Source organism: Coffea arabica, chromosome 10c, assembly GCF_036785885.1.
Source record: "Coffea arabica cultivar ET-39 chromosome 10c, Coffea Arabica ET-39 HiFi, whole genome shotgun sequence".
Classification (NCBI taxonomy): Eukaryota; Viridiplantae; Streptophyta; class Magnoliopsida; order Gentianales; family Rubiaceae; genus Coffea; species Coffea arabica.
Window position 1 is genome coordinate 11,840,818 of NC_092329.1, and position 60,975 is coordinate 11,901,792.

At 37.1% G+C, this 60,975-nt stretch overlaps 4 protein-coding genes and 2 long non-coding RNA genes across 6 annotated transcripts; 5 read left to right on the plus strand and 1 right to left on the minus strand.

Moving 5' to 3' along the window:
• The first annotated feature begins 1,702 nt into the window (after positions 1 to 1,702).
• LOC140015780 (uncharacterized) lies at positions 1,703 to 3,493 on the plus strand. Its single transcript, XM_072068595.1, has 3 exons — positions 1,703 to 2,488; positions 2,746 to 2,891; positions 3,160 to 3,493. Exons 1-3 carry the CDS (start codon positions 1,703 to 1,705, stop codon positions 3,491 to 3,493), a joined length of 1,266 nt encoding a protein of 421 aa, XP_071924696.1.
• Positions 3,494 to 14,906: 11,413 nt separating this feature from the next.
• Positions 14,907 to 16,515, plus strand: LOC140016147 (uncharacterized). Its single transcript, XR_011822502.1, has 2 exons — positions 14,907 to 14,980; positions 16,181 to 16,515. It is a non-coding gene; the product is annotated as an uncharacterized lncRNA (long non-coding RNA).
• A 4,318-nt stretch (positions 16,516 to 20,833) lies between these two features.
• On the plus strand, positions 20,834 to 21,877 carry LOC140015630 (uncharacterized). The gene is made up of 3 exons (XR_011822268.1): positions 20,834 to 21,042; positions 21,441 to 21,545; positions 21,690 to 21,877. It is a non-coding gene; the product is annotated as an uncharacterized lncRNA (long non-coding RNA).
• Positions 21,878 to 27,901: 6,024 nt separating this feature from the next.
• LOC113713904 (uncharacterized) lies at positions 27,902 to 29,736 on the plus strand. The gene is made up of 3 exons (XM_072068596.1): positions 27,902 to 27,980; positions 28,269 to 29,552; positions 29,678 to 29,736. Exons 1-3 carry the CDS (start codon positions 27,902 to 27,904, stop codon positions 29,734 to 29,736), a joined length of 1,422 nt encoding a protein of 473 aa, XP_071924697.1.
• A 13,739-nt stretch (positions 29,737 to 43,475) lies between these two features.
• Positions 43,476 to 47,845, plus strand: LOC140015781 (uncharacterized). The gene is made up of 2 exons (XM_072068597.1): positions 43,476 to 44,091; positions 44,289 to 47,845. The coding sequence occupies exons 1-2, from the start codon at positions 43,476 to 43,478 to the stop codon at positions 47,843 to 47,845; spliced, it is 4,173 nt and encodes a 1,390-aa protein (XP_071924698.1).
• A 698-nt stretch (positions 47,846 to 48,543) lies between these two features.
• Positions 48,544 to 49,650, minus strand: LOC113714853 (germin-like protein subfamily 1 member 14). The gene is made up of 2 exons (XM_027238972.2): positions 49,487 to 49,650; positions 48,544 to 49,266 (listed from the first exon to the last, which is right to left on the minus strand). Exons 1-2 carry the CDS (start codon positions 49,605 to 49,607, stop codon positions 48,716 to 48,718), a joined length of 672 nt encoding a protein of 223 aa, XP_027094773.1. The 5' UTR covers positions 49,608 to 49,650; the 3' UTR covers positions 48,544 to 48,715.
• Between the last annotated feature and the right edge of the window lie 11,325 nt (positions 49,651 to 60,975).

The window sequence follows — 60,975 nt, forward strand, 5'->3', positions numbered from 1 at the left end:
GAACTCTAAAGTCGTACCTAAGGTTATTTCTGAATTAGGACAATGATTAATGATTATACCTTGATTACCAATATAGTAAGGAAAAGTTGATTGTTATCGCTTGTTTGGCGGTTATAACTTGTTTATCAGTTAATAAATGAAATTATCTTTGCATCGATGATCAATTAAGTAACTATTTTTGAAATTATTTCTTGATTAGAGTTATTTATTATTGATTCCATTTTAATAAATTGTCATTTAGTTTTTATTTGCTTATTTTATTTTATTTGATAGTTTAATTATTTTCATTTTTATAAAAATTTCCCAAATTCTCTAAACTTTCGAAGAGTTGAATTTTCTCCAGTCCTTGAGGATTCGACCCTACTCACCCTATATAAAAAAAATTATATTTTTTAATTAGATATTTATTATTGTACAGACTCGACGCCTGTCAATTTTTGACGCTGTTGCCGGAGATTAGCATTAGTTAATTTGTCTTTTTTAGTTCATTTTATTCTTGATTTTTTGGTACTTTTCTAGTTTATGTTTCGTTCTTCTCGTATAGACGAATTAATTTTCGATCATGAAATAGAGAACACCGCGTGTAGAGTAAGGAAAGAGACCAGACAATACAAAGCGAAACAATTAATTGCACATCTCAGAGGCTTCACTCAGAAGTCGAATCGACAAATTCTTTTAGTGCGGTCTTGAGTGATTTTGAAAAAGAAGTAGTCATGGCTAATACTCGGACCCTAAGGGAGTTGGCTGCTCTTGACTTAAATCAGCAGCCATTATGCATTACCTTTACAAATTTAGATGATAATACCTCTTTTGAATTAAAATCTGGTCTAATTCACATTTTACCTTCTTTTCATGGTCTTCTAGGTGAGGAACCCCACAAGTACTTGCAGAAATTTGATGTAGTATGTCCAAATATAAAGCCTCCTGGGATTACTGAAAAACAGATAAAAATGAGAGTATTTCCTTTTTTTCGTCAAGGATTCAGTAGAAAATTGGTTGTACTATCTACCAGCAAATAGTATCACAATGTGGGCATAGTTAAAGAAGAAATTTTTGAAAAAATATTTTCCTGCATTCAGAGCTACCAGTCTGAGGAAGGAAATATGTGGCATTAAACAACATCCTAGGGAATCTCTCTATGATTACTAGGAGAGATTCAAGAAACTATGTACTACATGCCCTCAACACCAGATAAATAAACAATTGCTGATTCAATATTTCTACGAGGGCTTACTCTTTAGAGATAGGAGCATTATTGATGCTGCAAGTGGGGGAGCATTAGTAAACAAAACTTTGAGAGAGGCATGGGAATTGATTGAGGGGATGACCAAGAACTCAACAATTTGGTACACGAGAAGATGTTCCAACATGTAGAGTGAATGAGATAAAAACTTCATCTATTCAACGGCAATTGTCTGAACAAACCTCTTTTGTTAGGCAATTGGTTGAAGGAAACTCACCAGAAGCCAAGGCGTATGGGATTTGTACCAGTGTAAGACACTCCACAGATATGTGCATAATGTTTCAAGAGGAGAATGCCTAATAGGTAAATATGCTTGGTCTTACGCTCGCGCCAAGAAAGCAGTATGATCCATACTCCAACACCTATATCCCAGATTAGAGGGATCATGCCGAATACCAGCAGTAATACAAACCCTAACCACAACCCTCATCTTCCAATTTGGGTCTGTTCTTAGAAGACATGATGAAAACACTAATTGATAACACTTTACAGTATCAGCAAAAAACGGACTCTGACATGCAGGATATACGAAATCAAATTAGTCAGATGGCAATATCAATCAACCATCTGGAATCTCAAATTCAAGAAAAATTACCGTCTCAACCCAAAATGAACTCGAAGAATGTAAGTGCTATGACTTTAAGAAGCGGGAAGGATGTTGAGGAACTCGAGCTCGTGACTCCAAAAAATAAGAATGTGGAGCGAATCAAAAAAGAACTTGAGGAGAAAGGCATAGGGAGTGCGAACCCTGAGGTAATTCCTGATTCTACAATTAAAGTTAGATCTAATTCACCGCCTTTTCCTAATAGGGTAGAGAAACTAAAGAAGCAAGATAAAGAGAAGGAGATTCTAGAGATATTTCGTAAGGTGAAGACCAACATTTCCTTATTGGACGCAATCAAACAAGTACCGAAGTATGCAAGATTCTTAAAGGATTTGTGCATCAACAGAAAGAGATTGAAGGGAGATGAGAGAATTATTATGGGGAAGAATGTGTTGGCAATTCTACAAAGAAAGTTCCTACCCAAATGCATGAATCCAGATATGTTTACTATTCCCTGCAAAATAGGAAGTGCCCTGATTAGAAATGTCATGCTAGATTTGGGAGTATCGATTAATGTAATGCCAAAGTCCATTTATACTTCTTTGAATCTAGGATCATTAAAAGAAATTGAAACTATAATTCAATTAGCTGATAGAACTAATGTATATCCTAATGGGCTAATTGAAGATGTTTTAGTCAAGGTTAATAAATTAATATTTTTAGCTAATTTTTATGTCCTTGATATGGACGATGACCACTCCCCAGATCTATCCCCTCTACTATGAGGTAGACCTTTTTGAGTATGGTTCGGACAAAAATTGATGTCAATAAGGAAACTTTATCCATGAAATTTGATGGAGAAATTATTCGCTTTAATATATTTGAGGCCATGAAGTATTCTTGTCTTTCTAGTTCTAACTCTATTTTTGTTGTGAGTATTATTCATACTGTTATATAGGAAGTTTTTAAAATTGATGGCAGGAATGAGTTAGAAGTTATTTTAACCAAACACTTTGAGTTGGACACAACTCATGATATGAAGTTAAGTGATGACCTCAACCACATGGTTGGAGCACTACAATCTTTAGCAACCACGACAACAAGGTATGAGTTTGCACCCATTTTTATACCAGAATTTTACCAAAAGCTCCCCAGACCCATTCCCTCTATTATGAGATAGACCCTTTCTGAGTATGGTTCAGACAAAATTTGATGTCAATAAGGAAACTTTATCCATGAAATTTAACAGAGAAATTATTCTCTTTAATATATTTGAGGCCATGAAGTATCCTTCTCCTTCTAGTTCTAACTCTATTTTTGTTGTGTGTATCATTAATACTGTTATATAGGAAGTTTTTAAAATTGATGGCAGGAATGAGTTAGAGGTTGTTTTAACCAAACACTTTGAGTTGGATACAACTCATGATATGAAGTTAAGTGATGACCTGAACCACGTGGTTGGAGCACTACAATCTTTAGCAACCACGATAACAAAGTATGAGTTTGCACCCATTTTTATACCAGAATCTTATCAAAAGTTGTTACCTTATGTTGTGCAAGCATCTATTATAGAGTTGAATCCCCTACCAAATCACTTGATGTATGCGCATCTAGGTGATGAGGAGACTCTTCCTGTGATCATCTCTGCAAAATTATCACCAACTCAAGAAGATAAGTTGATTCGGCTTCTTAGAGAGTATAAATAGGCAATAGATTGGATTATAGTTAATATCAAAGGGATCAACCCTTCTATATGTATGCACAAAATTAGACTCGAAAAAGGTGTCAAACCTGTGAAACAAGTTAAAAAAAAGTTGAATCCCTTGATGATGGAGGTGATCAAGAAGGAGATATTAAAGTTGCTAGACGTGGGGATTATTTATGTTATATCAGATAGCCCGTGGGTGAGTCTAATACATGTGGTTCTAAAGAAAGCGAAAGTGACAGTAGGAGGGTGAGTTAGTTCCAGTCCCAAAATCCACTGGATGGCGCCAATGCATCGACTATCGGAAACTAAATGCTGTAATGAAAAAGGATCACCTCCCTCTCTCTTTTATTGATCAAATGATTGAAAGGTTAGCATGTCGAGTTTATTATTATTTTTTGGATGATTTTTAAGGTTACTTTTAGATCACAATCGCATTGGAGGATTAAAAGAAGACCATTTTCACATGCTCATTTGGGACTTTTGCATATAGATGAATGCCCTTCGGATTATGTAATGCCTCTATCACTTTTTAGAGGTGTATGGTAAATATCTTTTCGAAATATGTAGAAAAAATTATAAAAGTATTTATAGATAACTTCAGTGTGTATAGTGATAGTTTTGATAACTATCTTGACAATTTAAAATTAATTTTGACACGATGTATAAAAACTAATATAGTGCTCAATTGAAAAAAATGTCATTTTATAGTTGAACACGGAATAGTTTTAGATCATGTAGTGTCATCCAAAGGTATCGAAATTGATAAGGCCAAGATAGATATTGTGTCTACCTTACCTTACCCCACAAGCATGCGAAAAGTACGATCTTTTCTTAGACATGCAGGTTTTTATTGCAGGTTTATCAAAGACTTATTGAAAATTAGAGCACCTCTATTTAAGTTTTTGCAAAAAGATGTGGCCTTTGAATTCAACAACGAGTGTAAAATGGCATTTAACAAGTTGAAGCAACTCCTAAGTTCACCACCGATCATCCAACCCCCTGATTGGAGTCTCCCATTCAAGATCATGCGTGACGCTAGTGACTATGTAGTGGAAACAGTGCTAGGTTAGAGAGTGAGAAAAATTGCCCACGCCATTTACTACGTATCGAGGGACTTGAATGGATCTCAACTTAACTACTCTACCACCGAAAGGAGTTCCTAATTTTATTTTTGCTTCAGAAAAATCTAAGTCATATTTATTAGGTGCCAAAGTTATCGTATATTTTGATCATGTAGTTTTGCAGTACTTGCTGACAAAGAAAGATGCGAAACTAAGATTGATTAAGTGGATATTATTTCTATAAGAGTTTGACCTGGAGATCAGAGATAAAAGAGAAGCAGAAAATTTAGTAGCTGATCATTTGAGTTGCATACCCGTTGTCGAAGAGGAATTTCCATTAAGAGAAACTTTTTCTGATGAGCAATTATTTTTCATTAATTCTTCTTTGCCTTGGTACGCTGATATTGTTAATTATTTAGTGACTGAGAAATTACTTGCAAGATGGCCTAAGGTAAACAAGAACAAGTTGGAAAGTGACGCTAAGTATTTTATATGGGATGACCTTTACCTGTGGAAGCGGTGTGCGAATCAAGTTATAAGAAGATGTATAAGTGAAAATGAATTCCAATCCATACGAAATTTTTGTCACACTTTTGTATGTGGAAATCATTTTAGACAGAAAAAAATAGCTCACAAGGTAATAGAAAGCGGGTTTTACTAGCCTTTCCTGTTCAAATATGCATATTTATTTTGTAAATCTTGTGATAGATGTTAGAGAGTAGGTAATATTTTCCGTGGGGATCGAATACTGCAAATTCCCATAATTTTTTTAAAATTTTTTATGTTTGGGATATCGATTTTATAGGTCCTTTCCTACGTCAATTGATTTTCTCTTATATTATATTGACAGTTGACTATGTTTCCAAATAGGTGGAAGATAAAGTCACCTAAACTAACAATTCGAAAGTGGTTTCAGATTTTGTTAACTCTAACATTTTTGTATGTTTTAGAATGCCAAGGGCCATTGTCAGTGACAGGGGGACACATTTCCGTAATAAGATGATAGCTACACATTTTAGGAAGTACGATGTCTTTCCTAAGGTCTCAACATCTTATCATCCTCAAACAAATGATTAGGCTGAAATCTCGAACAAGAAAATCAAATTTATTTTGGAGAAGATGGTACGTTCTAATAAGAAGGATTGGAACCAAAGATTAAAATATGCACTCTGGGTATGACAAGTTCTTTTCTATCAGTCGAGACTTAAATTATTTTCAAATAAATTACGTTCTCGTTGTATTGGTCCTTTTGTAGTTACTCATGTTTTCTATTATGGTGAAATGGGAATCCAAAATTGGAAAATGGATAAGAGGTTTGTGGTGAATGTGCATCGTCTCAAACTTTATTACGAAGGTTTTCCAATTGAAGAAGTGGAGATATTTCAACTTGAAATCCAACTTATACAAACTAAAGGCATTTAGCCATGTCTAACAAAAAATGTTAAATAAAGGCACTTGTTAGAAGACAACCTGTTGATGTTATTTCAATTGTGTTTATCTCATTTTTATATTTATGTTTCATTTTACTCATTTAATATTTGTGTTTTGTAGTTGAACGAAGGCACGTCCGCACTTGACTTGCGAGTCCATCATTTTGGTCACGTGCTAGGAAGAAATCTCCTGAAATCATGATCAGAAGACTCTTCTACTTTATGACTTGCCTACGCCTTGTTCTAGTGAGATGATTAAAAAATTTTAACTTTTTTAAAAAAATTTTGAAAATTCAGAAACAAAAAAATCGAAACAAAAAAAAAAAATAAATCATATATTCCCTCTGTCCCGATCAATTTGTTGTGCTTTGGGAATCCCACATTTTTTCAACAGTGCTCAGATTTCAAAAGGTAATGGGTTATGTTCCAAGAATGCCCTGGTTGAATTAGCTATGTAGCTTGACGTGTTGCTCCATTGATGGTAGGATAGAGTGGTGATAAGATTGTGGGACCCATACACCTGATATATTTTCAAGCTCTTTTGGAGAAAGTGCAATGCACGAATCCTGCTGGTTTTAACGTGACACTCACACATCATCACATGAAAATTCTCTATTTCATAGGTGAACTTTGGGGCCCACTAAAATATAAGAATCTTGTTGTAAGATTTAAGGGTATCTGTGGAAATTGGTGAAAGATTTTATTGCCATTATTGGTAAGTAACACAAATTTTGGGATGGACCAAAAAGGAAAGTATGACACTTCTAATGGGACGGAGGGAGTAATTTTTTTTCCTTTTTCCCTTTCTTTTTCTTTCTTCTTTCTTCCCCTTTCTTTCTCCCTTTCTTTTTTTGTTTCTTTCTTCCCTCTCCCTTTCCCAATCGCACAACCAAACCTTAGAGCTTCAGAGCTGCCGCTGCTATCGTTTGATTGTTGACTGTTGCCACACCCTTGCTTGTCCGTTGATCACTGCCGTCACCATCATCTTCGACTGATCATCACCGTCGCTCCTTTCTGTCCGATCACCGCGACTAGCCACTCAACAATCGTAGTCACCATTTTTCGCCGATCGTCATTGACATCCTCTACATGATCCAAGATCAATGTCAGTCATTCCTCATTGCCGTCTGTTGCTTTCGGCCATTGTTCGCTCTTTTCTCTCTTTCCATCATAGTCAAACTAGCATCACTTTGCTGAACGTCTCAGGATTGTGAGTTCAGTTTTCTTTGTTTTCTTGCCACTCTTTTGGTGCTGATTTGGGAAACTGTTGGAAATTATTCTAAGTTTGATTGCCTTGCTAGCAATTATTTTTCATTGGTAATTGGTTAAATACATTAGTTGATTTAGTTGATGATTGGTCCTGTTGCATGAGTAATTGATTTTTGAGATAATTCGAAGTAATCTGCTACCTGTAATCTGAAATTAAATTAGGGTCAAGTAGCATCACTTTAGCCCTCTATTGATTGTTAATTAACAATGGAGTATTCCTTGTTGTGACTCTTGGACCACATTTATTCATAGTTGAAGTTTGGCTGATGCTTTGCTGTGGTGTGAGTTGATAACCCGTTCAATTCAGGTTTGAAGCAATCATAGTTGGTTCCTTCGAGAGCAATTTGGGCAGTTACCTGTCTCTCTTCTTTCAGTCAGTTGTAAAACCAATTGTCGTGGTTAATTGATACTTCCTGTGGTTGGTTTACCTCTTTGGTTGGTTATCTCTTGGGATTGATTAAGAAAGACAATGGCCAAGAAAAAACCCAACCACTAAGAAAAAGGCCAACACTTCGTCACCACAGCCCACCATTAGGAAATCTAAATTTTCTGTTGCCTCTACTTTAGGGCAAAAGTCTCGGTTAGGTCGGAATAGAGGTATACACATAGATTTACCAGTTTACTTTCGGGGGAACTTGAACTTTACTAGAAAAGAGGATAAACGCCGATACGCCACTTGTTGTGAGAGGAGCATCATTGCTCGTAAGTATATCCACCAACCTACACTAGAGGCTTTACAAATTGCCAATGAGGTGGATTAGATGTTTACTATTATTGGATGGAGTAACTATACTCGAATTCGATTTTCCACCTTTGTTGAGTTGACTAGGGAGTTCTATGCCACATTCGAGTTTGAGTTACCCAATGAATTCACTGTCAACACCCCTAATGTGATTAGGTATCAACTGTTGGGTAGCGAGTTTAGACAGTCGATCACCGAGTTCAATCTTGCCTTTGGTTTCATTGATAGAGTCCAATCTGAGACGAGAGAGTATATTGATAGTACTTGTGACTATGTCAAGCCCTTCTTCTTGACACACGTGGGTTTATGGCAAGAGTTATCTATTGATAGGAAGCAATATGATCCAAACCAATCTAAGAGCTCCTTCCTTAAGTTCCTTGCTATATTCAGCTTTTTTTTGCCTATAGCTTTTCGAGTAAGAGAGACAACTCAGGTATCTTGGCCAAACCCGAGTACTTCTTTTTGTGGTGCATGTTTAATAACTTTAAGGTTAATCTTTGGCCACACAATTCAAGTCGGTTTTGCCTAAGAAGAACAAACCACTTATCCGGAGTTCATACATCACTCATTTGGCAGTTAATCTGGGCGTTTTAGATTTAGCTAACCATGATTTATATTTAGCTCGTACTATGGAGTCTTTGGATTTAGGTTGCTTGGAAAAATGGGGGTTGTGGAGTGCATTCTTGGTGAATATATATTTGCCCCACTAGCCTCTATTCAACCTCCTCATCGACGAGGAAATCATCGATGAGATCCCCTGCATGCTGATGATTTGCTTCGTGATAACCCAAGGCCTTCCACGTCGATCCCACCATTGCCATTTTGTGGATAGGATTAGTTCAAGATCCTTCAAGGAGAGATGAAGCGGATGACAGGGCGTCTCACTTGCCTAGAGCTCTATATTATCCAGATGACGCAAAACTTGGTAGCTTTCTTTCATCACATGGGTTTCAACCCATCTTTTCCTCTCGAGCCGTAGATGTTTATTACCTCCTCCACGAAAAGGGAAGTGCCTTTGTCTTCTTTCTTTTTATTTTGTTCTTTATTTTTTTCATTGGGGATAATGTCAAATTTTGGTGTGAGGGAGGATCTAAGATAGCTAGCTAGGTTTACTTGTGAATATTTTTATATTGGCTTGTTACTTTTGGTTGTCTTTTCTCTTTTTATGGACAATGATGAATTCGTACAATCACGTTGCAAGTGTATGTGATAAATTTGTATTGGTTGAACATTTTACTTTTCTTGCTAAGGACTTCAAGTGATGAATATGCTGAATTTGAAAATTTTGAACCACTTTGTGAGTTTACTGGGCTAGTTGTTGAGCATCTTATCTTAATTTGCTCTATGTTTTGTTTGTTGAGTGGTTATTGCATATGATTTGTCATTCTAGAACTTGCTTTGGTATATGTGTCAAGACCACATTTTTGTTGACTTTGATGCTAGAAAACGACAAAGGTACTTAGGATTTCAACTCTTTTGACTTTCTTAAAGACCTGCCAATCTTTTGTTTACCATTAGTGAGCCATGTTTGACCCTATGACATTTTCTTTGTTTTACACCATAATTGTTACCCAAGACCTCCTGTTTTAGACTTTGTCGTTGAACCTTATGTCAAAGAAGTGTCATGATTTAATTGTATGAAGACTTACTGTGATGGTACAAGGCAATGTATGAATTCTAGCAGTGTTAGCAATTGAAAAAAATAAATGTGAAGAGTGGATGCTAATTGAAAAAAAAAAAAAAGAAAAGAAAGGACACGTTATCACATGTTTTTGGGCATAATGTGGCATTTGGTGATCCATGACGAAAGCCCGAGAGCATGCCTTCACTTGCTGAGTTATTGGAAGTTGTAAGAAAAGCTTTGATCATGTGGACTGATGTGAAGTTGATATTTGATTTTATGCAGTTACTTTCTAACATCTTCTTTGACAAGTTTACACTTTTTAATCCATCTTTCTATCCTACCTTGGCCCGAGCCCCATTACAACCTTATTTAAGCCCCTTGAATTATGGTATTAGATTCACTATACATGAGCAAACTTATGGTAAAGTCATTCCATAGTATTGATTTAAGAGTATATTTTGCCTATACACTTTTGTGAGTGACGAGTGCCTTTGTTAAAAGTTCTAGGGAGGATTGTTAAAATTCAGTATATTTTGACTTTGGGGAACTTGTTGAGATAATAGGGTGTCTGTGCTGATATAAACTGCGCAGAATCTTGATACCTTAATTATGTTTCTGAGTTTGGATATGCCTGAGGACAAGCATAGTTTAGGTGTGAGAGAAATTGATAAGTTGCATTTTTATTATTAATTTTATGATTATTTCTTATTTCATTTTACCAAATATTGTGTTAATTGGTGAATTCTACTTATTTTTGGTAATTATCGTTGGTTGTAGGGATTTGAATAAAAAGAAATTAAAAGGCATGATTTCTTCACTAAAGTTACTGTTCAGCGTGGTCATGTCAAAATTAGAACTCTGTACATCCTAAAAAGTTCAGGAGTTGGATCGTGAATTCCAGCCGTGAGTTGAAGTCACAAGAGTTAGATTTCGCACCGCATGGACAATATTTCATTTCTAATGGGATGCTATTCTATTTTACAAAGACTTTTCTTTTTTTGTTCAGATAGGATTTGGTTTGTTGGGATAATTTGAATTTACTTAGTAGTAGTAGTTTTAGTAAGAATAGGAAACAAAACACGGGAGAAGAGTATGGACTTTGACTCTTTCTTTTCGGCCTCGAGAGACGTGACTAGTGAGAAGGATAGGTATCTTTTCTTTGTTGGCTACAAGAAACATTGGGACATTCCTTTTCTTTTATTTGGAATCAGATATTTTCATCTCAAACATTGATTCTACAATTTTACCTGAGATTTCTTCAACGGAGATAAACAAATTTTCTATTTCTAGTCAAGAAGCAACGGAGGATTTGGTTCATCCAAAATTGTGAGATTGAATTGGTTTTATTTATTCCTTTTACTTTTTGGTATTCATATATTCTCTGATTTAATTTTTTATGGTTATTATGTTATTTGAATATCAAGGGACCGATATTTAATTTAATCTAATAACCTAAAATCAGTTAGAGCAGTTAAATCTATAATTGTTTAATTACTTTAAATTAGTGTTGACTGGCATAATTGGATTTGTGTAAGGAGAATATATGGGCAAATTTAAAATAACTCTTGTAGCGTGTTATTTGATTAGAACAAGGCTTCTCTAATTCGTAAGGCAATTGGAAAATTGAACTCTAAAGTCGTACTTAGAGTTATTTCTGAATTTGGACAGTGATTAATGATCGTACCTTGATCACCAATATAGGAAGGAGAAGTTGATTGTCATCGCTTGTTTAGCAGTTATAACCTATTTATCAGTTAATAAATGATATTATCTTTGTATTGATGATTAATTAAGTGAACCATTTCCGAAGTTATTTCTTGGCTATAGTTATTTATTATTGATTCCATTTTAATAAATTGTCATTTAGTTTTCATTTGCTTATTTTATTGTATTTGATAGTTTTATTATTTCTATTTTTATAAAAAAAATCCCCCAAATAATCTGAACTTTCGAAGAGACGAATTTTCCCTAGTCCTCGAGGATTCAATCCTGCTCACCCTATATATAAAAATTGTATTTTTCTCGAGTAGATATTTATTATTGTACAGGCTCGACACCTGTCACTATATTCTGATTTTCATCTCTTTCTCTCTCCCCCCATCTCTCATTCTTTCATAATTTTCTCTCTTTTCTCCTATAACTGCTATTCTCTCTCACCAAATATCACACTCCATTGTTACCAACCACACCATTATCAATTTTTTACCATTTCCAAAATTTGTCTGTATTTTTTTTGTCTTCTTGTCTCTTTCTTACTATAAAAATTTTAGGCCCCTTCTTTTTTTTTCAATATTTTTACTCTTTATAAATGCAGCCAATTGAAGTTACCAAATTAACAAGGTGCAGACTGTGGATTTTATTGTCAAACTAGAGGAAGATAAAGAAGGTAACAGTGATATAGGGAAAAAATGAAATTGAGAGTTGGAAGATGAAGAAATTTGTAATCCCATAGGAAAACCCTAATTCGTAAGGAGATAGGTTTGGAAGAAATTTGGATGGAATTTGGGTAGGCTGGCCACAATTTGGGTGAATACCAAATTGATACGACACTCAATCCACTCAAGAACATGTTCAAAGTGAATCAAGATTTAGAATTAAGCAAGGAAATCCGCACAAGCTTAGAGAAAACCTCAAAGGTTTAATGTCATAAACTCAACTCCCTATTACAATAATGTTTAAACCCTTATATAGGTAAAAACCGTAACCTAAACCAAAATCTAAACTGGATTTAGATTGACTTCACTTATCTAATTAACTAAACTATTAGACTCAACTAAATTAACGGCCCATTAAGCTTAAGGCTTAACACGAGATTGGAATTTATTGACTAAACAATAACTAAATAAACAATTTAGTTTAATGCCAAATAATAACTAATTAAAATAGAAAAAATTCTAAAAATCACAATAACCTATGGTAATTTGACATGACCACATCTTACCTGATACTAGTCTTCTATTCAAAATGTTTTTGTGGGCAGTAACTTAATTTTCTTTTTCGAGCTAAGCCAACGTCTTCTAAGCTTCTTGCCTAAACCTCCTTACATTTGAATTAAATAAATGGAAGTTTAAAAGGCTCTATAATCAATTTAGCACAAGTTTTGATGTCCACATCAATTGGACACCATTGGCTTTAGAGAGTATGTCACGTTCAAGAAGTTAAAGAATAAAAGTTTGTTTTGTTTTGCCTTGTTCTCTAGAAGAAGGGTATTTTTAGGATATTTGTGAAAAAGTACATGCTATTGGGCCTTTATTGTTACATAAATCATAAAAACAAGAGAAGTAGATGTAATTTTTGAAATTTGAGGGCAGCTCCGTGCAATTGCTAGAAACCTCAAGAGAGGTTTCTGAATTTATCGCATTAATCTTTGCAATGCCCTGGGCATACATAGTACAAGAGTCATGCTAGTAGAAATTTAGAACAAATCCATGGATCCTTTTGTGTTTTGTCAAGAAAACTGTGCCTCAAGTAAGTCAATGACTTTATTGTCAAGCTACAATGCCTTAGTGAGAACATCCGAAGAAATGGGAGGATTTGATCCAAAGACTGCATTTGCAATAGTATTGACTCCTGGATTTTGGCTACTGAAACCAGCAAAGTCAATAGCATATCTTCCCAACATTAAATTGGAAGTGAATCGTACCTTTTTGGAACAAGAAAACATCTTTTGGATTCAACGTTTATGTAAAGAGGCGATTTTTTAGGTTATTTGGTGGATTTGAAGTGACAAAACCAACACTAAGAGTGCCCTCTAACACAAATAGGACGTCGATTGGACAAGGATGAGTGTGGGATAGGTTTAGGCCATAATGAGCGAAATCAAGATGAGCTAGCTAACTCCAAAAGTGTTGAGCCCAGCTAGATCGTTGACATTCACAGCAATAGCACTAGAACCTTGTCGATTTGCTGCATCTCCAGGTTTGTTCAGTTCCTGAAAGAAGAAATCATTGGTGTTCACAACCATCTGTTACTTACAAATCTTTCCGTTCACAAACGCTACGTTAAAAAAACTAGCTGTTAATAATGTAATAATGTGACAAAACAAATCCATATTGCTTTTTGCATGTCTTATTAGGTATCATGCACGATGTTGTGAATAATAATAATAATAATATGTCAAGGCAAACATGATAGGACACGAAAATTGTGCTTAGAAAACGAAAAATATTTTGCTACTGATAGGGTGTGGATTTTGGCAATGTTACACATATAAATTGTTGGTTAATTGTGCCTTTTCGTGCTTTAATTGGATGGGAACTTGCGTAACTTGGATAGATGTGGTTTTTGTAGGAAAAAGTGAGATCGAGGAGGAAAACGTGTTGATTTGATGCGAGTTGGTTTGGAAATTGCATGTGAAACTTGAACCAAAAGTGGAGGCTAGACTTAAGACCAAACTTGGAGATTTGCAGGAAAAAGGTAATGGAAACAAATATGCACCATGTGTCCGGTGACGGACTTGTCGTTCTCAGTGCCGAACTTGATCGGGAGATTTCACGGGGCTCATTTTCTTCAGCTTTAACATGCCTATTCCTTTCGGGATTCAACTGAAATTTTAGAAAACTATAAATAGGAGTACTTAAGAAGTTTTTAGGTGAGAAAACACTTATCTAAATATTAGCTCTAGGATTTTTCTTTGAGATTCAAGAATCAAAGAGGAGATCAAGCGCGGGTTTTAGAGTTTTGTCAATTGGAAGGTTTTACATGCTCTTTATTCTAAGTCTTATATTTTTTCAATAATGAATTCTTGTTCATTCTTAATATTATGATGAACTAATTTATATCTAGGAATAGGATTTTGTGAAGGAGTTTTGATTATTTATCCAAGTTAAATTCTTTACCTTTATTTTGATTTAATTGCATGTTTGTCACTACAACAAGAAAGGGCATTAGCGACAACAATTTTAGCATGAAATAGAAGGTTTGACGCTATTAAGAGGCATATAGCAAGAAAAAGAACAATGCCTCACCAAAAATTGGAGCCAGCCTACACCTAGCGAGGGCTACGACTTTTCTTGCCTAATAGCCTCACCAAAAGCAATGCGGGAAAGCTTCCCTCCAAATACTAATTGTAGTGGGCCAAAGTTTTTATGTTATTGGTGAGAAATGATGGGATTGCAGCTGGTGTACCCTCTTTTGGGAGGAGTTGTGGTCGCTGGCTTGTTTAAGTAACGGAGAGGATGTGGTGTTTTTCTTGCCAAAACCGAAAATTACCACCAAACAAGATCTTAATAGGATTTAAAACTAAAAAACCAAGAATATAAAAGTTGTCTGCAGGAGAGATAAAAGTCTCGACTTCCAAAAATTCCTTCTTTTTCCTTCTTAGTATCTATCAATTCTCTCTGCAACAATCTCTAACCAGGTATGCTTTTTCATCCTTTGTAAGATCAACTCTAGAAGTAGAAAAGTCTTTTCATTTTTTTTCAGAGGGTACTGGCTATTCATAGAGTGCAAGATTTGAACTGTAAACATCTTCATCTCATAGTTTCAAAGGAACAAAGACACAATTCAAAGTAACAAATGAGAAAATAACTCTGCTGCAAAAACATTTTTGTTTTTCTCTATAAAAATTTGACAAGGCCTAGAACTCTCAGGATTTCTTAGCATTCTCTACAGAACCATACATCTATCCAATCCTGGTTGATTTGCCACCATCAAAATGCGTCCTGGACTTGAAAACAAAGATGGCATTTGGGTCCTTGACATCATACATCCTAGCCAATTTCTCCTTCAACTCAGCCTTGGAAACATTAGGCCTTCCAGGATGCAGAACATCAATGACAAATCGTTTTCTGGAAAGAAGACGATTGGTCATGAACTTCCTAGTACGAATAGTCACCGCCTTGTCCGCCATTTTTTCTTGCCTCCGACGCCGCCACTGCTTCCGCTCTTTCTCCTCTGAATGGGCGGTTGGTTGGGGAAGCGACAGAAGGGGAACGTAAAAGGCTTTCTTACAATAATCAATGTCCATGAGGGTCTTGAATTTTATAGTAATAGATTGATGCCAAGTTAATCCCAGAGCAATCTTGCTGAGTTTTCTTGGCCATGATTGCATGTTCACTCTTTAAAAGATAGGGAGTGTAATTGATCAAATGGGGGAGCCAACAGCTTCAACGTCTTCAGTGTTAGAGAAATGGACAAATGCTGCTAGTCCTTTCAATGAATCAGTTGTGGCATTTTCATTAGCATATCTTGTGTGAAAAACAGGACTTCTTTTTCCTTTTTTTTCTCTCTCTCTCTCTCTCAACTTAATTAGAACATTTCTTTAGCTGTTTCACCACTGAGCTGGGTGAGGAATTGGTATGGTGCCATAACAGCACTGCTTTCTTGAAGTGAGATTGCTGCTCTGTTTTTCCTCTGTTTCTAGCCGTGTTTCCAACAACTTCTTTGGAACTCTCTAGTTTTTACAGCTTGTGTTTAAAAGGTGTAATGGTATGTGTTTTCCTTGCTCTATGTGGCAATTTGTCTTCTTGACAAAAGTCCTGTAATTCAATTCTAAAAATGCTTGCAGTTAATTTTTTGCTTGAATTTAGCTTATTAATATGTGATTTTTCTGGTGCAGGTTAACATTGCAAATTTGCAAGGTGGCTTGTTTGGGATGTAATAGGTGACAAGACCTTTTGGAAGCTCAAGTTTGTTTTAAACGGTGGTTATAAACTCTAGTTATTTTGGAAAGGCACAATTGCTGTTCATGTATTTTTGCAGTAATGACTTCAACTTTTGGTCATGCATAGGTGCTGAATTATGATTAAATGTCACACGTCCCTTTTTCCATCCTAGTTTGTGCTTATTGTTTTTTTTAGTTTCAATTTTGCATTTTATTGTTTTTTATTAATCCGTGTAATGAAAGTGGGAAAGTCTGACAATATGTAATACAATTGCCCAAGATTTTTGGAACTTGGAGATTCATATAGACCAAATACTTTAAATCAAGCGTATTTATGGGTTTTGAATTTTATATCTACCAGCCAAACAATGCAGGCATGGAAAAAGTGTTACACCGGGGGGGGCATTAGCTTTCACAACTCTGTCAAAGAACTTCAAATTTCATGAAATGGTTGTTATGTACTTCCTTTGTCCGTAGTTGTTATCATGTTTTTACTTTATTGATGTTCCAAAATAAGAGTCGCTATTTCAAATTAAATACATACTGTCCAATTTTGCCATTTGAAAAAGTTTTTTTTTTAATTTCGATACACTTCTATTAAAACAATATTTTGAATTCAAAGGATATATATGTAATTCATCAATGCCACCTCATTTAAATATAATGATTACCATATCTCCGTATAAATTTAGATTCCCAAAAAATGACTCTAATATTAAGATTGAGGGAGTACTTTAGAATCTTGTCACTTAACATGGAAACAAGGGGAAATGATATCACAAATAATATTGAAAAATTAATTAATCTATATATGACAAAATAGGAATATAGTTCAAAGTCACATTTATTATTTTGGTCTCAAAACAATAAAAATGGAGTTGTTTACAATGATTAATACTCAATGAAACTTCTAAAGTACTTTATTTCAATCAATTTTGTAATTAAGGAGAGATTAAGACTATTACACAAGACGTTTTTCTTAATAAATAAATTACATACTTTCGTAACAATTCAAGCATAAATTGATAGGCACTGTGAAGCGCTTGTTACATGAAATTCTTTTTATAAACTATGATTAAAATTTCTCATAAAAATATGAGTTTAGAAAAATAACACATATAGTTTAAAGTCACATTTGTTATGTTGGTATTAGAATAATAAAAATGGAGCGGTTTACAATTATTAATACTCAATGAAACTTCTAAAGTACATTATTTCAATCAATTTTGTATTTGACTAGAGATTAAGCCCATTACACTAGACTTTTTTCTTAATAAATGAATTACATACTTTTGTAACAATTCAAGAATAAATGGATAGGCATTGTGAACCACTTGTTACATGAAATTCCTTTTTATAAACTACGATTAAAATTTCATCATAGAAATATGAGTTTAGCAAAATAACACATATAGTTCAAAGCCACATTGTTATGTTGGCATTAGAATAATAAAAATGGAGTGGTTTACAATTATTAATACTCAATGAAATTTCTAAAGTACATTATTTCAATAAATTTTGTAATTGAGGAGAGGTTAAGCCTATTACACAAGACTTTTTTTTTTCTTAATAAAAGAATTACATACTTTTATAACAATTCAAAAAAATGGATAGGCAATATAAATCGCTTGTTACATGAAATTCTTTTTATAAATTATGATCAAAAGTTCATCATAGAAATATGAGTTTAGCAAAATAACACATAGTTCAAAGTCACAATGCAAATAGATTTAAAAGTTGAGGAACTGGAATTACAAGTAATTTACTATAATTTCATAGATTATAGTACATCCATACCAATTTTATTCTTTATCCTCGTATTTAAAACTTTAGAACAATTAAATTAAATCATCTAATTATTAACACTTATAAGTGTTTTATACAGTTTCTTGAAAAAAATACTCATATATGAAATACAAAAGATTTTTTGAATTATGCATATAGACATGTATTAGCACAAATATAATATAAATATTTATTGACTAGCACACTTGAAGGCATTCCTCTCATGCTATTTTTTTCGTAGTTAAGTTCTTTGAAGTTTAGCAAAAATATAAGAGTGAGGAATAATTTCACGAAATGGCAATTACATATCATACAACAAACCTCTATCAAGAAAATTAAATAACCTCCCTTGAGCTTTGACCAAATAACGAATTGATTCCTGAGATTTGGACAAATAACAGTCCACCCCTTTGAATAACCAGACATTTAACAATCACCCACCTGCTGTTAAGAGACGTTAGTGATTCTACTTGACATCAGGAAAAAGAAAACTTGGAATGACGAAATTGCCTTTATTGTATCCAACTGTCATCAAGATTAATAATAGTTCCGAAAATACCCTTTTCATTAAAAAAAAATATATATACATATATAATATTGGGATTATAATTCTTTATCATTCACATCCCAATCACGTTTGACTTGCCTACCTTTATCTGTACAAAAAGAGAGAAGAAAAAGACTTCCCCATTTTTCCCCAAGTTTAACAAGCAAAAAGGTTCGATTTGTATACTTTATTCTTATAATGGAGGAAAGTCATAAAGAGTTGGTGTTTTATTGGAAAACGGGTTTATTTTTATTTTTTCCGATAAATAAATTTGTTTATGAAAAAATGGATACTCTGTTCTTATAATGAAGAAAAACCATAAAGAGTTGGTCTTTTATGGGAAAGTGATACTTTATAGAAAGTGACCGCGATTTGGATTATGAAATTACCCCAAACCAAAATTTAGAATGAATTTGTTTGTTTTGAAAGTTGTATAACGGTCGTTAAACTTCAACTATCCCTTCCTTAAACTTCAAAATCTACAAAGTCTCATATTTTTGTTAAATACAAAACCTACCAGTTTCCCTTCTATAAAAATATTAATGTAATACTTTTTCAATTTTAGTTACAAATATTTATGTATTTAACATAAATTAAATGATTCAGAATAAAATGCCCATAAAGAGCCAATACTTTACTCATCTAATGGATAAAAGCCATAAAGAATTAATAATACTTTATGGGCCATTTCTTTTTTTTTTAAATATTTAATTTATCTTAAATAGATAAATTGTACTCCCTCCGTCCCACTTTGATAGTCTTGTTTTCCTTTTTCGTCTGTCCCAAATTGTAGTCCACTTTCCCATTAAGAAATGTAGTAATCTTTCAAATTGTCTAAAATCCCCTTATTAAATATCTTGTTATTAATACATTGTTATTAAATACTAACCCACTACATTGAATACATTGAGCTTTTCCAATACTAACCCATTAGCTGTAACTGATATTAATTGGCACTCTTCGTGATTAGCATAAGGGTATTTTAGGAAATTATTAATCTAAATTTATGTTTCCAACCAAATTAATTACACTTTCTTAATCTGTGTGAAAAAAAAATCAAGACTAACAAAACGGGACGGAGGGAGTAAGTACATATTGTTAAAGTGATAAAGTCGCTATCTGTATTGTTTCCCGCCTAAAGGCTAAAATTGTAAGTACATATTTCTATTTTTATGTCTTTAAAATTTGATGGAAATCAATAAGGGTTGTTCAGACTTTTGGCTATTTCTGTTCCATATAACTGACAAACTTAATGTGGCAGAGTAATTTGTTATTTGTCCAAATCTCAAGGATCGATTCGTTATTTGGTCAAACCTCAAGGGAGGTAAATGTAATGAACCCTTATTTGAATCAATTTTATAATTGAGGAGAGGTTAAGCCTATTACACAAGACTTTTTTTTCTTAATAAAAGAATTACATACTTTGTAACAATTCAAAAAAATGGATAGGCAATATAAATCGCTTGTTACATGAAATTCTTTTTTATAAATTATGATCAAAAGTTCATCATAGAAATATGAGTTTAGCAAAATAACACATAGTTCAAAGTCACAATACAAATAGATTTAAAAGTTGAGGAACTGGAATTACAAGTAATTTACTATAATTTCATAGATTATGGTACATCCATACCAATTTTATTCTTTATCCTCGTATTTAAAACTTTAGAACAATTAAATTAAATCATCTAATTATTAACACTTATAAGTGTTTTATACAGTTACTTGAAAAAAATACTCATATATGAAATACATAAGATTTCTTGAATTATGCATATGGACATGTATTAGCACAAATATAATATAAATATTTATTGACTAGCACACTTGAAGGCATTCCTCTCATGCTATTTTTTTGCGTAGTTAAGTTCTTTGAAGTTTAGCAAAAATATAAGAGTGAGGAATAATTTCAAGAAATGGCAATTAGATATCATACAACAAACCTCTATTTGAAAATTAAATGCAAATTTATCAAACTTAGTTAATTTGATTAGTTATATATTGAGAATATTTTCATTAGTTTCATTTTCTCATACATGATCTCTTTCAAATTTTATATACTTCTAACACTCAATATTCATTCTATATAATATACTCCAATTCTTAGAAACTTTTAACTACAACACTTAAAACATCATTAATGTTTCAGAATTTAGGACACGCGCGCTTTATTCCCTCCAAGAATTTTATTTTTCCCGCAACGTGCTTCCGGCAAAATTTGAAGGCTCATTACAGCTGAGGGATAATACTATCATATATATACATAGAAAGGCCGGTCCTCGCTTATCTCTCTCAATTGATCAAGCACGCATATGTTCTTCTCTCAAAGGCCAAGATTGGTGGTTTTTAGTCCAAAAATAGAAGAACAGATGCGGGAATTGCTAAACGTGAAGGAGACCTCTGAGGAATTGCTAAAAAATGAAGGCCCACCTCCTGTCTATCTCCTAAGAATTGCAAAACGTGAAGGAGCTTAGGTTTTATTGCTGTAAGAAAACCTCAGAGCAACTTCAATACTTCATCCATTTGCTTCAAATACTGTTAGATCTATATTTTGGTGCCATTTTGTGAATCTTCATATCCTTCTTGTGCATTCTTATTACCATTATTTGTGTTAGATTTCTAAGATTACGTTATTTTCCTCACAATTTTAGGAAAATTGAGTTCCAACCATTCTCTAGACTCTGTGAAGGTAAATTATGTGGGTTTGTACTTAATATCAAAGATTGTATTGGTTGTGGTTTAAGCTAACAACCTCTGATTTTCATCTTGTTTTCTGGTTGGTTGAGGTTAACTTCTCTACTTTTCTTACTTGGTTTAAGCCCTTGTTTTCATATGCAATCAGTAAAATTTCTCCATCTAATCTAATCTTCCCTTTTTGTGCAGCTTCATCAAGTGAGATTTAAAGAGGGGCAGTGCTGATATGGAGCCACATCAAGTTAGTTCTATTGAATGTCTTCTTTTGAACTTACCTACAAGTGTAAAGAACAGGTCAGCCTCTGTGTACATACTAACAAGTTAGTTCCTAGTTGGTTGAGGTTAACTCCGCTGCTTTTCCTAGTTGGTTTAAGCCCCTGTTTTCATATGCAATCAGTAAAATTTCTCCATCTAATCTAATCTTCCCTTTTTGTGCAGCTTCATCAAGTGAGATTTAAAGAGGGCCAATGCTGATATGGAGCCACATCAAGTTAGTTCTATTGAATGCCTTCTTCTGAACTTACCCACAAGTGTAAAGAACAGGTCAGCCTCTGTATACAAACTAAGTATTGGAGGCAAGAGGACTTGGGGGTGATTTCAGGATTCATGGAATCACAATACCAGCTTGCAATTTACTGAAGTTGAAGTTGCAGTTCCATTCTACTAGGAATTTCTACATTTGAACTAAACTCTATTCCAACATGGGTCGTTTGGGGTTAGGTGCTTGTTGTGCACTTATTGTAAAACGTGATTTCAGGTATTAATATTTTGTTTCTTTTGGATAGATTCTCATTGATAGTTGACAATTTTGGATTGCCAATTGGTTTCAAGCACTTCCTATTGTATGGCTCAAGATATTGAAAAATTTGGATGTTGATGTATTACTCTGCTTGCAATTATTTTTAGCTAACCAAAGCTTTTGTATGTTCTTTACCGAATGTTTAGCAAAAGGGAGTTGTTGGCACCAGGTGATATTCCAAAAAACTATCAAATACCAGTGCTTATGAGTTTAAATTTGATGAGCATCTACGTTGGTGATGTTCGTAAAAAAAAAAAAATTTCAAACAATTTGATACTTATAAGAAGCTGGAAAATGTACAACAGACATGAGAAGCCAAATTTAAGCTATTTGCAGCTAAATTTTCTAACAAAACCACTCCATAATTGGCTCAGGGAATTAAGATTAGAATATTAAAATGGGATTAAGAAATGTTCACAACAACATTGGAGGGGAACATTTTCCCACCGAATAGTTAGGCAAGAATCAACTATCGCTTGTTAGAGAGGAAACTTTCCTGGCCAAAAATGTTTTACTAGTATGGGGGGTTGCGGATTTGTCAAAAAACTCCTTGCCAATTCTATATTATTGGTGAGGATGCACTATTTTCCTCACAAAACAGCTTGACTATTTGCAAGGAACCACTGGTTTTTGTGGGGAGTTTTTGATTTTAGTGGAGAGGAAAGTTTTTCTCGCCATAGCATTCGAGCAATTAGCGAGGAGGTCTGCCCTTGCTATTGATTTGTTCCATTAGTGAGAAAGGCAGCAGCATTCACGCTAATAACTTTTAGCGACAAGCATCTAGCGAGAAACTTGGCGAGGAAGCATTTTCCTCGCTGAAATTAATTGGCGAGAAAGTCAAAACTTTTGGTGAGAACTTTTGTTCCTTGCCAAATCCCTTTTTTGTTGTAGTGTGTATTTGACTACTATAGACATATTCTTAGAGTTTGTATTGAATTGAGAACCCATATTGTCTTAACCTCTTAATTTACCTGAAGGTTCCTGGAGAACAATGAAAGATGTTTACGACATCTTTATGACCAAATATTATTCACCTCAAATGACCATTGACCTGAGGAACAAGAACTGTACTTTTTCTCAAATGGAAGAAAAGCAAATTCATGAAACCTGGGTACTTTTCAAGTTACTACTCTCTTAGTCGCCCCATCATCAATATTTTTGGCATTACAAGTGCAATTCTTCTACGATGGATCATTGACAACCTAGAATATGATGCATGTAGCAGTTGGAAGTTATATTGGGGACAAAATCCTAGAGAATTTGGTTGATCTCTATCAGTTGTTATCTAGCGACTTGCAGCTAAAAGCTATCCAGGGCAAGAAAGTAGAAGTCCATGAAATCAGCGTTACAAGAGATTTGGGTTCATAGATTGGTAAGTTGACTCGTCAAATGCAACTGCTCTTAAATCTGGAAGTTCAATCTCAGGAACTATGTGCATATTGTCACTTGTTTGGGACACAGCTACAACTGTTATAATAGAGAGCTCGCACCATGGTTGAAGACGTCAATTTTGTCGAAGCGTATGATAGGCAAAAGTTGCAGCTGAGAAACGACCCTTTCTATAATACGTACAATAAAGCATGGAGGAATCACCCTAATCTTTCTTGAAGAAATTGAGTTAGCCTTTCGGGACCACCTAGGTTTCAAAATTCGCAGCAGACCTCTCAATATCTTCTCCTGCTTGCACAAGAGAAAAGCCAAGTTTTAAAGAGATGATGTTGCAGAATATGCAGAAGATGGATCAAATGGCTCGATCTCAATAAACTTCCATCTAAAATCTTGAAAGGCAAGTAGTCCAATTAGCTAAGGCATTGATTGAAAAGGAGCAGGGAAGATTGCCTAGTAACATTGAGGTTAATCCAAAGGAGACTACTACGGTAGTGACCCTTCGATCAGGGGAAAGAGTTGGATGATTCTATTATTAAAGCAAAGGAGGTACCTAAGAAGAAAGATGGGATAACTGATGAAAGTGAAAGAATTAGAGATTTGGAGCATGGTTTGGGGCAATGGGGTTCAAAGTGAGGAGCAACGTATGAAAATGCCTAGGGTGAAAGCGTATGTGTCACTCATCCCCTTCCCTCAACGGGTCAACAAAAAGACGAATGACGGGCATTATCGAAAGTTTGTAAAGATGCTTCAGAAGCTCCAAGTGACTATGCGTTTTTTTTTTAAGTTCTTGCCAATACACTATCCTATACAACGTACTTGAAAGAAATAGTCTCTAACAAGAAGAAATTGGAGGACTTTGTGATAGTATCACTTATTGAGGCAAGTAGTGTGGAAGAGAATATTAGTATACCTATAATTTTAGGTAGGGGCTATATTTGGCTATTAGAAGGGCGGTAATTAATGTGCCAAAAGGAAAATTGACTTTGAATGTAGGCAATAAAAAAGAGGAATTCAATATTTTTTGTGCTTTGACAAGTCCATATTTTAATGAATCTTATGTTCAAATTGATGAAATTGATACCACTAGTGCTATAGTAGTTGAAAAAGGATGTTTTAAAGATCCAGTGGATCTTATGATTTGCTAGGTTCACGAGTAAAAGATTATGTCCCACATTGATCCGAAAGATGGAGAAAGAGCGGTTAATATGTAAATAAGGGCCAAGACCTAATAACTTAAGTTTTTGAGTCAAAGTTGGGTTCCTGAATCACATATTGGACTCTTTGGTGGGCTTTCTCGAGGTGTTTCCCCCTATCAAATTAGTATCAAAACTTCAGGTTGTGAGACTGGACTACTCATGGGCAAGTGAATTCTTTTCGAAATGCTAAGGAGTTTGGCTAGTGTTGGACCAAGTGTGCCGAAGTGCTACTCATGGGTTACTCATGGACCGGTGAAAATTCTCTTCTTGATGGTGGACCGAAGTGCTAAGCTGTTTGGCTAGTGTTGGACCAAGTGTTCTGTGGGTTTGGCAGGGGGTTCGATTGGTGTGAGATGGAACCAAGGGTTCACAGAGGTCCAAAAATCCAGTTTAAATGTTAAAGAATAGTGGGCCCATATTTGGGAGAAGAGTTAACCTTAGATGACAAGATGAGCTTGTGTTGAGTATTAAAGTGAGTTCAAAAAAGGGTTTATAAATTTGAATTTAATGTGAGGGTTACTCATAAAGGGAGAGATTTGTTAGGTTCATGAATAAAGGATTATATCCCACATTGATCCGAGAGATGGAGAAAGAGCGGTTAATATATAAGTAAGGGTCCAAAACCTAATAGGTTAAACTTTTGGGTCAAAGTTGGGTTCCTAATTTATATAATGGCCTCTTTGGTAGGCTCTCTTGAGGTGTTTCCCCCTATCATGATTGCATTAAATTTGGATGTTAATTGTGTTACCAAACCAATTTCATCTCATTTGAGTCATGATATTCTTCTATGAATCTCTCATCTTCTTTAAGTGCAATAGAATTTGTGGAAGCACAAAGGGTGGTACAAGAGTATAGTTTTGATAAGGCCGAATATGTTGGATCTCAAGCTCACACAATGGAGACGGTGAAATTATTAGAGATGTTTTATCCATCATGACAGCATTTGCCCTTGCCCGATTGAAAACATTAAACTTAGTGCTTATTGAGAGGCAACTCTAATTTTTTTTTTTCCATTTCATTTAATATTTTTCCTTGTTTTTGGGATTGGTGGTGGTGTTTATTCCTTTGAGATTTTATTGCTTTTTAGTTTGGGTATTTTCGTGGTGTGGTTAACTCCTATTATAGTTTTCTCTTTTTTTTTTTTTCTATTTTTGTAGGATGGCTTCTCAAGCTTGACTTTTGGAATGGTTACTAGCGGTTCCCTCTCACCCCTACTTAGTCAGTGGTACTTCATGTTATGAGGGGATTGTCACTTTCATCTATTTTCTTGCTATTATTTCTTTATTTTCATCCCCAACATTGAGGACAATATTGCTTTCAGTGTGGAGAGTGGTAAATGAGTAAAGTGAAATTTTTGGTTAAAATTTTAAAAAAACTTTCCTATCGTCTATACCTTGAAAAGCAATAGCTTGTGTTTCAAGTATTATTATTATTTAAGGCATACATGTATGGGTGTGTTAAGTGTCAAGAAGTGCTGCTTTAGAGTGCTTCTTTAATGAATATTTGAGATTTTGAGATTTTTATTTTTGGTTAACTTTTCTAGCCATTATAAATATTTTCTAACATTTATTTTTTGTGAAGTTGGCCTAATCATTAATCTTAGTTCTCCATATTATTAGAATATGAAGTAGGCTTTTGTGGTTTTGTAAATTTGTGCACGTGTTTATTAATTTGACTTTTTTGGTTGTCATTACCTAGTAACTGGAGGTTTGCATTGAGGAAATATGGACTTTTGCGCCAAAAAGTGGTTATAGTTATGAGTGTGTGATTCTTAAGCGGTAAAAGTTGAGTAATCGGACTCCTTTATTTAGGAGACGTTGGCGTTTGTGTCACAAAGTTTGAACAACTGAGAATTAAGTACATTCCCCTTGTCAAATTTTGAAAAAGTTTAAGTAGTGGGGAATTCGTAAAAAGAAGGATAAAAATATATGGATTATAATTCTAGCCTATAGATCCATGTTGTTATATGTTTGAAATTTTGATTAATGGTTGGTCCACACGTGGGGAAATGTTTGTTTCTTTAACTTTACGAAACCTATTCTTTTGAGATTCAACTGAAACTTTAGAAAATTATAAATATGACTACTTAGGACGTTTTTCGGTGAGAAAACACTTGTTCAAATATTAGTTCTAGACTTTAAAATTCAAGAATCAACGTGAAAGTTCAAGGCATGGGAGAGTTTCATCAATTGGGAAGTTCTACACGCTCCTTATTCTAAGTTTTGTATTTTTCAATATTGAATTCTTGTTTACTCTTACTATTATGATCAACTAATCCATATCTAGGATTAGGATTTTGTGAAGGAATTTTGATTATTTATCCAACTTAAATTCTTTACATTTACCTTGATTTATATATTTTGATTTAATTACATATTTGTGTTTGGCCACCATAGATGTGCTCTTAGATTTTGTATTGAATTGAAAAGGAATATACAATTGTGTACTAGATAAATAGACACACTTAAGCTAATAATGGGAAAAGGTCAGGTTTGTATGATATAATTAAATCATCTAAGATTTTAAAGGGTTTAATTAGATATATATGATCTTGAGAGATACGTGAGATTGAATCGAGAGATAATTTAAAATACCTTTGCGTGATATGTTCCTGGTATGTCTAGAAATTAACTGCATATTAATTCTAATTCTGGATCAAAATCTGAACCCCCAGTTTTGCTAATTGTTTTCTCACCACTAGGTTGTTTGGTTTGATCATCTATTTTATTATCTTAATTAGTAGTTAAAAGCCTCTTTAATTTGAATTTATTATTTTTCATAGTAATTAAAGTAGAAAAATTACATATTTGTGTTTGGCAACCATAGATATTGACGGATTTTTGATATACGTACAAGTTAAAATCCGATTTACACCCGTTTGACTGCAAGTATATAAGTCAAATTTGTAGTTTATAGCGTGTATCGGGTCGATCCCATGAGAAAGATTAAACAATTACTGGTGTTACTAAAACTTCTCTATTATTTAGACTATCAATGAAATATAAGAAATGAAACCTACTGAACTTATGCAAAATAACAATTGAAAACTCCTTAGGTTATGGTATCCCTAACTACTCATGCAAGTGCTATATTTGGATCATTGAGTACCACTATCTATGCTAGTTATGGTGTAATTTCCTTATGCATATGAGTCATACTTTAATTATATAACTTCCTTCTCCTATTCTTAGATGATTTAATTATATACTTTAGTCATACTTTAGAACCCTAGAAGCCGCCAATAGCAGCCGCCAACAGGGACTCACATGGGTTCTAAAGATGTCTTGGCAGAAGATGAGGAGCTTCGTGAACTGCAGGAGCGGGTGGGTACTCTGTCTCCAAGAGGTGAGTCCCACATGGTGACTAAAGTAGCCTCTCCGATAATAAGTGACCAACAGATGGATGCACTGAATCTGGAACCTAACGAACTATCTCTAACGCAGCAAGATGGGCCGAAGAAAGAGGTAATAAGCTCATTGCCCCGGCTAGTCGTATTTTACGCTCTAGAGTAATCGATTCGCGGAATCCTTCTTCAGCGTTATCTGATGATTAGATGTCTTTTTTGGAATATTCGGGGTGTCTCTCATGCCCCTAATTTAAAAAGGTTAAGTAAACTTGTTAAACTTTACTCAGTGTCGTTGGTCGCGATTTGTGAGCCTAAGACTTCCCTTCTGAACCTGGATTCTATCAGGGTGAAGGTGGGAATGGACTTAGCTATTGCGAATCAGGCAGGTAGTGTTTGGGTTTTGTATAAGTCGTCGTTCGATTGTCAGACAATGGGGGAATCTGAGCAGCACATCACGCTGCGCGTGGTTTCCCAGTTATTGCCTGAGGAGATGTATTTTTCTTTCGTTCATGCAAAGTGCACCGGCCAGGAGAGGGAGGGGCTCTGGGAAGAACTGTTGCGAGAGAAGCAAGATGTTAAGCCATGGTTTCTGGTGGGAGATTTTAACGTAATTTTGTCTGCAGAAGAGAAACGGGGTGGCGTTCCTTTCAGGCAGGCTGATGGGGTGGAGTTAGCACAGTTCATGTCTTTAGCAGGGGTTGGAGATGCTGGCTACTCGGGGTCTAGGTATACTTGGTGCAACAATAGGCAAGGTATGGCCAGGGTTTGGAAACGGTTGGACAGGATGCTGATTAACTCGGCAGCTATGAGGATGGGAAGTGAGTTCACTGTACAGCATTTGGGGAGGGACCCATCGGATCATGCGCCACTCCTATTATCTGCGGTCACGAGATTGGATGGTAAGCCGTCACCTTTCCGATTCTTAAATGTTTGGACAACAAAGTCGGGTTTCATGGATGTGGTTAGAGAGTGTTGGTCTGGATCCCTACCAGGGTCGCCTCTCAAGGTGTTATCGGAGAAGCTCCGAAAGATGAAACATGCGCTTCGCCACTGGTCTAGGAGTTCTTTTGGGGATATATTCTTGGAGACTTGGTCCCCGGAGCAGAAGGTGGCAGAGGCCGAAATAGCCCATGATGACAACCCTTCCGAGGAGTTGCTACTACAATTACAAGAAGCACGCGCTCCGTTGCGGAATGCTTTGAGGGTTGAAGAGGAGTTTTGGAAGCAGAAAGCACGGGTTAAGTGGCTGGCAGATGGTGACCGGAATACGGTTTTCTTTCATTCTATAGTGACGGAAAGACGGAGAAAGTCGGTTATTCATCGAGTTAGGAGGACAAATGGTGAATGGGTGGATGATGAGGCAAGTATTTGTAATGAGGCCGTCAATTTCTTTCAGGGTTTATTTACAGAGGAGGTGGGGTGTGTTTCCAGTGACATGTTGAAGGTCATCCCGAGGGTTATTACTGCTCAGGATAACAGTGGACTGACGGAAATCCCTTCCATGGACGAAGTGAAGGAGGTCTTGTTCTCAATGGATGGGGACAGTGCCGCGGGCCCGGATGGCTTTACAGGTAAGTTTTTCACGACTGCTTGGGAGGTGGTTGCTACGGATATTCACCGGGCTATAGTGAGCTTCTTTTGTGGCACGGAGATGCTGAGGTGTGTAACAGCTACTACCATTGTTTTGTTGCCTAAGGTTCACTGTCCACAGGATTTTACACAATTCAGACCGATAAGCTTATGCAACTTCATTAATAAGGTCATTTCTAAGATCTTATCCGTCCGTCTAGCTAGGGTTCTTCCTCGGATTATTTCTCTGCAGCAGAGTGGTTTCGTTCCAGGACGACAATGGCTGACAACTCTCTATTAGCTCAGGAGTTGCTGAGCGATATTAGGAAACCCAATCGGGGAGGGAATGTGGTGATCAAGTTGGATATGATGAAGGCTTACGATAGGGTATCGTGGATGTTTTTAGTACAAGTCCTTCGGCGTTTTGGGTTTAGCGAGCGGTGGATTGATATGGTGTGGAGGCTGGTATCAAATGTGTGGTTTTCTGTACTTGTAAATGGCTCGTCGCATGGGTTTTCCAAGTCCACCCGAGGCTTGCGCCAGGGTGATCCGTTATCGCCGGCTTTGTTTGTCATTGGAGCAGAGGTACTATCTTGTTCGCTGAATGCCTTGGTGGCACATAGGTGTTTCCGTCCCTTCAAAGTTCCGAGTGGATGCCCTACGGTCACACACTTGGCATATGCAGACGATGTGATCGTTTTCACCAGTGGCAGCAAGGCTTCGGTTCGATTGGTCAAGCAGGTAGTCGACGGGTATTGTTCGATGTTGGGGCAGCGAGTTAACTGTCAGAAGAGTTGTTTTCTGGTACACCTCACGATGCCTCTGCAACGACGTGGAATGATTGGGACAGTTACGGGCTTCCCGGACAAGTCGTTTCCTATCAAATACCTTGGATGTCCTCTGTACATTGGAAGGAGGCGAGTGTATTATTTTACAGAGATCTGCAGTGCGGTAACGGCTAAAATATTATCATGGAAAAATCGGGTCCTGTCATCTAGGGGCAAGCTAGTTTTGCTAAGAAGCGTGCTGTCTTCAATCCCGATCCACCTGTTAGCGGCTGCATCTCTGCCAAAGGCAGTGTTCGTGTCCCTTGAGATGGTGATGGCAGACTTTCTGTGGGGGTCTTCGGAGATTGGTCCTAGGTTTCAGTGGATAAGTTGGGGAGAGCTATGCCGGTCTCCGGAGACAGGTGGGGTCGGATTTCATAGTTTTGCTGAGGTGTATGATGCATTCTCCCTTAAGCTTTGGTGGAATTTTCGTCAGCAGAAGTCGCTATGGGCGCAATTTCTATCGGCGAAATATTGTAAGGGGGTGCATCCTTGTTTAGCAGAAGAAGTCTACTTGCAATCCCTCACTTGGCGGAGATTAAGGTCAGTCCAGGAATTGGCGGAGGAGCATATCGGCTGGGTCCTTGGTGACGGGTCCATGGACTTCTGGCATGATAATTGGATGGGTACAGGACCATTGTGTCATCGGGTAGAAATTTTTCATGAGCATAAGGTGGCGGATTTTGTCTCTCACGCGCAATGGAATTGGCGATTGCTTAATCAGATTTTGGCATCGGAGCTGGTGAGGCAGGTGATGCAGGCATCTCCTTCGGCTTCCAGAGGGGCGGATAGAATGGTCTGGACTTTAACGTCTAATGGGGCGTTCTCGGTAGCCTCGGTTTTATTCGTTGTTTCAAAGTCGGCTGCTAGCTCCGGGTAGCTTCACAAGTTTGGCTGCAGGGCTGCCCCATCAAGATTTCCTTTTTCATGCTCCGGCTGTTGCGGTCGCGTCTTCCCTTTATGGATATGCTACGGAGATTTGGGGTTCAGGGCCCGTCTCGGTGTGTTTGTTGCTCTGAGCCAAGTGCGGAAGGCATCCAACACACCTTCTGCACGGGGGAGTTAGCACAGGCGGTTTGGGCTTGCTTCGAGGAAGGTTAGGGGGAGTTGGCTAGGGCCTCCACGGTGTGTCATCGGGTCGTGCGTTGGTGGTTGCGCCGGGGACACAATGCGTACATCAAATTTGTCTATCGTTTACTCCCAATGCTGGTATGTTGGGAGTTGTGGAAAGCACGGAACATAGGGGTATTTGAGGGGAGGAGAGCGGTGTGCACGGAGGTGGTTCGTCAAGTATTTTGACAACTGTGTGCTTTAATCCATTGCTGCTTCCCGGAGGTAAATGGTTCTTTTGAGTCATGGGATGTTCTCCACTCGGCTTTGGTAGGTATGAGACGGAGGGTGTCTGTTACTCAGGTGGCATGGGTGGCTCCTACGGGAGGGTATAAATTGAACTCAGACGGATGCTCTAGAGGAAATCCGAGGATTAGTGGAGGTGGGGGTGTGGTGCGTGATAGGGAAGGGAAGCTCATTGTCGGCTATTCTTGTTTCTTTGGCTCGTTGACGAGTCTGCACGCGGAGCTCAGGGCAATGTTGTTTGGGGTAAGGCTATGTGTCGCTCAGGGGTTGCATGGTTTGCACATCGAGTCGGACTCGCTCAACTTGGTGCGGATTTTGCTAGGGTGTCAAAGTTGTCCGTGGCGACTTCAACAGGAGATGTACGAGTTGCTCAGCTATAAGCACAACTTCATAGAGATCACGCATTGCTATCGTGAGGCAAACAAGCCTGCGGATTGCCTGGCTAATATGGGGGCGGACTCGAAACATGAGAGGGTTTTTACTGCTCTTTCCGCTTTGCCTAGTAGGGTTCGGGGGGAACTGGCTTTGGAGCGCGTAGGTTGTCCTAATTTCCGTAGGAGGTGGGGTACATAAGCATTGTATGTTTTCATTCATCTGCTCTCGTTTTCAATAAAGTGTTTTAATTTGAAATATATATATATGTATTTTGTAAAAATTTCTCAGCAAAAAAAAAGGGTTTAATTAGATATATATGATTTTGAGAGATATGTGAGATTGAATCGAGAGATAATTTAAAATACCTTTGCGTGATACGTTCCTGGTATGTCCAGAAATTAATTGGATATTAATTCTAATTCTGGATCAATATCTGAACCCCTAGTTTTGCCAATTGTTTTCTCACCACCACGTTGTTTGGTTTGTTGTCATTCGAGGAGCCTGGGATAGACCAGTGCAGGGAGCCCCTTTGCGTGTGTTGTGCCAGAAATTAATGGCGTCAAGACGGGCTATCCAAGACTGGAACAAACTCATTTTTGGCAATATCTTTGAGAAGGTTCGGGTGGCAGAGGCTGCGGTTTGCAGCGCTGAAATAGAGGTGGAGGGCAATGCCTCTGAGATGGAGCAAAATGTTCTTCATCAGGCCCAGGCGGACTTAAGCCTAGCGCTAGTCATCGAGGAGCAATTTTGGAGTCAAAAGGCCCGAGTGAAGTGGCTCCATAGTGGGGATAGGAACTCCAAGTTTTTTCATGCGGTGGTGAAACAAAGACGGATTCAGAGCACCATCCATCGAATTAAAGATTCGCGGGGCGCCTGGGTGAATAGGGATGAGGACATAGCAAACGAGGCAATTGCGTTCTTCTCGGGCCTATTTTCTGAACCTACTGTTTTTGCATCGGATATGCTACACTTGATTCCTCCCTTGATCACGGAAGAGGAGAATAAGGCTTTGAAGGAAGTCCCATCCATGGCAGAGGTTAGACGAGTGGTTTTTGCAATGGATGGGGAGAGTGCTGCGGGGCTGGACGGATTCACGGGTAAGTTCTTCACGTTCGCTTGGGATGTCATTGTTCAAGATATTTATAATGCGGTGCTGAGTTTCTTCTGTGGGGCTGAGTTGCCTAAGTTTATTACCTCCACTTCCATTGTGCTTATCCCTAAAGTGGCAAATCCCCAGGATTTTTTGATGTTTAGGTCGATTAGTCTTTGTAACTTTTTTAATAAGGTGCTATCTAGACTTTTGGCTGACAGGCTGTCTGCCATTTTACTGAAGATTATCTCCCCCCAGCAGTCAGGCTTTGTTAAGGGTAGGAATATCACGGAGAATTACTTGCTGGCCCAGGAGGTGCTGTCGGGTATTGGCAAGGCCTCAAGAGGGGATAATGTTGCGTTAAAATTAGACATGTCTAAGGCATACGATAGGGTGTCATGGACTCATATTGTGAGCGTATTACGGCAGTTTGGTTTTGGAGAGCAATTCATAGACAGGGTTTGGAGGTTGCTATCTAATGTGTGGTTCTCAGTCATTGTCAATGGGGTCTCGCATGGATTTTTTAAATCGGCTAGGGGGCTTCGGCAGGGGGACCCTCTATCCCCGGCATTATTTGTCATAGGAGCTGAGGTGCTCTCACGGGGTCTGAATAGTCTTGCGCATCAATCCGGATTTGTGGGGTTTCGGGTTCCACACGGGTACCCTCTTATCACTCACTTGGCCTTTGCTGATGATGTAATCGTCTTTGCAAACGGTTCGTCAAGGTCTCTGAAGCGTGTTATGCGGGTGTTGGAGTTGTACCATCAATCCTCGAGACAACTGGTTAATGCTCAAAAGAGTGGGTATTTGGTGCATCCGTCGTTGCCTCCGTCTCGACGCAGAGTGATTGAGCGGATCACGCAGTTTGCCAGGAATTCATTTCCAATTCGTTACTTGGGATTTCCCTTATACTTAGGTCGGTGTAGATCGTCGTATTTTGGGGCAGCCAGCCAAGCTATCATAGAAAGGGTGTTGTCGTGGAAGTCGAGGCTTCTCTCTCCAGGTGGAAAGTTGATACTTATCAAACATGTCCTTGCGTCTGTTCCTGTTCACTTGCTTTCGGCAGCAGTGGTACCTAGCTCGGTCTTCTCGATGATAGAAAAGGTTTGTGCAAATTTTCTATGGGGCTCAATGGCGGAAAAATCAAAGTTCCACAGGATACGATGGTCTCAGCTATGCTACCCCGTGGAGGAGGGTGGGGTAGGTTTTCGAAGACTTCGGGATGTCTACAGAGCCTTTTCATGTAAGTTGTGGTGGGGGTTTCGGACTGGAGCTTCACTTTGGGCGTCTTATATGCAAGCTAAGTACTGTAGGGAGCAGCATCCTTGTCAAGTGCCTCTCAAAGTATCTGCTACGGCTACTTGGAGACGAATGTGGTATGTTAGTCAGCAGGTGGAGCTATCAATGTTATGGCATATTAATGGGGGTGCCTGTCACTTTTGGTACGACAATTGGGTAGGCAGTGGTGCTTTATCTCTCCGCTCGACGGTCATCCCCGATCTCTCCTTTGGGGACTTTATCACAAATGGAACATGGGATGCCCAGTTGCTATCGCGGGCCTTACCACCAGGGATCATCCCCTTAATCTTACAACATCCCATACCTGAAGGTGGTCGCGCAGCTGAGCCTGTGTGGATGCCATCAACATTTGGGAAATTCACGCTAGCGTTGACTTTTGGGGAGGTTCGTCAAGCCTGCAACACTTCTGCGGTTCTATCACACGTCTGGCATCATCGGATACCGTTGAAGGTATCTTTCTTCATGTTACGCTTATTGAGGGGAAGGTTGCCAGTAGCGGATGCCCTCTGCCAGCTAGGTTTTCAAATGCCATCGAAGTGTCTTTGTTGTCGGAGCCCATCTTGCGAATCTATTGAGCATGTGTTTGCAACGGGACAGATTGCCATGGAAATCTGGGAATATTTTGGGGGTGTGTGTGGCGTGGCTAGTACAGGATCCTTACTGCGAGCTTGGATGGCGGCATGGTGGTTTGTGGAGCAGCGATCAGAAAAGAGGCACTTCTTGTTCAAAATTATTCCTAGTCTCATCTGCTGGCATATCTGGAAGGCTAGGAATAGAGCCGTTTTTGAAGATAAACCCTTGCAGTCGGCAGATATTTTCGGGCCATATTCAAAGAGGTGAAGATGCTGGTGGAGATTCAGTTTAAGGGCAATGTTGGGGTTAATACGTTTCTTCAGTTGTATGAATGGTCCTCTCACCCAGCGCGCACGTTTGGCTTCCAATTGATACGTTGGGCAGTTCCAGAGGTCGGGAGGCTAATGCTGAATACGGACGGGTGCTCAAAAGGTAACCCGGGTCTGGGCGGTGGTGGTGGTGTCCTACGGGATTCGTCAGGAAGCCCTCTATTTGCTTTCTCAGCCTTTCTGGGGGTTACCTCTAGTTTACGGGCGGAGACTATGGCCCTGTTGATTGGGCTTCGCGAGTGTGGTCAGAAGGGGTTTGGTAATGTGGGCATCCAGCTACACTTCTTGGTCTTGGTGGGGATTCTGCGGAAGCAGTTTCAGTGTCCTTGGCATGTCCGGCGGGAGGTGGGGCAGATTTGGCAGTTGCTGGGTGAATCCCCGCAGATAATTCATTGTTACAGGGAGGCGAACAATGTTGCGGATATTCTATCTAATGTGGGAGTAGCTCACCCTGAGCATAAGGTTAGGGTTTATGACCACATCCGACTGATTCCACAGATGGCTCGTGGTGCAATCCGGCTAGATAAACTAGGAGTGCCTTCAATTAGGAAGTTCAGGATGTGATAGGGTTTGGGTTTGCGTAATTTCTGCTACTATTGTAAATTTTGGTTCGAATCAATAATATTGCTACATTTATTAAAAAAAAAAAGTTTCTATGTTATTATTCAGTAGTAATATTTTAGTCAAGTCAAGTTTTTAATAAATAGGTTTATTGGAGTAAAAAAAAAAAACGTTGTTTGGTTTGATCATCTATTTTATTTTCTTAATTAGTAGTTAAAAACCTTTTTAATTTGAATTTATTATTTTTCATAGTAATTAAAGTAGAAAAATTAACTCGTCCTTGTGGATTCGACTCCTGAAATATTCCAAAAAAATTAACTTGTCCTTTTGGATTCAACTCCTGAAATATTCCGAATCATTTTATTACTATGATTGACCATGCGCATTTGTAGAAATTCATCGATCAGCTACATGTTCTGATAGTTGTAAGGAATTGGGATCATTTATTGCAACACAAAAATCCTGCGAAGGGCTAGGATCAGAAGCGACAGGAAGGGATGAAAATAGTGCCATTGTGGTAACGGTTATCAGGAATGGAGCTCCCATGGTAATTGTGGATGAGATCTAGTATTTCTTACACTAACTCTTTGGCTGATGGTTTGAGGGATTTGGGCAAAGATTTGAAGCTACGTATAGGCATATTTCATTTGACAAGTCACCAAGTTTAGCTCTATTAATTACATGAAGAAAATTAGAGTGCTTGACAACTAGGTCTGCAAGTTGGTTAATTAGTGACTTCTTGTACTTAAAAGTTAAGTCAGCAAGATGAATCGTTCCTCAACAAGTAGGTACATGCATTTATCTAGCTGAACTCTTTTTGTTTTCTTTTTTCTTTTTCTTGAATTGCCCCCCTTGCCCCCCCCTCAACAACAATGTCATGCCCCAACCAATCCGATCATTTCTCTTTGGCTAGTCCTTCACTGGAAAATGTTCGAACTTTCAAGGGGCACTTATGCTTCTCTTAGTGAAATTGGTTTGGGCAGATAGTGTACGATGTAGCAAGGTGGCGCATGTTTTTGCATGAAATTTTAGATTTGTTACCACTCGATTTGCTTTGTAGGAGAGCTTGTTGCTCCAAATTAATAAGCCTATTTCTTCTTATCGCTAATATTCCAAGTATTCAATATTGGTTTTTCCCTTCCTGTGCCTACAGAAATAAAAATAAAAAAAGAAAGGTGTTTACCAATTGGAACGGTCTTCTATCAGCTTTAATTTCCCGATTAAAATTTTACTTTGCTGATAAAAAGTTTGGAAAGGTCATGAAGCTATTCTTGAAATCCATGTAATTCTAGATATGATGATTTTTCTTTTGAACTTCCTCCAACTGATATCGAGTACTTCCAAAAGATTCTAATGATATGACTTTTTATTTATTTATTTTGTAAGTATGAGGTTTTAAACCCAAGAATTACTACTTATAATGCCTCCCTCGATATGCTTTGTTTGAATGGTCAAAGTACGTACAACTAATACTTCGAAATCACTCCTGGGTGCAAGAGAGTTAGCTATGAGAAGCAGTCAGAAATTCAATCTTAATCATCGTTTTTAAGATTAGATCCTCTGACTAAATATACTTAGTTGGATATGCAATAATGAATTAGAGCATTAACTTGATCCAAACTCAAAGGTTTTGTGATAAAAAGTACTATCCCAGGCCATTCTATTTTTCCATATCACCTAGTCAATCCTTATTTATTCTAGGAGTTAAGAAGTTAATATTCATGCACTTCTGCCCACTGTAAATCCCGAGAAATTTTGTTCCACAACTAATCTCATTTGCAAAGTCTTATAAATATTCAGTTAACGGTATTAGTTGATTCAAAAAGGTCATGATTGCAACTTAAACTCCAATACTAATCCAGCTTTAACTCTAGGTAATCATTTTTCATGACATGGTTTTTGAAAATATGGAATGTAGTTAACTCCAACCACGTAATTGAAAAATCATTCACTTCCAGACTGGCTAGAGGAATTTCTTTGCCTCTTTCCTGAAAATGATATATGTACTTACGTGAAGGATAAGGGATGCTCGAAAGTCTTTGTTACTAGTTCAACTAGACGAATAAATATCTCTTGCCTTTTCCTAGGATAAGAATACATATAGATGCAGGAAAGACTTGATCCCTGATTATCTGTATACATTTAAAATGATATTTGAAATTGATTTAGATTTTAATATGGTATAGTCACAGGTGGCGTCTTAAATTCCAAATTAGAAGTTGTAAACAATTAACTAAAAAGGTAATTAGTTTTGTTACAAACCTGATTTAGTTATCTCCATCGACCGGATTTGGATCGCTTGACGGACGGCCTTTGTAGTCCACGCTTCCTTCAACGATGTCGAGGAGTTTCAACGGTCTCCGTGGCTGTAGAGACAGCGGCCATGATTCAAGTCTCCAGCCAGCCAGCCCACGGAGGTGCAGTTTTCACCAGCGTGTGGAGCTAGCTGGAGTTTTTTATTTGTTTTTTTGGCTGTTGGTTTAATTTTTTTCATTTGTCATTGTTTCAAATGATAAGCTGGCGGTTGGATTTGAATCGTGCCACAGAATTTGTGGTGTTTGCGTGCTAACTATTACTTTTTATTCGTTCATGTTTTAGAAGTCGAATTGACTTTAATTCACTTTACTCGACCTCAAATTCAATAAAGTCTAGTCTAATCGAATTCAATTAAGCTTAATTAAGCTCACCTAATAAAATTTTATATTTTACATATAATTTTAAACAAAGAATATAATCAACATTTCACAATAATAAATAAAAATAGATAAATATATATATATATGGAAGAGGGATGGATCGGGTTGTAGCGAAGGAGGGAGTGGAAGGAGTAGGTCTTGCATTCGAAACCTCCCACTTATATGCTAATGTATCTATTGAAAGCTCGCGAGTTGTTTTGATCAAAAACTGATGATTTGTTGTTAACCGCCCCTAATGATGATGTTATTTGTATTGAACTTTGCCTTTTATGGTGTAACATGGACTTTGTGACGCTCTCACTTCTCCCTAAGGCGAACCAAAGGGTATCCGCGGGACGCCTGCCCAACTCTCGCCAGAACTCACGACAATTCCCGTTCAAGCTTAATACAATAGTATCTAAACGATAGGACAAAGTAAAGAAGTGTGGAAAACTTCTATAAATTATCCCAAGTTCACGATACATAAGTTATCCAATCCATACATCAGGATTTCCAAAAGATACATTTAATCCCAAAATATACAACAGCCAAGAGTCTAGCCAAATACATTTGGAATCTAATACAGGAGTACATCAAAAGTGATTCCATCAAGTTCCACTTCATCCATCCCTGTTAAGGAAAACAAATCTACGAGATGAGCAAAGTGCTCGTGAGGCCAAGAACACACATGCAGACACGTTGTTCAAGTAACAATCCCAATTTAACAAGTGGAGCAATAATATTTCAATAAATGACAATTCACGCTAGAAAAGTAAACATAAACAATTCAAGGATATATGAGCTCTCAGGAGCTATTTTTCACTTGCACGATCACGAACCTTCACAAGTTGACACTCCGTCAATCGGGTAGGTTTAGTCCGTAGAAACTTCATTTACACGTTCCCCTTTCACCTTACATACCACAGCGGGCCCGCAATACATTTATAAGGCGATACTCTACGAGTATGCCAAGCAAGACCTCTCAATAGGTCAAGCTTATATGATCTCACGGTTCACTAAGGAGCCCGACCAATCCCATGTCGGCTCGAGTCCAAGGTTAGCCAATGAGATTGTTGGGCGTAGCCCACTTAACATGTAAGAGTCGAGGAGATTCACTCCAAACGACTTATGCGACCATAGCATAAACAAGCACTTAAACATTTCACTTAAATTCATTTAACAAGTCACCTCAAATAACTCAAGTACTTTATGTCACGAAATTCAAGTGTAATCCACTTAAATGAGAACGAGTGCGATAAAGTACACACTCGACTCGACACTTCCAAAATTTTCATTTATCAAAAGCAATTAACACGTTGTCACACACTTGTTACTCACCGAGTGATTCAAGTAGCAAGTTCAAACAATAATTTAGGCATCTCCCGTGAGATCCTCTTGAAGGTCCTCTTGAGTGCCTGAACATTTAATAATAAACTATCATGTATAAACCCAATTATCACGAATGATTGTACACTTGTACAATCTAAGAAAATTTCACGAAAGCGAGTCTAAATTACTCGTGAATTAAGGCTCAAAAATGGGGTTTTTAAAACACAAGAGAGATCGAGTTTTTCATCTTCGAAATCAAGTATAAAACGTTCAAGTGATATCGAGGGGAAAAGGAGAATTCGGAAAAACTCCATTTCCTTAAGTTTAAAAAATTTCAGCTTGTATACGAGATTTTTGAAAAATCGTATCTCACTCATTACAAGTCCAAAATTGGAAAACATGGTACCGTTCGAAAGTACTAAAAGTTTCTTCCAAAGTACTAAAAGTTTCTAGAATACACTTTTCCATGATTTCAAATGGAAGGCGTTCAAAAATTGGCTCAAAGTCACTGTTTTAGGCTTGCAAGACAGTTTTGAGGTTGGTTTTTCGCCAATTTTGGAAATTCGGCAAAATTCACAGAATTTGAACTACCCTTTCAAATTTGAAACTCAATTAGATTTGTAATCAAAGTTTAAAACACAACAAATGGAACAAGAATCGGAGTTCTGAGCACCAAGATATGGCGGCTCAAATTTGCTGAAAAATTGAAACCGTTGGGCCAATTTCCAGATTTAAATCGCTGACTTTGGGACATTGATTGAACATCGAAATGGACTCAGAATGGCGCCAAATTTGGCAGTATTATCCTTCCATATAAGGGCTATTCCTCTACCAAATTTCATAGGAAAATTCATTCGGCAAGTTGGTTAACAAAACCATCAAAGTTTCCAAATCTCCAAAGCAAAGCTGCCTTGCACCTCTAGTTTTCTTTTTCTCAAACCTTTGGCCAATAAAATGCCTAAACATGTCTCATTTATGATAACCAGGTCTAATAAGGATCCAAGATACACTTGGTAGGTGATTTATACCAAGAATTTCGAATAGCAAGTCCCAAGTCAAGATTGGTTACAAATCTGTCCAAAATAAGGTAAGGGTTTTAAATCATTGAGTCAGTTTCAGATTTCGGCCACAACTCACTCAATTCAACTTGGAATTGAGCATGGTCAGTGGCATTGAAAAATAGATTCATAAAGCTACATTTTCTTAGAATAAATTGTTTTCAGAATCTGTCCACAGCTAGCTTATATTTGAGCATCAATTCGCTGCTCAAAACAGAGCTCCCAGTGTAGACGTGAAACAGGACAGTCATGTTCAAACGATTGGTGTTGACTACTCAGGTGGAATCAGAACGTACATTTTATACCGTTGGAAAGATGGGAATGTCTAGCTTCCAGTGCCATAAATAGCACTCAATTTAGACATCGAAGCAAAAAGTTATAGCTGAAACAAAAACACTGCCAGAGCAGTTACGGGAAAAATTTCCAGTTTTGCTGATTTCCGAAAACACATCATTTAGCCAACCAAATCATGAAATTTTTTGATGAAACTTTCTACACAACCTATATTACACATATACATCAGAATCAAGTCATTAGAACCACCAAAAATTGCACTAAAGGTCACGGAAATGACAGGGGCAGAACTGGAAAAATTTCCATCTTCACTCCCTTTGATCTTTCATCCATAATATCACTCATTTCTACTAATTTAAGCACTAAACCAACATTAATAACATCATAACTCATCAAATCAGTCCATCCAACCATAGTGGGAGTTCATAGAGCCCACACATCATCTTTTCAACATAAATAAAGCTACCCACATGCATGCATGAACTTATATGTGCAATAGAACTTCCATAAATCAAGATTTGAAGGCTTGATCGTCACTTACTTTGCTAGATGTTTCAAGGCAGAATTTTCGGTCCAATGGAGCTCAAGAAAATGCAAATAAAGCCTCTTTCTTAGCTTAAGATGCTCTCCAAGTGATTAGCAAAGTGTGGTTAAAGTTTGAGGTGATTTGATGATGATTTAGTGAAGAAATGAAGAAGAATTTGGAGCTGTTTTTCTTCCTCCTTGGTCCGCTGCTTGAGTGAAGAGAGAGAGGGCAAAAATCTGGTGGAGTTAGCTTCTAAAGGAAGCTTAATGGTTGGGTGTTTTGTGGACAAAAGTCAACCGTGAATAGTATGCGTACGCGCGCGTTTTGTGCTCGATTCCTCTTGAGTTTGTTGCACTAGTACACTAAACCTCTAATGCACTCACATTCATATCATTATTATTCACTCTTAGTAGTTCCAAAATAATAGTCTAAGGTCCCTCAATTAATCGCGCGCATAAAAACGCGTACTTCCGATTTATGCGCGATGAAGTGAAATCTCTAAGAAATTCTTATAACAATAGTATTACTAACTAATACTTGAATACTTAAGTATAAAAATACCTATTTTAAGACTAATGTACAAGTCTCCAATTTTTCCAAGCTCATTGTATTCTCAAATCGGTTATTATTTCCAAACGCGCATTTACTATTCTCACTTATCGACCCTTCAAAAATTAAATTTTGAAACGAGTCATTATAAAAATATAACTAAGCTATAGATCCATATAATTAGGTCTAAAAAGATTAGAAAATAATAATCGAGGCAATTGGCCAAATAAATAATTAAATGAGGTAGAATTAGGAATTTAAAATAGGTAAATTTTGTGAGTTTTCACAGACTTTGTGCTTATTTGCTTTGTCATAAATCCATCAACCCAAAAAGGATTAAAAAACCGAAGACAAACCTAACGAAATGTTATATATTTGTATTGAACTTTGCCCTTGTAGAGGTAAGTTGGACTTTGTGCTTATTTGGTTTGTCGTCAATCCATCAACCCAAAAAGGCCAAAAAAAAAGACAAAGTTGAATATTCATTCTAAGACTTAAGAAGTACCTACAAGTCATTTCACTTTTGGGCTTATTACTTGCAACTTCCGCTTTAGTAAGGCGATGTTCTGGCGAACTGAGCAACAATCCCTACGTCAATTTAAAATTTTTTTAATGTGTCAATTCAATTTAAAATTTTTTCCTTTTTCCTTTGTGTTCTTCAATTACCGTTACAAAAATAACAATTAAATTTTTTAATAATGATGACTAGCCAATATATATTCCTGTTTATATACACTTGCCTTAGAAGTATCAAAAATATTTTGACATGTTAGACCCTAACTAAATGTTTACTGCGAAACAGAAGAGATAACTATAGTGTTTAGCTAACTTCTTTTATCTGATGCCGATTAATTTACGTTTGCCAAATTTTATTAACTCAGTTCTCTACCTGAACAATGTCGAAATCAAGTCGAATCAGTAAAACCTGTCTAAACCCCTGCTCAGGGGTACTGTGGTTAGGATTGCAGGAGCTTTGAAGTGAATAGCTTTTAAGTATGAGAGGTGTCCTGATTTTTGCTATAGTTGTGGGTTAGTAGGACACAATGAGAGATCTTGTAAGGATAGGAGAGTGACAGGGGGAAGCATGGGAGGCCACCGGTACGGGCCCTGGTTGAGAGCTGGAAATACTAGGAGCTCACCCCAGAAACAAACTACCAGGAATGAAGGTTCGAGTGACAAAAGATATTGGAGATTCCAGGAAGGAGAATTGATTGAACAAGATAGAAGCAGGAGCCTTTTGAATCAAAGTCTGTTAGAATCTCTGCTGTCATCTGATAAGGAGGGCCATAGCTCGCAGAAAGGGAGGGAGGAAAGGGAGAAGGCGAAGGAAGAACAGGGGAGGGGAGCCTCACCTTCAGTTGAGGAAAACAAGGGAGGAACCGAAGATTGTAGTGAAGACATCATGAACCTAGAAACGAGAGGTCCTGGTCTCCCACTAGTGATCCAGTTTGAGGAAGAAAATCAGTCCCCTATGGCAGTGGAAGTGAGGGAGGAGGATAGAGAATTAGAGATGCAGAACCAAAATCAAGGACTAGTGGACAATGAGGAATCTGTAGGAGCGCTAGTGACCCACCAGGAATCAATGGTGACAGGAAAGGTACAGGAGGCTAAGGACAAACAAGCTAAGAGGATGTTCAGAAGACTGAAGTCCCCAACCAGTAGCAGGAGAGCTTTGAAAGAGTTAAATGAAAATGGAGCAAGTCACTAGATTGCTGGTAAGAGAAAAGTCTTGTTGAGGGATGAAGAGATGGAGGAAGCAAATTCTGATATAATCCAGTGGAAAAAGACTAAACCTATGTTAGAATTCTATTCTGCTGAGCTAAAGGGAGAGGTTAGGGGGACCTGCCTGAAAGGGACCCCTCAAGGATCATGAGAGTTTTGGTATGGAACTGTTAAGGTGTGGGGAGCCCCTTGACAGTTCCCCATCTGAGGGAGGTATATAACCTCTCCTCTCCAAACCTGGTTTTCTTGAGTGAGACGAAGAATAGGAAGCATGTGATAGACAGACTGACTAGAGTTTTAAGATGTAATGGTAATGTGACTGTTGAAGCTATGAACAAAGCAGGTGGTATGGCTCTGCTGTGGAGTCAGGATACAAACATTTTGGAGGTGTATAAATCTGCTTTCACGATAGAAGCTAAGTTAGAAGACCCTGACACTCAGGTTAGCTGGTGGTTTATTGGGATTTATACTAGCTGTGACCCTATGATCAGAAAAGAACAATGGAGGGTCCTAAGTAATAGGAGAAATCTGTGGGGAACTAGATACATAATTGCTGGGAACTTTAATGACATTCTGTCCAATGATGAGAAGTGGGGAGGAGTTCTAAGGCAGGAAAGAAGCTTCGAGGACTTTAGAGACTTCATAGATCAGAACAGCTTAATAGATATTGGGTTTGAGGGACAACCTTGGACGTGGAGCAACCATTGGGATAATGAAGGAGAGGTTAGACAAAGGTTGGACAGATGTTTGTGTAATATGGATTGGTTCCAAGCTTTTGGAAAGGCTAGATGTCAGCATATAGACACCTTTGCGTCTGACCATTCTATGCTTTTACTAGATACTGACCCGGGGAAAGAGAGGAGAAAGAAGAGATTTTATTTTGATAAAAGATGGCTCCAAAGGGAGGGGATCCAACAGGTGATAGAAAAAGCTTGGAGTAAGGAAGAACAAGGATCTAGAATGTTCAAAGTCACTAGGAAGGTTAAAAATTGTAGAATTGAGCTTTTGAAGTGGAGGAATACTTTCCAAGCAAACTCTAGGCAAAGAATTACTTATCTGAAAAAGGATTTTGATAGAGTTAAGAAATCGAGTTTTGCCAATAGGAAAGATATCCTAGCTCACATAAAAGACCAATTGAAAGCAGCTTATAGGGAGGAAGAAAATTTCTGGTGTCAAAAAGCTAGGATCAGTTGGCTTAGGGAAGGTGATAAGAATACTAAGTTCTTCCACTCCTATGTAAAAGGCAGAAGAGTGAGTAACAGAATCAAAACCTTGCAGAAAGAGAATGGTTCATGGACGACAAATGAGGAGGAGGTTGTGGCTGAAATCTCAGATTTTTTTAAGGAGTTGTTTAACAGTGGGAGAAGGGGTGATATGTCAGAAGTTCTAGATGGTATTCCTCAATCCATAACCCAGGAAATGAATGAAAGACTGACTAAAGATGTGGAGGAGGAGGAAATTCATGAAGCACTTTTTCCTATGAACTCTGAAAAAGCCCCAGGACAAGATGGGATGACCCCTTTGTTCTTCCAAAGGTTCTGGAGTACCATCAAATGTGATGTTATCCCTGCAATCAAAGCCTTCTTTTCATCCGGATACATGCTTAAATCAGTAAATCATACTGTCATATCCCTGATCCCTAAAATCCTGCACCCAACCAGTTTGAAGAACTATAGGCCTATCAGTCTTTGTAGTGTACTCTACAAAATCATTTCTAAAATCCTTGCTAATCGACTGAAATCTATCCTGGATAAATGCATAAGCAAAACTCAATCTGCCTTCATCCCAGATAGACAGATCCTTGACAATGTGATGATTGCACATGAATATATGCATTACCTCAAAAACAAAAGACAAGGAAACTATGGATACATGACAATCAAATTAGACATGGCAAAAGCATATGATAGGGTAGAGTGGCACTTTTTGCAGGCTATGATGGAAAAGATGGGTTTCTGTCCGGTATGGATCAAATGGATCAATAGCTGTTTGAAGACTGTAACTTACTCCTTCAATTGCAATGGAGAAGCCAAAGGTTTTGTGACTCCAGGGAGAGGCATACGACAGGGAGACCCTCTGTCCCCTTATTTATTCTTGATCTGCTCTGAAGGACTATCAAGTTTGCTGAGGAAGGCTGAAGAGAGTAATAGAATTCAGGGACTGAAAATCAGCAGGCAAGGACCTGAACTTACCCATCTTTTCTTTGCTGATGACTCCCTCATCTTTCGCAAAGCTGATAAGCAGCAAGTTACTGAGATCATGAATATTCTTAAAATCTATGAAGCTGCCTCAGGTCAAATGATCAATCTAGACAAATCTGCCGTATTTTTCAGCAGAAACATGATCAGTGATCAAAGGGAGGAAGTACGCCAAGCATTAGGAGGGATGAATGAGGCAAAGCAAGGAAAATATTCAGGCCTCCCAATGGTGATTTCAAGAACCAAAGACCAGATATTTGGCTTTGTTCGAGAAAACATCAAAAGAAGACTTCAAAACTGGAAAAGCAAGTTCCTCAGCTCAGCAGGGAAAGAGGTAATGCTAAAGTCAGTAGCTATGGCCATGCCAACGTATGTCATGTCATGTTTCAAGCTATCAAGGAAACTTTGCAAAGATATCAGTGCTCTGATGGCCAACTTCTGGTGGGGAGAAACAAGTGGTAGGAATAAAATGCACTGGACTTCTTGGGAAAGAATGGCACGAAAGAGGAATGAGGGAGGACTTGGTTTCAAGGACCTTGAGGCTTTCAATAAAGCAATGTTAGGGAAGCAGATATGGAGAATCCTCACCAAGCCAAACCTTCTTGTGAGCAAGGTGCTAAAAGCTAAATATTTCCCTAAGGAATCCATACTTCATTGCAATCCCCCCAAAAGTGCCTCCTGGATTTGGCAAGGCTTAATGGGAGCAAGAAGTCTGCTGGATAAGGGACTGATTAGGCGAATTGGCAATGGAAGGAATACACGAATCTGGGAGCATAAATGGATACCAGAGACAATCTCAGGAATGCCAAGTACAGTTAAACCAAACAATTGTGATTTGGAAAGAGTGGATGAGCTCATTTGCCACAACAGATGGAACAAGAACACCATATTTAGAGTCTTCAACAGAAATGATGCTGAGAGGATCCTAAGTATCCCCCTAAGTCTGTCAGGGAGGGAAGACGGCTATTACTGGCAACCACAGGCAGGTGGGGAGTACACGGTCAATTCAGGTTACAAAATCCAAATGAAGAACAACAGGAAAGCAAGGAAGAGTGTTTCAGAGGTAGCTGGTTCGAGTTATATAGAGGGGAGCCAGCAAGTGTCACAGATGTGGAACACACTCTGGCAGCTCAACATCAAGCACAAAATCAAGCTCTTCATTTGGAAATGTATACAAGGAGCTTTACCAGTGAGAGAAGCCGTGAGTAGAAGAACAAGAATAGGAGATCCAATATGCAGAACCTGTGGAGAGGCGCAGGAAACAATTGAACATCTATTGCTAACATGCCCCCACACGATGGACATTTGGAAGGCATCACCTATTCACTGGGAGGGGGCTCAGGAACAGCAGGGTGAATTCAGAAGATGGTGGCTTAGAATCTCAGAAGCAAGGGCAAGACCAGAAGGGAAGGAACATATTGGCTTGACGGCGAATATCTTGTGGCAAATATGGAAAGATAGGAATAAGAAGGAGTTTGAGAGCTCAACTAGATCATCACCACTGAGAACAGTAGAAAAAGCACATAGTGAGTAGCTGGAGCAAGTGGAAGTAGAGAAATCAAAAGATAGAACGAGTACAGAAGAAACAGCCCACATGCATGATCAACAAAGCCAAGGCAATGAAGCTCAGGGAGCTATGATCATGGACCTGTCAACAGCTACAAGGAAAGGTCAAAACAATCTAGGCATTGGAGTCACAGTTAGAACAACTGCAGGCACCAAGATTGCAGAATGGAAGCTGAAAGAAAGAAGCCTGGGGAACCAAAGCCTAGATGATGCACAAGCTTTAAAGCTAGTCTTGTGTAAAGCTGCGCAATATCAGTGGAGCAGAATCAGGCTCAATTTTGCCAACAAGGAGCTGCTGAAACAACTAACAAAAACACAGCCTTTGGGGAGCAGAATGGCTACATTGCTGGAGGATATTGTGAATGTGAAAAGACTGTTTTGCATGTGCTCCTTTTGCTTGAGTAGGGAAGAAAATATGATAGATAGTAGAAAATTAAGTGTTGATGCTTTAGGCATTATTGTGGATGAGGAAAGGAATGTTCCTCGGTGTCTTTGAACACTTTTGTAAAGTTTTCTCGAGCCGTTGCTTGCACTTGTAAATTTTTCCCTTACTATAATGAAATTATCCTATCGTTTCGACAAAAAAAAAAGAGAGTAAAACTAACCAAGGTCGTTATTTTCTAACGCTGTCATCTTCATTTTTTCTTCCGTTTCAACAAAAATAACTTGAACTAAAAAGGAGAGATTAACTTATTTAATAACTTATCACTTTATGCTCACACATATAACACAGTTTTATGATATTATCATATCAATCTTTGCAATGCCCTGTGCATATATTGCACAAAAGTCATGCTAGTATAATTTAGGACAAATCCATGGATCCTTTCGAGTTGTCTCAAGAAAACTGTGCCTCAAGAGCGTCAATAACTTTCTTGTCAACTTGGAATGCCTTAGTAAGAACACCTAGAGAAATGGGGGGCTCTGTTCCAAAGACTACATTTGCAATAGTATTGACCCCTGGATTTTGGCTGCTAAAACCGGAAAATGCAAGAGCCTTCGTCTTCCCAAGATTTTGTATGAAGTGAACCAGACCTTGTGGGAACACAAAAACATCTCCTGGATTCAAGACTTTGGTAAAAAGGCGATTTTTCATGTTATTTGGTGGATTTGAAGTGACGAAACTAGCAGCCAGAGTGCCCTCTACCGCAAATATGACCTCGGTTGCACGCGGATGAGTATGGGGTGTGTTTACACCATAAGGAGCGAAGTCGATACGAGCTAGGGAAATTCCGAAAGTGTTGAGCCCTGGCAGATTGTTGACAAGCACACGAGTGACATTAGAACCCACTGGATTGTTTGTATTTCCAGGTATGTTGAATCCCTGGAAGAAGAAATCGTTGGCAGTCACAACCTTTGGATCCTTACAAATCTTTCCGTTCACAAACACTGCATTCAAAAAACCAGCTGTCAATAATGTGATAATGCGGAAAAAACAAACCCGCATTGCTTTTTGCAAGTCTTACTAGGTATCATGCACAATGTAGTGAAAAATTAAATAAACAAAGAGATAACTTATATGTCAAGGCAAACATGACAGGACACAAAAATCGTACTTAGAATAAAGAAACATGTTTCGCTACATTTTCTGCTAGTTAGAAGGAATTACCAGCAGCTTTGGAATCATTGATTGCAACACAAAAATCCTGCAGAGGGCTAGGGTCAGAAGCGATAGCAAGGGATGAAAGTAGTGCCATTGCCGCTAGGGCTATCAGGAACGGAGCTCCCATGGTAATTGTAGATGAGATCTAGTATTTCTTGTGCTAACTCTTCGGTTGATGGTTCGAGGAATTTGGGCAAAGATTTGAAACTATATATAGGCATATTTCATTCGACAATTAGCCAAGTTTATCTCTCTCACGCGAAGAAAATTACACCTGACTGAAACTAGGTCTACAGGTTAGGTCGGTGGCTTTTTAATACTTTAATATTAAGTCGGTAAGATGAATCTTTTCTCAACAACTTGGTACATGCATTTATCTAGCCGAGGCTCTTAGCTGAACTTTCTTTTTTTTTTCTCTATACTTTTCTGGAATCATTTTTTTTCTCAATGTTGTACTAATCCGATCATTTTCCTCCATGGCTGGTCCCTTACTGTGAAAATGTTATACTTCCATTGGCACTTTAGCTTCTTTTAATTAAATTGGTTTGGGCAGAAATTTTAGATTTCTTGCCACTCGATTTTTATGGGAGCATGTTGCACCAAATTTTTAACCCTATATCTTCTTACGGCTAACATTCTGAGCATTTAATATTGGTTTTTCCCTTCCTGTTCCTATGGAAAGTAAAAAAAAAAAAAAAAAAGAACAATAAAGGTATATACTAATTGGAAGGGTCCCCTATCAGTGTTAATTTCCTGATTAGAGTTCTACTTTAACGACACAAAGTTTGACAAGTTCGTGATGTAATTCTTGAATCCTCGTCAGGTCTTCCAATAGGTAGTCCTTAGAGAGCCCTGATTGATGCTTAATTTTACATTATTTTTGAGGGATATTATTGAAAACAGGTATAATTTTATTATTGAAAACAGAGTACTATTGAAAACAGGTATAATTTTATTTAAGCCGCTCAAAAAAAAAAATTTAAATGTACCACTCTATTTCCTCTTCGTTTTTTGCAATCAATTGTCGCCTGTGAATGATTTGGTGCTTTTTTTTAACCTTCCATACTTTTTAACTGTTAAGCTAAAATAATACCCGGGAAGAATAGTGGGGAAAATAATAGAGAATTAGCTATGAGAAGCAGCCAGAATTCAATCTTATCTTTTTCAGATTTAGATCCTCTAACAAAAAAATTTTTTTGTAAAATAAAAGTTTGAATGGATTCGAATCCTCTAACTAAATAAACTTAGTCGGATATGCAATAATAAATTAGAGCATTAATTTGATCCAAACTCAAAAAGGTTTTGTGATAAAACGTAGTATCCCAAGCCGTTGTAATTCTCCATATCACCTAGTCAAAACCTTATTAATTGTTTCTAGAAGTGAAGCAGTTAATATTCATGCGCTTCTACCCATTATAAATCCAGAGGTGTTCGGTGATCTTTTTTCATGACCTGGTTTTTGGAAATACAGAAACTTCTGTTCCTCTCTCTTGAAAATGATATATGCACTTACTTACGGATAAGAGATGCTCGAAAGTCTTTCTTAGTAGTTCAACTAAAGCAATAAATATCCTGTTTGCCATTTTCTAATATAAGAAAAGAAGTAGTTCAACTAAAGCAACAAATATTCTCTTTGCCTTTTTATACCATAAGAAAAGATACATACAGGAAGTTTAAGGCTTGATACCAGCTTAGCTGTATACAATAAAATGATATAGATTTTAAACCCATCGGGATTTTAATTAGGTATGGTCACTTGTGGTGTTAATGTAAAACATTCTGTTATATCAATTACTGTTCATTAGCATCAATTAGGACCTTACCTTATATAATTTTCTCCCAAATGATCTCATGTGCAAACTGGAGTTGGTTTCCTTGCAAACATCTTGAGTTTGAGGAGATGTTATTTTAAAATTATTCTTTTATATCAATTACTGTTCATTAGCATCAATTAAAATCTTACCTTGTATAATATTAATCTAGATTCATTGATTTTAAATGTCGAGGTTCATTTTACAAAGCCTATGTATAGGCATTGTGCTGTTGTACAAATCAAGAATTCAATAAACAATATTCTCCCAAATGAATTCCTCCAACATGTGGTAGCTTAAATTCCAAATTAAAAGCTGTAAACAATTAACTAAAATGGTAATCAGTTTATGTAACACATTAGTTTGGGTCTTTGAACTAGAACTGATAGAAGTGCTTATAGTTGGAAGGCTACATATACTATACATCTTGCAGTTTTCCTGCCTGTAGTTGACTGCCCGAATTTTTTCCAGTTTATTTTTGGTTAATTCCAAATATTTTCCCATATACTGGAAATCATTTTTTTTAACATCATGTTAATTAGTTCAGTATATTAAAGAAACCCATTATTCTCTTTCTTAGTTTAACTAGTTTTAAACCCTGTTCGTTGCACCGGGATTAATCTTGAGAGGGTTTGGTCCATTGTAATACTAATCGAAGTACATGCTGCAGAATAATAATTGAAACTTTCAAAGATTTGAGATAAGGCTTATTTGAAACTTCAAAGAATTGAGATAAGAATAAAGGAATTGAAATTGCATCTAGTAAATTAGGTATTAATTTTTCGACACTCTCTACGGTCATTAGGATCACTTAAAACTCAAATACTGAAGATTTGATCGAATCAATTCATAATTTAAGGATGTTAGTAAATTACACACTGATGTATTAAGAAATATGATGTACGTCAAGCAACCCATAGCCGCCTCTTTTGTCGACTTTCAAGTGGAGATGGCAATGGAAGGTGTTATGTCGTTATCATGTTTGTATTAGAAACTCAAATCTTAACCTAACTTATTAGACTTTTGTGTTGGGTTGACTTATACGATTAAAATATTTTTGATACGATGGATTATTTAAATCAACTTACTGATTTATGCTAGAAAGAGTCTAGTATTTTAATCACTTATTTTAATCCCATTTGATCATGTAATCGATTCAATGTTGCTGTTATTAAAACACGTCATAAATTTTTTGAAATACATAGTCAATGCAATATTTAAATTTTCAGAACATTAAAAAAATACATAACGAAGCTCTCCAAGCATAATATAAGCTATAAATTAGGCCTTATTTGGATTGCTATTCTTTTGAAAAATTTCTCCATTTTCTGTGAATGTTCCTCTACATATTTTTTAATCACCTTTTACCTTATATACATCACTTCCTAAAAGTACTAAAGTAATTTTTCTCCAAAAACTCTCTAGGAAATGCAATCCAATGAACCTTTTATAAACATGTTCAAATAGATCTATATATGATAAGATATAAAACTTTTGAATTTTTTAGAACTTCTAATTGAAATCTTCAAGACAAATTTGATCGTGGTTAGTTTTTACTAAATACTCAAAACGGCCTCTGTAGTGCTTAATTATTATCATAAAATCAGCAATTTATTGGGTTAGTGTGTCAACTTCCAGGTTGACTCAACCCAACCTGCATATGTTCGTGTCACTAACAGGTTGATCCAATAATGACCTACTAAAATTCAGGTCGTGTTAAAACTTGTTAATTTCAAGTCTTGTTATCATGTCGTATCAAAAATTATCACCCATACTTGATGCATACTTGTACCAATTCCATTGACTGGTAGGGTAAGGCAAGTATGCTAAAGCAATTAAAGGGACAAAATTGAAATTCTAATGCACATAACCAATGGATCCCAACACCAAGAAACCTTCATGAATTGGATTTAAATGTGCAAGATTGAAATATTTGCGTAAAAAATAAATAAAAAATTTAATCTCTTGGAAAGTGTAATTATTCAACAAAGCCCCAGAAAAGATAAAAAGAACCACACTATTACTACCTCAGAGCCCAATTTTGCTAAACATGAATACTAAGAAATTTCCTTTTAAGTCTTTTCCTATCAAACACACGACTGTCTTGTTAGAAAAATTGCCGACATTTGACCAATTATGAGCTATTTCTCCTTGGTCAAGTGTTTGAGTAGTAATACTCGGACTCGAACAATATGGGGAGTTCCAGCTTTTATGGGACTTAGCAAGATGTAGACGGAGAGAGAATTAGCTGAGTCCAATTGATTGCTCAAGATGCATCAAAGATAACTTTTTCCCCGATCTGCATGGCCAAATCTTTTTTGCATTTACATGGTAGAGCACCAAACCACCCATGCAATTCCCCATTGCTCAAGTCTGAAACATCACAGGTGTTTAATCACCACAAAATGCATCTTTTAATTTAATTTAATTCACATATACATTCATAAAACATTGAAAAGTCACGGGTGATTAAGTAGACTTCAACTATTACCATGTTATTGAAAAACTTGACGATGACTTTGTTTCTAATTTCAACAACATTGTTATCAACTCATTTGTCAAATCACATTTTACAACTAATCATTAGTGATAGGTCATATTTCGTCATTTATTTTATAATTAATTCTCTCCTATTATCTTATCAAATGTGGTTTATTGGGTAGATTTTATTCACTTTTGAGAATTTGTACTGATTGTAGGGAGTTGGAATAAAATATGATAAAAAAGCGCAAATTCCTCGCTACATTTGCTAATTGATACCGGATATCCAGAGTTGCAAAGCGAGGTCACAAAGTCTGCTAATAGATGCAATTGCTGGCCATATGTCCTCGGTGAACATGAGATACACAGGATTAATTCCTGTGACAATAAATAAAAGAGTTTGAGTAGTAGTAGGAAAAGGGGAGATCAATTTACAATTGTTTCCTTCTCTGATGGTCAAAAGACGGTAGACTAGGAGCTATTGTTTTGGGACTCTACACTTTTCTTTTGTTTTGGTAGCTTTTCAAAAGGAGGAAGTCAATTGAGACTAAGAGACTACACTTAGCCTTTTTTTGGAGAGCTGGCCGCCACAAGCAGGAGAGAAGGAATCTAGCTTTTGGGTTTTTTGGCTATTTTTTCCTATCTTGCTGATTCCATCGTATGACTATTCCAAGAAAGAGAAAAACATTAGTCATTCTTTTGACTTTGTAGTTTTTAATTGTTCTTATTGCATCAAATTCAATCATCTCAATTGAGGACGATGCACTCAACAATTATTTCTGTAATTTTGCGTGAAATTGTTCTAACAGAGATGAATTAAATCTCTTTTTCTAGTCAAAAAACAATGGAGACTTTGATTTATTTAAAAATTGTGAGATCGAATTCATTTTATTTATTTCTCTTATTTATTGGTATTTGCATATTCTCTGATTGTAGTGCCTATGGTAGTTTTATTAATTGACTATCTTGGGCTCAAACATTGAATTAATTTAGCAATCTAATGTCAATTGGAGCGTTAAATCCGTAATTATTTAATTGTTCTAAAATAGTAGCAACTGACATGATTGGATTTGTATTAGGGGAATACGCGGGTTAGTCTAAATTAATCATGGTAGTATGTTATTTTGTTAGAATAGAATTTCTCTAATACGTAAGGCAATTAGGGAATTAAATCTTACAGTCATACCTAAAATTATATCTCAATTAGAGTAGTAATTAATGGTCGTACCTTAATCACCGACACAGTAAGGAAGAGTTGACTGTCATCGCTTGTTTGGCAGTTATAACTTATTTATTGGTTAATAATTGGAATTACTTTTGCATCGATGATCAATTAGGTGAACCATTACTGAAGTTATTTCTTGGCTAGAGTTTAGTTATTATTAATTTGTTTTTAATAATTTGTCACTTAATTTTAGTTGGCTATTTATTTTCATTTGAACCGTTTAATTATTTTCATTTTTATTAAAAATCAACCCTTAGTTTGAATTTCAAAAGAAACAATTATCCCCAATCCCTGTGGATTCAACCCTACTTATCACTATTTATAGAAATTATATTTTGTTTGAACATTTATTTATTATTGCACAGGCTTGACAACTTGTCAATTTTTTATGCCATTGCAGGGGACTGGCGTTAGTTAATTTATTTTTTTTAAGTTCATTTTCGTTTTAATTTTTCGATATTTTTCTAATTTATGTCTCGTTCTTCTCGTACAGATGAATTAATTTTCGATCATGAAGTAGAGAAGATCGCACGCCGAACGCAAAAGGAAACTAGACAGCTTAGAGAAGAGCAATCTAGTGCTGCATCTCAGAGACTTGATCCAGAAGTTGAATCAACACATTCGCTTGGTGATATTTAGAGCGATTCGGATCGAGAAGAAATTACGATGGCTAATGCACAGACATTAAAGGAGTTGGCTGCTCCTACTTTAAATCAGCAGTCCTTATGCATTACTTTTTCGAATTTATATGATAACACCGCATTTGAGTTGAAATCTAGCCTAATTCATCTTTTACCATCTTTTCATGATTTATCAGGTGAGAAACCTTATAAGTACTTGCAAGAATTTGATGTTGTTTGTAACAGTATGAAACTCCCAAGAATTACGGAAGAACAGATAAAAATGAAGACATTTCCCTTCTCTCTCAAATACTCGGTAAAAGATTGACTGTACTACCTATCTCCAGGTAGTATCACCACTTGGGAGCAGTTGAAGAAAAAATTCTTGAAAAAATATTTTCCTGCGTCTTAAGCTGCGAATCTGAGGAAGGAGATATGCTGTATCAAGTAATATCCAGGAGAGTCACTCTATGATTATTGGGAAAGATTCAAGAAATTATGCATCAAATGGCCTCCACACCAAATAAGCGAGCAATTGCTCATTCAATACTTTTACGAGGGGCTACTTTTCAGAGACAAGAGCATTATTGATGATGCAAGTGGTGGGGCGTTGGTGAAGAAAACTTCTCGAGAAGCATGGGAGTTGATCGAAGGGATGGCCGAGAACTCACAGCAGTTCGGTACAGGAGAGGATGTCCCGATACGTAGAGTGAATGAGGTAAAAACATCCTCTATCCAACAACAATTACCGAATTGACATATTTTGTTAGACAATTGACTGTAGGAAATGCATCACAAGCTAAGGTGTGTGAGATTTGTATTGCCATGGATCATTCTACAGAGATGTACTCAATGATTCAAGAAGAAAGTGCGGAGCAAGTAAACATGGTTGGTCACGCGCCCGTGCCAAAAAAATCATATGATCTATACTCGAATACGTACAATCCGAGTTAGAGAGATCACCCTAACCTCAGCTATGGATGAAATAGACAATCAAATTTTGTACCAAATAAACAGCAAAGGTATTAACAGCAATATCAATCTCGGCCGCTATCACGTCCTCCAAACTCAAGTCCGTCTTTAGAAGAAATAATGAAACAATTAATTATTAGTAACACGCAATTTCAACAAAAGACGGAATCTGATTTACAAAGTTTAAGGAATCAAATGGGACAGATGCAAGCAATGTAGAATCAGATGGCAATATCAATCAACCATCTGGAATTTCAAGTTTACGAAAAATTGCCGTCTCAACCTGAACTAAACCCAAAGAACATAAGTACAATGAGCTTAAGGAACGGAAAAGAAATTCAGGGACCCGACTCGTGGTTCCAAATGACAAGGATGAAAAAAAAATTGAGAAAGAACTTGAGGAGGATGACAGAAACAGCAAAAATCTAGTGGTACTCTATGACCCAATCATTGAAGTTAAAACTAATTCGCCTCTTTTTCCTAGCAGGTTGGAGAGATCGAAGAAATAGGATAAGGAGAAAGAGATTTTGGAGATATTCCGCAAGGTAGAGATCAATATTTTCCTACTAGATGCAATCAAACAAGTGCCAAAATACGCGATATTTTTGAAGGATTTGTGCATCAACCGAAGAAGGCTGAAGGGAGATGAAAGAGTTATTGTGAGGGAGAACGTGTCAGCAGTTCTATAGAGAAACCTCCCACCGAAATGCGGGAATTCAAGTATATTTACTATCGCCTATAGGATATGTAATATTTTGATTAGAAATATCATGTTGTACTTAGGAGCATCAACCAATATAATACCTAAGTCTACTTATACTTCTTTGAACCTAAATCCATTAAAAAAACTGGGATAATAATCCAATGAACTGACCAAACGAATGCATGTCTTGATGGGTTGGTTGAAAATGTGTTTGTTAAAATTAATGAATTAGTATTTCCAACTGATTTTTACGTACTTGACATAGACGATGATCATTCCCCAACTCCTCATCTTTATTGTTAGGCAGACCCTTTTTTATCACAGCCTAAACGAAAATTGATGTTAATAAGGGTATCTTGTTCATGAAATTTGATGGAGAAATTGTTCATTTCATTACTTTTGAGATCATGAAATATCTCTCAAACTCTAATTTTAGATCTGTTTTTTCTGTGAGTGATATTGATCCTACGGTGTAGGAAGCATTTGAAATTATTGGTAAGGATGAGTTAGAAGTTAGTTTAATCAAGGACCTTGAGTTGGAAACAACTTATGAAATAGAATTGAGTGAAGATTTGAAGTGTACAATTAGGATGTTGCAATCGTTGCCAACCACGATGACAAGGTATGAGTTCACACCTATTTTCATACCCGAACCTCACCAAAGGGTACTACCATCTGTGGTGTAGGCACCTGTGCTAGAATTAAAGTCTCTGCCAAACACTTGAAATATGCATATTTGGGCGAGAAGGAAACGCTTTCGATGATTATCTTGACGGGACTGTCGAAAATCCAAGAAGATAAACTAATCCAAATTCTTAGAGAGCATAAGCAGGCAATAGATTCTTAGAGAGCATAAGCAGACAATAGAATGGACCATCACTGACATTAAAGGAATCAACCCCCCTGTGTGTAAGTACCGAATAAGGCTCGAAGAAAATGTCAAACCTGTACGGCAAGCTCAAAGAAGGCTTAATCCCCTCATGATGGAAGTGGTGAAAAAAGAAATACCAAAGTTGCTAGACGTGGGAATTATATACGCAATATCAGACAGTCCATGAGTGAACCCGGTATGGATAATCCCAAAGAAGGCAAGAGTGACAGAAGAGGCCAACCAGAAGGGTGAGCTCATATCAGTGCGCAAACCCACCGGATGGCGGCAGTGTATCGACTACCGAAAATTAAATGCTGTCACAAAAAAGAACCATTTTCCTTTCCTTTTATTAACTAAATGATTGAGCAGTTAGCTTGTTGAGCTTATTACTATTTTTTGAATGAATTTTCAGGATATTTTCAAATCACAATCGCACCGGAGGATCAAGAGAAGACCACCTTCACGTGCTTGTTTGAAACTTTCGCATACAGGCGAATACCTTTCGGATTGTGCAATGTGCCTACAACATTTCAGAAATGTATGGTGAGCATTTTCAGAATATATAGAGAAAATTATTGAGATTTTCATAGACGACTTTAGTGTATATGGTGATAGTTTCGATAACTGTTTAGATAACTTGAAATTGATCTTGTTGAAATGTATAGAAACTAATCTTATGTTTAATTGGAAAAAATATCATTTTATGGTTGAGTACGGGATAGTTCAAGATCATGTAGTATCCTCTAAGGGTATTGAGATTGATCAACCTAATATAGACATTATATCTACTTTATCTTATCCCGCGAGTGTTCGGAAAGTGCGCTCTTTTCTTGGACATGCAGGTTTCTACTGAAGGTTCATCAAGGATTTCTCGAGAATTGGAGCCCTTCTGTTCAAACTCTTACAAAAAAATACGGCATTCGAGTTCGATGACAAGTATGAGAGAGCATTCAACACATTAAAGGAGCTATTAACATCACCACCGGTCATCTAACTCCCTGACTGAAATCTACCTTTTGAGATCATGTGCGATGCCAGTGATCATGCAGTGGAAGCAGTATTGGGGCAGAGGGTAGCAAAAGCAGCCCATGCCATCTACTACGCATCAAGGGCTTTGAATAGAGTTCAATTGAATTACTCCACCACAGAGAATGAGCTTTTAACAATTATTTTTGCTTTAGAAAAATATAGGTCATATTTATTAGGAGTTAAAGTCGTTGTATATTCTGATCATGCAACTCTGAGATACTTGATGACGAAGAAAGATGCAAAGCCGCGGTTGATACGATGGATACTACTCCTACATGAATTTGACCTGAAAATCAGAAATAAAAGAGGAGCAGAAAATTTGATGGTGAATCACTTGAGTCGCGTACCAGTTGTCGAAGAATTATTTCCACTAAAAGAATCTTTCCCGGACGAACATTTACTTTCTGTGAATTTTTCTTTGTCTGGGTATGTTGATATCGTGAACTATCTAATGACTAATCAATTTCCTATAGGATGGTCTAAGGCGCAAAAGGACAAGTTGAAGAGCGACGCTAAGTATTTCATACGGGACGACCCTTAACTGTGGAAGAGATGCGCAGACCAGATAATGAGAAAATGCGTAAGTAAAGTTTAATTTCAGTCAATATTAACTTTTTGTCATACACTTATATATGGAGGTCATTTTGGACCAAAACGAACTATGCATAAGGTATTAGAGAGTGAATTTTACTGGCCGTCGTTGTTTAAAGATACATATCTGTTTTGTAAATCCTGCAATAGATGTCAAAAGGTAGGTAATATAGCTTGTAGAGACCATATACCCCAAGTCCCGATAATTTTTGAAATTTTTTATGTTTGGAGTATAGATTTTATGGGGACTTTTCTCACATCGTTTGGTTATATATGTATATATTGTTGGCTGTGGACTATGTTTCCAAGTGGGTGGAAGCTAGAGCCGCTCAGACTAATATTCGAAAGTGGTTTCAGATTTTATTAAATTCAATATTTTTGTATGTTTTGGGATGCCAAGAGCCATTGTTAGTGACAGGGGAACGTACTTCTGCAATAAGATCGTAGTTGGTCTATTTCGAAGGTATGGTGCACTCCACAAGATCTCGACATCATACCACCCTTAAACCAATGGTCAAACGGAGGTATCGAATAGGGAGATTAAGTCAATATTGAAAAAAATGGTTCGTCCCGACCGAAAGGATTAAAGTCTTCAATTAGAGGATGCATTTTGGGCGTATAGGATTGTGTATAAGACACTTATAAGGATGTCACCTTATACGCTAGTGTATGGGAAGTCATGCCACCTTCCAGTAAAGTTCGAGCACAAGATTTTTTGGGAGATAAAACAGTGCAATATGAATTTAGAGGAGTCCGATGTTCATCGAAATTGGACTTGCAAGAATTGGAAGAGATTCGGAATAAAACGTATGAGAACGCATTAATTTATAAGGAGAGGAGTAGGGCATTCCATGACAAACAAATTTCTAAGAAGACCTTTGAAGTTGGCTAGAAAGTTCTCCTATACCAATCCAGGCTTAAGCTATTTTCAAGTAAACTGCATTCCCTTTTGGATCGGCCATTTTATTGTTACTCACGTCTTTCACTATGGTGCAGTAGAAATTCGGAGCACTAAAACGGACAAAAAGTTTGTAGTGAGTGGGCATCGTCTCAAACACTATTACGAGGACTTTTCAAGTGGAGAAGTGGAGATGATACATCTGAATACATTAAATTGTTCTAATTGACGATACCTAACCATGTCTAGCCAAAGACGTTAAAGAAAGGCGCTTATTGGGAGACAACCCAATTT

Coding starts and splice junctions, on each gene's coding strand:
- LOC140015780 (XM_072068595.1), top strand. CDS start 1,703: ATGATGAAAACACTAATTGATAACACTTTACAGTATCAGCAAAAAACG. Junction 2,489..2,745: donor TTGAAGATGTTTTAGTCAAG/GTTAATAAATTA, acceptor ACTGTTATATAG/GAAGTTTTTAAAATTGATGG. Junction 2,892..3,159: donor TTAGCAACCACGACAACAAG/GTATGAGTTTGC, acceptor AATTGATGGCAG/GAATGAGTTAGAGGTTGTTT.
- LOC113713904 (XM_072068596.1), top strand. CDS start 27,902: ATGGGTTCTAAAGATGTCTTGGCAGAAGATGAGGAGCTTCGTGAACTG. Junction 27,981..28,268: donor GGGTACTCTGTCTCCAAGAG/GTGAGTCCCACA, acceptor AACTTTACTCAG/TGTCGTTGGTCGCGATTTGT. Junction 29,553..29,677: donor GGGCCCGGATGGCTTTACAG/GTAAGTTTTTCA, acceptor TTGTTGCCTAAG/GTTCACTGTCCACAGGATTT.
- LOC140015781 (XM_072068597.1), top strand. CDS start 43,476: ATGGGAGGCCACCGGTACGGGCCCTGGTTGAGAGCTGGAAATACTAGG. Junction 44,092..44,288: donor GTTAAATGAAAATGGAGCAA/GTCACTAGATTG, acceptor GGAACTGTTAAG/GTGTGGGGAGCCCCTTGACA.
- LOC113714853 (XM_027238972.2), bottom strand. CDS start 49,607: ATGGGAGCTCCGTTCCTGATAGCCCTAGCGGCAATGGCACTACTTTCA. Junction 49,267..49,486: donor CAATGATTCCAAAGCTGCTG/GTAATTCCTTCT, acceptor TTTTGAATGCAG/TGTTTGTGAACGGAAAGATT.